At 34.0% G+C, this 72,089-nt stretch overlaps 6 protein-coding genes across 7 annotated transcripts; 1 reads left to right on the top strand and 5 right to left on the bottom strand.

Annotated features, from left to right (window-relative positions):
• Positions 1-18,440: 18,440 nt before the first annotated feature.
• On the bottom strand, positions 18,441-22,839 carry LOC127795846 (probable auxin efflux carrier component 1c). Of its 2 annotated transcripts, none has more exons than XM_052327774.1 (8): positions 21,847-22,839; positions 21,220-21,760; positions 20,792-21,078; positions 20,435-20,693; positions 20,040-20,125; positions 19,471-19,628; positions 18,952-19,028; positions 18,441-18,774 (listed from the first exon to the last, which is right to left on the bottom strand). In XM_052327774.1, the coding sequence occupies exons 1-8, from the start codon at positions 22,211-22,213 to the stop codon at positions 18,708-18,710; spliced, it is 1,842 nt and encodes a 613-aa protein (XP_052183734.1). In that variant the 5' UTR covers positions 22,214-22,839; the 3' UTR covers positions 18,441-18,707. The 2 variants fall into 2 exon arrangements, with proteins under 2 accessions (XP_052183734.1, XP_052183735.1); XM_052327775.1 differs by having other exon boundaries at positions 20,435-20,690.
• A 6,286-nt stretch (positions 22,840-29,125) lies between these two features.
• On the bottom strand, positions 29,126-34,428 carry LOC127794017 (protein C2-DOMAIN ABA-RELATED 4-like). Its single transcript, XM_052324876.1, has 4 exons — positions 34,305-34,428; positions 33,826-34,144; positions 32,268-32,363; positions 29,126-29,724 (listed from the first exon to the last, which is right to left on the bottom strand). Exons 2-4 carry the CDS (start codon positions 34,015-34,017, stop codon positions 29,434-29,436), a joined length of 579 nt encoding a protein of 192 aa, XP_052180836.1. The 5' UTR covers positions 34,018-34,144; positions 34,305-34,428; the 3' UTR covers positions 29,126-29,433.
• A 14,511-nt stretch (positions 34,429-48,939) lies between these two features.
• Positions 48,940-49,982, top strand: LOC127795782 (23 kDa jasmonate-induced protein-like). Its single transcript, XM_052327672.1, has 2 exons — positions 48,940-49,424; positions 49,537-49,982. Exons 1-2 carry the CDS (start codon positions 48,966-48,968, stop codon positions 49,738-49,740), a joined length of 663 nt encoding a protein of 220 aa, XP_052183632.1. The 5' UTR covers positions 48,940-48,965; the 3' UTR covers positions 49,741-49,982.
• Positions 49,983-57,912: 7,930 nt separating this feature from the next.
• LOC127795646 (23 kDa jasmonate-induced protein-like) lies at positions 57,913-58,661 on the bottom strand. Its single transcript, XM_052327450.1, has 2 exons — positions 58,362-58,661; positions 57,913-58,136 (listed from the first exon to the last, which is right to left on the bottom strand). Exons 1-2 carry the CDS (start codon positions 58,638-58,640, stop codon positions 57,954-57,956), a joined length of 462 nt encoding a protein of 153 aa, XP_052183410.1. The 5' UTR covers positions 58,641-58,661; the 3' UTR covers positions 57,913-57,953.
• Positions 58,662-62,105: 3,444 nt separating this feature from the next.
• Positions 62,106-62,822, bottom strand: LOC127794177 (23 kDa jasmonate-induced protein-like). Its single transcript, XM_052325107.1, has 2 exons — positions 62,400-62,822; positions 62,106-62,288 (listed from the first exon to the last, which is right to left on the bottom strand). Exons 1-2 carry the CDS (start codon positions 62,820-62,822, stop codon positions 62,106-62,108), a joined length of 606 nt encoding a protein of 201 aa, XP_052181067.1.
• A 139-nt stretch (positions 62,823-62,961) lies between these two features.
• On the bottom strand, positions 62,962-64,882 carry LOC127794173 (uncharacterized). The gene is made up of 5 exons (XM_052325102.1): positions 64,309-64,882; positions 64,129-64,200; positions 63,873-64,028; positions 63,675-63,738; positions 62,962-63,453 (listed from the first exon to the last, which is right to left on the bottom strand). Exons 1-5 carry the CDS (start codon positions 64,848-64,850, stop codon positions 62,962-62,964), a joined length of 1,326 nt encoding a protein of 441 aa, XP_052181062.1. The 5' UTR covers positions 64,851-64,882.
• Between the last annotated feature and the right edge of the window lie 7,207 nt (positions 64,883-72,089).

Genomic DNA, 72,089 nt, shown 5'->3' with positions numbered 1-72,089 from the left:
GTGTTTAGATCAAATCTGTATTTTTATTTTTATACTTTTATATTTTTTTCGTATGACCACTCGATAGTTTCGTTGTTTTGATTACACCCATGAACATGAATTTTGAGTCAATTTAACCTCTTGTACTTTAACTTTTTTTTAGTGTGACAATATGAATTTTTTGTTGTTTCAATTACATTGTTGAATATAAGTTTTCAAATCAACTTAACCCTTGTAACTTTTAATTATTTCAATTATATCTTGAATCTGTATTTTCAAGTTTATTTAATCCCTGCATTTTTATATGTAAAAAAAAAAGATAAAGCGAGTTAACAAAATATTTGTCATATTTTATTCATGTCAAAGTATGAGAGTTAATTTGACTTGAAAATATAAATTTAGGGGTGTAATCGAAACAATAAAAAGTTTGAGTTGCCACATGAAAAAAAGTCAAAGTACATGAATTAAATTGATTCGAAAATGAAGGTTTGGGAGTGTAATTAAAACAATGAAGGTTCAAGTGACCACACTGAAAAAAATATGAAAGTACATGGGAAAAAATATAGGATTTGGCCGAGTTTTTTAAATAATACTCTTTAGTGAGCATTTATCGTAGACACCATATTTGTTGTTATTTATGAACAAAGATGAGAAAAAAATGTTAAATATCAACTCTCAACTTATTATGAATAAAAATTTATATACTTTTAAAATTTTGTCCCCCCTTTAAAATATTAGAAAAAAAAAAAATTTGAAAACTAGAGGAAGAAAATGAATTGATCTAATATCACATTTTGTCTTTAGAAAATGTGCATTTATGACATCTTATTTTTAGTCTTAAAATATTTTTATTAGTTAATGATAAGTGCATCTTGTTTTTGTAACATTTTATCGATTTGGGACTGAAAATAAAATACATAATATATACTTATCACATCTTATTTTAACATCTAAATTAAAAATAAGGTACATTTATTGATACTTTTAACACATGGTAAAAGTATTACACTTGACTGTCCAAACGAAAATCCTATACTCGGAAACAAATTTGATAAATAATTCTTATAAATTGAATTATTAATAATTTTAAGTAAAATTATTATAAATTTTACATGCGTCAAGTTAAAATTACTTATAATTATAGCATTTTTATTTGGCTAACCCTACATTTTTGTCCTTGTTCTTTATATTTTTTATGTGATCATTTAAATTTTTTATTATTTCGATTATATATCTAAACCTATAATTTTTTATTCAATTTAACCTCATATTTTGAATTTTTTTGCATGTGCCAACTCAAATTTTGCATTGTTTCAATTATGCTTCTGTATTTTTTATTTAATTTAACCTCTGTATTTTGACATGATGTGATATATAATTTATTATATCATTTTATTTTTTTTACACATAAAAATATATGATTAAATTGATTTAAAAATATAAGTTCATGAATTTAATTGAAATAACAAAAAATTAGAGTTATCACACGAATAAAACGTCAAAATACATAAATTAAATTGATTTAAAAATTAATTTCGTGACAATAATCAAAATAGTAAAAAATTTAAATAACTACAAAAAAAATAAAAATAAAAATACATGAATAAAAATATAAATTCCCAAATAGCATTTTCGATATTTGTGTGGGTATATATATATACGCGTGTGTGGGCGGGCGCAAGGATGGTGGAGAGAAGCAACCAGCAGGCGAATCCCGACGGGACAAACCCACAAAGCTTTGTCCCGGCAATGGCCGACCCAACACAGCCTAGTGGGAGACATCCAAACTTAAATCAGCCATGGAATCCTCTCTCTCTCCTCTCTCTGAGTGATACACACATATATATAATAAAAGTATATACATACATACATATATATATATAATGATCTGATCTGAGAAATAATAAGGACAAGATTGACTTTACCTGCGTAGCCATTGGCGCTTTGCTGCAGAGCTTTGTATGGATGCATTGTGTCTCTTCTTAAGAAGAAGATTTTACTTTCAACTTTCACTTAATTCGCATCTCCTCTCCCCCTTCTTCTTCTCCTTGATTGTTTCATACATACAAGTGCGTGCAAACACACACACACACACAGACACATACATAAAACCCTAAGAGTCTAAAACTCCAAACCTAAGAGATACAAGAGAGAGGGGACAAACCCACCTTGTTTCCTCTCCATCATTCATTACCCACAAATCCCTCTCACGTTCAATCACTAGATTAATTGAGTGGTATTTGCCACCCACCCACACACCAAATAAATAAATAATTTTAAATAATTTTTTTTATAAATAAAAATTCGTTAAAAAAAATTAAAAACGTTTAAGTTTTATATTAGGGTATACCCCATAACACAATTAAAAAGACTAAAATAACGAATAAAAACCATTCCTCTAAACAAAACAAAAAACTACATACAATGTTAGAGGAAGGCTTCTAAAGGCTAACTTTCGGAAAGTGAACTCTCAATTTTCGTTTATCAATCCTCCCTAACTAAGTGTTTGAAGGCTTCTTACGAATATTGATATTTATGATACTAATATTTAGTTACTCACTTAATTAAAGTACTTGGAGAGGACACGAACATGTTTACAACCATTAAATCATTGACATTGTTCAACGTTATAAGATATGTTTAATGTGAACGTTGGCATTAAGCTTAGAGTGTATAAAGTATACTCCTGAATTAATTCAACATTTTACGTAAAAATGGATGTTTGTCCCTAGTTGCTAAGTGATTCAATAAAATTAGTTCGAGTTATATAAAAAAAAACTATTTTAGAAGCCAGTTACTCTTTAGAAATATTCATGAGCTCAAATTAATTTTTGTTTTTCAATTAAGATACATAAAATGTATTTTAGAAAATACTTTATTGACAAAGTTTTATCTCTTGTACAATTTGTTATTTGTATTATAGATTTTGTTTCTTGACGTAGATAATTTGTTGAATCACTTTAATCAAATTTATTTGTCTCTCAATTTGATCTTATTTAGAAATGACAAAAAATAATTTTATTTATCTTAAAAGTTTAAAATTTAAGAGATGATTGTCATAATTTATGCTTGACTCTATATCAATATCCTAAAATAAAAAGAAATTAGACTTTGTATCCATCGAAAAATATCCCAAGTCTTTGGTTAATGCATACCTCATAATAATTTTTTTTTTTTTTGTTTGTAACATAGATTTTTCAAACCTTTAGCTTGATGGTCATGAGCAAGTCACCCTATCCACATGAGTTAGGTACAACTCCACCACATAATAAACGGAGTGCACAAATCCCATCAAATAACGTAAGGGACGAACCATAACATAAATCACTTGTGATTTGAACAAGACTATGCGAACACTAAAAGTTTAACTAAAAAACTATTTTTCACATACTATCACCGAGACTCAAACATGCATCGACATCATAACAATTTCATCTGAAATATCTTGGTAATCCATATATAATTTAAAGTGATATATGTCTTAGGTTTTGGTTTCTTTGAAAGCACAATAAGCACTACAAGAAAAATCAGTTTTAGTGACGGGTTTTGTGACGGGGATGCTCCCGTCACTAATTTGTGACGGGTTTAGTGATGGAAAGCCGTCACTAAAGTGGTTTAGTGACGGGCAAAAATTACCGTCACTATTTTGTGACGGGATATGTATCCCGTCACAAAATAGTGACGGAAAATAATCTCCCGTCGCAAATCAGCGACGGGAGCGAGATGTCCCGTCGCAAAACTGCGACGGAACATCAATCCCGTCGCAGTTCTGCGACGGGACCAGTCAGTCCCGTCGCAGTTCTGCGACGGGACTGACCGTCCCGTCGCAGATTGCGACGGGACGAGACAGTCCCGTCGCAGAACTGCGACGGGACCGGTCAGTCCCGTCGCAGATTGCGACGGGACTGACCCGTCCCGTCGCAGATTGCGACGGGACGAGTCAGTCCCGTCGCAGAACTGCGACGGGACTGACTCGTCCCGTCGCAATCTTGCCTTTAAAAATCCCCCCCCTTCTTTCCCCCTCCACACTTAACGCCCCCCCTCCCTCCCTCCCATTCTCTCAGTGTCTCGCCCCCCCCCTCCCTCCCTCCCATTCTCTCCCTCCCGTTCTCTCACTGTGCCATTTTCATCATCTTCACATTCCTTGGCTCTTCTTCTTCTCCAGTTAATTTCGTTACTCTCAAGTAAGTATTTTATGTTTTTTTATTTTATTTTAGTTTTTATTATATTCTGTTAGTTTAATTATAATTTATTTGTGTTAGTTTAGTTGTAGTTATTTTATTTTTGTGTTAGTTTAGTTGTAGTTATTTTATTTTTATATTAATTAGTTTAGTTTAGTTTAGTTTAGTTTAGTTTAGTTTAGTTTTAGTTTAATTGTTTATATTATTTGTAATGCTTAAAAATTAAAATGTAAATAACTATAATTAAATAATTAAACTACAACTAATTAATTATTTAGTTATTTAGATATGTGACTAGCAAACCCGTCATGTGTAAATAATGTTTATTTTTTTTTTTTAAGTTTAGATATATTTTTAATGAAAAATATTGTAATTTTAAATAAAATACATAAAAAATTATATACTAAAAATAAATTTACTATTTAAGAAAGTATATATTTTATTGTCATAAGAAAATATTTAAGTGTATACATTAAAAAATTAAAAAAATTCTATTAAAAATATAAAAGAATTCTATTTAAAATATAAAAAATAAAAAATAATAAATAAAATTTTAATTAAAAATTTTAAAACTAACATATGAAATAAATTAGATAATTATTTTTAAAATTAAAAAGGTATAGATTAAGATTATTATTTAAAATAAAACACTAAAATTGAAAAATAATATGAGAAATTAATTAGATAAATATTTAAATTAAAATATATAAGAAATGCAATATTAAAAATAAAATACAATAAAAAAATAAACACTAAAAATACCCTACCGAATATATTTTCTTAAAAATTAAGGACTAAAAATACAAAATAAAATTTTACCATGAAAAGTTATTAATTTTTATAACAATAAATTTAACCTTAATATTTTTAATAACTCAACGAAAATAAAATAAAAAATGTAACAAATCAAAATTTGAATAATTGTTTAAGTAGTAAAGGAAATAAAAGTTTAAATTGCGTTAGTTTTATTTAATAGGTAATTTATTTTTGTTTTTAGTATGTATGTTGAGTTTAATGATTAGTTTAGGTTTTATTTTAATTGTTTATATTATTTGTAATGTTTAGAAATTAAAATGTGAATTTTATTAATTGTTTATAAATTATTTCTATAGTTATTTTGTTATGTAATTATATTAATAATATTTATTTTTTTGTTTTTAATTTAAAACAGATTTTTAATTTAAAATATTGTAATTTTAAATAAAATACGTTAAAAATAAAATACTAAAAGTAAATACAATATTTATGAAAACATATATTTTGTTGCGATAAGATTAAGTATAGACATTAAAATTAATTTTTTTTTTGTTTAAAACATTAAAAATAATAAATAAAAGTAAAATTAGAATATTTAAAATAATGTACGAAATAAATTAGATAATTATTTTAAAAATTAAAATGACTTTAAAAAGGTATACAATTTAATTTTTTATTTAAATTAAACACTAAAAATTAAAAATTACATGAGAAATAAATTAGATAAATATTTAAATTGAAATATTTATTTATTACAATATTAAAAATAAAATATTATTAATGAGTAATATAATTTGTTGTTATAAAATAAAATAAGTATACTAATGGATTTTAAATTTTAAAGTGAGACATTTATAGCTAACTTAGAAAATATATTAGATACATTATTTTAACCATATTGTTCTTAATTACTCAAATCAAAATAAAATAAAAAATGTAACAATTAAAAATTATAATAATTGTTTAAGTATTAAAGGAAATACAAATTTAAATAAATATTTAAAAAAAATTCAATTCAAACATGTAGAGTTAAGTAAAAATATTAAAATTTATCTTAATTATTTATTATCTTAATTTATAAAAAAGATGCAAAATTTATCTCAATAAATTATTTATTATTATATTTATTTTTTGTTCATATTTATCAATTACTTATGACAGTCTGAAATGATGAAATATAATTTGGTTAGTTTTCAGGATAAAATATCTATTAGGAATCGTGCTTGTTATACAATTTTTTGAATTGAAAATGGAAGCTCCGTTGCATCGTCGATGGATTGATAATCGGTGTATGCCAAGAAGGGGTGGGATCACTCCTGAATTTTATGCTGGTGTTGATGAGTTTATTCAACTTGCATCTTCTCAAGAAAGTTTCATAAGGCTAGGAGTGTTGAAATGTCCTTGTATGAAATGTGAGTGTTTGAAGTTTAAACCAGTTAATGAGGTGAAAAGGGATCTTTGTAAGCATGGGTTTATGAAAGGATATTATTATTGGACGAACCATGGGGAAGAAATACCAATAATGCCTCAAAATGTTATTGTAAATGAATATTATAGAGAAGATAATTTTAGAGATCAGTTTAATCCGTATGAGCAAATGGTAATGGATGCAGCAGGACCGTCACATGCGCCTGCTACAATGCAAGGAGCGTTTAGCGAAAGTGGTCATCAGTCGTACAATATTGAGGAACCACCTAATGAAAATGCAAAAGCATTTTATGAGATGTTATCTGCTGCACAATCCCCATTATACTCGGGTTGTGATGCAGAGAGTGAACTTTCTGCTGCAGTTAGGATGTTGAGCATTAAATCTGATTACAACATGCCTGAAGGTTGTTATAATGAAATCATGCAGTTTATGCAACATACAATGCCAACTGGTAATCGTGTGCCCGATGACTTTTATCATACTAAAAAGTTGGTTTCTAAGCTTGGACTTGGTTGTCAGAAGATTGATTGTTGTCCAAATAGTTGTATGTTATATTATAAGGATGATCAATTTGAGAGGAGTTGTAAGTTTTGTAGTCATCCTCGTTTTAAGTCTGCAAGAAGTGGCACAGGAAAATTTAAAGAAATTCCTTTTAAGAGAATGTGGTATTTGCCCCTCATACCAAGATTGCAAAGAATCTATGCTTCAACCATTACTGCTTCGAACATGAGGTGGCACTATGAAAATCGGAGAGAGTTTGGGGTATTGTCTCACCCGTCTGACGGTGAAGCATGGAAATATTTTGATCGGACACATCCTGACTTCTCTACTGATCCTAGAAATGTAAGGCTTGGTTTGTGTGCAGATGGGTTCACTCCATATGGTCAATCGGGTCGCCCGTACTCTTGTTGGCCAGTAATTGTGACTCCATATAATTTGCCTCCTGGATTATGTTTGAAAAGAGAGTTTATGTTTTTAACGGTTATTATTCCGGGTCCTTCAAATCCCAAAAGTAAGATAGACGTATTTTTACAGCCTTTAATTGATGAATTGAAATTGCTTTGGCACGAAGGAGTGTTGACTTATGACATATCTACAAAGCAAAACTTTATGATGAAAGCAGCTCTGTTGTGGACTATCAATGATTTTCCTGCATATGGAATGTTATCTGGTTGGATGACATCAGGTAGATTAGCATGCCCGTATTGTATGGAAAACACAAAAGCTTTTAATCTCAAGTACGGTGGGAAAACATCATATTTTGATTGTCACCGACAATTTTTGCCAATGGATCACCCTTTTCGAAGGAATACAACTGCATTTCGAAAAAATAAAGTTGATAATTCTTGTCCACCTCCTCGTTTAAGTGGAGAAAACGTATTTGGTAGAGTATGTAATGTCCCGTCTATCTTAGAACAACAAAATTGTGTTATGATCGGATATGGTGTGCAACACAATTGGACAAAAAGAAGTATTTTTTGGGATTTGCCATATTGGAAAGATAATCTTATCCGACACAATTTAGATGTCATGCACATCAAGAAGAATATTTTTGATAATCTTTTCAATACAATCATGGATGTGAAAGGTAAAACTAAAGATAATAGCAAAGCTAGAATGGACCTGAAAGAATATTGCAGGCGGAAGGAGTTGGAATTAGTAGAACGTGGTGGGGGTAAATATTGGAAACCTAAAGCTCAATATACTTTCACAAGAGAACAAAAGTTAAGTATTTTGAAATGGATAAAAGAACTTAAACTCCCTGACGGGTATGCATCTAGATTGGGCAGATGTGTTGATATGAAGAATGGAAAATTGTTTGGCTTGAAGAGTCATGATTGTCATGTTCTTATGGAGCGGTTACTTCCAACGGCATTTTCAGGATTACCAGATCGAATTTGGAGTCCAATAACTGAATTATGCCAGTTTTTCAAAGAAATATGCTCAACAATGTTAAGAACTGAACATTTGGAAGTTATGGAACAGAACATCCCAATCATTCTATGCAAAATAGAGCGTGTATTTCCGCCTGGATGGTTTAACTCAATGGAACATCTCCCGGTACATTTGGTTTACGAAGCAAAGGTCGGAGGGCCAATCCAATACAGATGGATGTATCCATTTGAACGGTAATAAATTTTATATTCATATAATTTATTATGTTCTTTTTCATAAATTAAGATAACTTTAAAATGATTTAGGTTTCTCAATACTTTAAAGAAGAAAGTTCGGAATAAGGCTCGCATAGAAGGATCTATTTGTGAGGCATATTTAATTGAGGAGACAGCCACATTTGGTTCATATTATTTTGAATCAAATATTCAATCAAGGAGGACGAGAGCCCCTCGAAATGATGATGGGGGAGAATCTACGCATCCACAAATTTCTATCTTCAATTATCCGGGTCGTGCAGCTGGTCCAATGAAAAAAAGATGGTTGGATGTGAATGAGTTCCAAACAGCAAAGTTATATGTCTTGCTAAATACGCCAGAGGTCGAACCTTATATTGAGTAAGAACCCAAACTTAACTATATTAATATATTTATGACTTCATATTAATAATTTTGTTCATATTATGTTGATATATATATTTTAATGTTTCAGCATGTACACAAACATATTACGTGAATTATCGCCAGTAATCAGTGACGAAGAATTAAACAAACAAATCGAGGAGCATTTTTGTGTTTGGTTCCATAATCATGTAAGTTTGTAAAGTTTAAGATATTTCTTAATTTAATATTAATTATGTATACATAAATTGATGAAAATATTTGGTTAGGTGAATTTGAGTGGCGAAGTTATTGCAGACCCACTAATTCAGAGCATAGGGTGGGGGCCAACTCCCAACGTGAAACATTGGCCAATGTATTTCGTCAATGGATACAAATTTCATACTGTTGAATGGAGTCAGAGTAGGTCGACAGAAAATTATGGTGTTTGCGTGTCTGCGTCAGGAGGTGGAGCTTCACATATGAATTATTATGGAAAACTTATAGACATACTTGAGTTAGAATATGCAGGCTTACCAATAAAAAGAGTAATTTTGTTCAAATGTGAATGGTATGATCCAAGTCCACGAGGAACTAAAATTCATGATAAATATGGAATTGTAGACATTCGATCATCAAGAAGATATAGGAAATATGATCCATTCATATTTGCCCAACAAGCTGAACAAGTGTATTACGCGTCTTATCCTGATTACTGTCGTGAAAAAAATGGTTGGATGGTTGTAATTAAAACAAAGGCACGAGGTACAATAAATGCTCCTGAAGCTAACATGGAAGAGCCTTTTCAAGAGGATGAAATATTGCAACGGCCTGTAATTGATGTAAATATTGACCTTGGAGGCACTTTACAAGATGATAATGGGCTAGTAGAGGAAGTTGATGTCTCCAATATTGTTGAGGAAGAAGAAAATGATATGTATGAAGAATCTGTTTCAGAAGAAGACGAGGAAGATATATTATCTGATGACAGAGATAGTGACCAGGAAGATATTGATGAATATATAGAAGAAGATGACTGATAGTTTTATGATTTTTTTTTTTTTTTGTGCATGCTAATTAATAACCTTTGTATTTTTAAAATATGAATATTTATAATTTGTGTACCTGTACTTTTAGTATGATGACTTTGATGTTAATGTAATTTTTTTTCCTACATATATAATTATCGAAATAGATGTCAGAACATTCAACACCTTCGGGTAGGGGAAGAGGTAGAAGTAGAACATCTTATAGGACCACACCTTCTCCAGATGCCAATTCTGGTTCGCAATATTCTTCTCCTGACTCCACACCTGTTGTTCAATCCACACAATTCAATCTCCAGTCACCACCCCCACCACCACCCTCACAACCTTTTGCTCCCATGCCTCATCAATTTCCATATCCTGGAACCACGATGCCGCCATGGGGTTATTATGGTGTTCCACCAACTTTCTACCCACCAGATGTTGTACCACCGAGTGGCCAATATGTTGGGGGAACTTCTCATATGCCAGACAGACATTCCCCATACACATTCATGCCGACACCGCAAGGACTCAATTCATCATCTGCTTCTGCACAACACTCTGAGCCCATTCCAACTGACCCGGTTGGCATCAGCCAAGGAGACGGTCGAAAATACTTATCTTGCGATGAACAGTGTAATCAGTGAGTATCGTATTTATTATTTTAAACTTATTACTTGCAAATGAATATATATATATATATATTTTGTGTTTGACAATTTTATCCCTGAGAGTGGCCCACCAAGCAAATTAGGAAAGATTTGGAGGGCACGATACACCGAACCGTGGATTCATTGGGATGAAGTGCCAGAAATAATACGAAGGATGTGGCTTGAAGAATTTAACGTAAGTTAATTTATAATTCTTTATTAATATAAGTTTGTATTTAAATTCTTATATATATATATATGTTTCTTAACTTAATGTAGAAGACGTATTTCTGGCAAGCCGATGAGAATGATCGCATATGGCTCACATGGAATAAGTCTGGTAGACGAAGTTTTAGGAGCCATTTGCATCGAATTAGAAATGGGGAAGATGAAGCAATGTGGATGGATCCCGACGTGCGTAAGGCACTTGATGCAAAGTGGGCAGAAGAAAGCAACAAAAAAATTGCCACACAAAATAAAAAAAATCGTGCTTCCGAGACCGGTGGGTCGCTCCACACTGGCGGGTCCATTCCATTCTCCTTGACTCGAAGAAGGCTGGTAATTACTTATGCTAAGTTATATATATTTTTTAATTTATTTAAATTATAAGTTTACTATATTATTTACTATATTATTTATTAATTTCTTATACAGGCAACTGAATTGAATCGTGAGCCCAATGAGTTTGAATTCTTCAGGAGAACCCACACCAGGAAAGATAATCAAGGAGAAGAAGTGTGGGTCGATGACAGATCTAGGGCCATCGCTGTAAGTGTGTTTTATAAATTAAATTAAAATTTTTATTCTAAAATAATTTTTTAATTCATTTACATGAATGTTTTAATTTTATAGGAAAAATATGAAAGATTGAGTGCGGAGGCATCTTCATCATCCACAAGTACTGGAGAGTCCTCATCGCCTACAGTTAATGAACACGACATCTTCTATCAAGCTGTTAGTGGTCGGAATAGAAAGGGTCGAATATACGGGCTGGGCTCCCAAGCTAATTTGTTATATCCATCTACCACCAATCGATCTAGCCAATCATCTTCACATATGTCACCAGAGTTTCAACAAATGAAACTTAAAGTCACCCAATTAACTGATGAGTTGCTTGAATCCCGGGCTGAGAATCGGCAATTACGACAGTGGCAAGAACAAGTGACAGCGTGGCAGTCAGAAATGAATATAGTAATAAGTAGATTGACAAAACAATCTACTGCAGATGCTGGACCGTCGACTGTTCCAGGTGGATCTGACCCGGTAGCTGATCAAGATGAGAGTGACAATCATGAAGATGAAAATGCTAATAATAATGACGATTGATTGTAGTGGAATGTTGTAAACATTGAAGTAAACTTGGGTAATCTTAATATTAATATTAAATTTTAATTTTCTTTTTAATGTTAAATTTGTTATATTTTTAATGTGAATGTGGGTAATATTAATTTTATTTAATGTTATTTTTAATATTTTATTTAAATTTTTAAAAAAATTGTTGTTATTTTCAATTTTTTTATTCTTATAAAAGAAAATATTAATTTTAATTTTAATAAATATAAATTTTAATTTTATAAATTTAAAAATTAAAATATATTTTTTGAAATTAAAAATATATTAATTTCATAAAAATATATTATGATTTAAAATAATATTAATTTTCTTTTTAATGTTAAATTTCTTTTATTTTTAATGTGAATGTGAGTAATATTATTTTATTTAATGTTATTTTTAATATTTTATTTAAATTTTTAAAAAAATTGTTGTTATTTTAAATTTTTTTATTCTTATAAAAGAAAATATTAATTTTAATTTTAATAAATATAAATTTTAATTTTATGAATTTAAAAATTAAAAATATATTTTTTGAAATTAAAAATATATTATTGATTTAAAATATTAATATTAATTTAATTTTTTTCCAAAATTATTTTTTTATTTATATTAATTTTATAAAATATTAATTATTTATTTAATATTATTTTTTTTATATTTAAAAATATCTGTGACGGGTGCTCCGTCGCAGATCTGTGACGGGTAGTATCCCGTCACAGATTGCTCGTTTTTATTTTTTATTTTAAGAATTTTTGTGACGGGTAGAGCCCGTCACAGATCTGTGACGGGTCGTACTTTCCCGTCACAGATCTGTGACGGGAAGTATTTCCCCGTCACAGATTTGTGACGGGATGAACTTCCCCCGTCACAGATCTGTGACGGGCAGAACTTTCCCGTCACAGATCTGTGACGGGGAAATTCATCCCGTCACAGATTTGTGACGGGGAAGTACTTCCCCGTCACAGATTTGTGACGGGATTAACTTCCCCCGTCACAAATCTGTGACGGGCAGAACTTCCCCGTCACAGATTTGTGACGGGTAGTACTGCCCCGTCACAGATCTGTGACGGGACATCCGTCACAAATCTGTGACGGAACTGCTATCCCGTCACAGATCTGCGACGGGTAGCACTCACCCCGTCACTAAAATTCTGTCACGCCCTCTTTAGTGACGGATTTTACCCCGTCACTAAACCCGTCACAGAAAAATTTAGTGACGGATTTTATGTTTTTAGTGACGGATTTTTCCGTCACTAAAACTGATTTTTCTTGTAGTGAAGGATCCTAATGAGCCCAATTTAGTTCAATTAATTCTCCATTTGGTGGAGCAATCTAGTTTCTATGCATTGACATGCTTAGGAGACAAGGGAAGTGATAATTATGCTAAGTAATTGTGAGTGAGAAACTCCATTATATTTATCTCATAGAAACTCAAAACCAAAATAAAAAATCATAGTATAGTGACAGTTTCACACTTAGTGTGACATGAAAGGACAATGATACATCATTTTAGAAGAAATTTTAAATCTTAAATTATAAATTCTAAACTCTAAACTCTGAATAGGAAAAAGAGATTTATGATTCAATTGAATTGAGTGAAATATTAAGCATTGGATGACACTTAAACAATCCACTGTGGGGTTGGTTATATGAATTTTAGACTTTTATGTATTTTTGTCTTTTGTTATATATTCATTTAGGCCCATACACTTCAAATCAAATTTTAATGTATTTCCCAAAGTCTTCTTAGATCTGTCTCTATCTTTTTTTTTTTTTACTAATTATTCTATTTCATTAACTCTTCTCACAGGAGCATCTCTTGGTCTTCTTCTCACATGACCAAACTATCTTAGTCTAATCTTTTTCATCTTTTCCTCGATTGGCACTACTCATACCATATTACAAATAAGTTTATTTTTAATTTTATCTTTTCTTGTATGACCGCACATCCATCTTAACATCCTTATCTCCGCTATATACGTTCGTCTTTTGCTCATGGTATTTGATTACTCAATATTCTGAGCCATACAACAAAACTTGTCTTATAGCCTGTCTTATAAATTTTTCTTTCAATTTTAATGGGATTTTACTATCACATAACACCTCCAATGCATTTCTCCATTTTAACCAATTTGCCTTAATTCTATGCATGACATTCTCGTGAAAAAAATGTATTAATTGACATTATTTTGTAATATAGAAAAAAATTAAAACTAAATTTATAAAGAAAATAAGATTAATTTTTAAATAAAAAATATTTAAATTACAAATAAAAATTATGCAACTAATTATTTATATATTAACAAAATAATAGATGATATCAACTCTTTTTTTTAAATATCTTAAATTGTTATTATTTCTTAATAATTAAAAATAAGATACAAAAATACGTACCATGATTGATTTGACCAGTTGAATTAACCCGAGGATTCACATTAAAATAAATAATTAATTTTTTTATCTTAAATTTTAAATCCTAAACTAATTTTTGATTCATCAAATCAATGTAATATAAATCAATTATAAAAAGATATATTCTTTTAGCTAGTTCTTAACATGTTTTTTAAATATTAACCAATAACTCTTGAATGTGATTTGTCGTTAACCTCATAACAATTCTAGTCACAGTTCTAGTCAAGACAGTAACACTTTAAAAGACCTAAAAGACATTAATCCGTCACCATTAAAATCAAAACAAATGAAGAACAATATAGCTAAACTCCAACAAGTCTTGTCATTGGAAGTGGCAACTGATAATAATTAACTCAAATGAAGATATATAAACTGCCATCACTTTTCAGTTGATGGAAATGCAGCTTCTTGGCTCTTTCCTTTTCAACCATGCAGGATCGAATGTATAGATACTTTAATATATTATATATATTTATATTTATATATATAGAAGGAAATAACATTCTCTCATGCATGCATACATATATATATAGAGAGAGAGAGAGAGAGAGAGAGAGGGAAAACAGTCAGAAAGCATAGATGTTGCCGCTGTTCAGTCGCATGCAGCAGAACAATGAGAAAAGGACGGATGGATCGTTCGTTTGATTTTCTTTCGGCTGTTTGGTTACGTGGAAAATCACATCTTTCCTCCACAACAATGATTGCCCGGGAGAAAAAATGTCCCCGCCCCCGCCCCCCCATGGATATATATTCTGAGTTTTGACTGCCCAACTATAAGGATTTAGAGTTGTAAATAAGTACTGTAATTGTGGCTCAACACACAGCTGCAAATATATATATATATATATGTGTGTGTGTGTATTTAAGGGTCAATTGAAGAGGTTTGATTTACCTTTACGGCTTTACCTTCGTTACCAGATTAGGTTTTATAACACTAATTTGATATTTGGGTCGTTTAATTAGTTGTATAGAATATTATCAATTCTATTTAGGGGTGTTCATTTAATTTGGATTGAACTGATATTATATATATATATATATATAAATATAAATCAGACTAGAATCAAAATTTGCAAAGATTTTAGATAAAAAAAGGAACTGGTTGATACTCTTATTTTTCAATATAAATTTTTTAAAAATATCATTTGTATTATGTATATATATAGTATTTTATATATTATTTTTTATTTTACTTATTATCAATATTTAATAAACATAATTGATTCTAATTAGTCTTCAATTGAGATTGGATTGGTTCAGGCAAAAAATTAATTATGATTAATTTTAAAATCAAGAGCCAAACTGAGATCTCTTAGTTATGAACCACACTAGAATTTGATCACCCGTAGCTCTTTTTAACCTTAAATCTCGATCATTTAAGCAAGGTGGGCAACCATTCAAGTTATATACGTGCACGTGGACCAAATTATATTATCCCTAAGTGTGCTATACTTGCATGTTTTTTTATTTTATTTATGCACTTAAATTTATTATTATTTCAATTATATTTTTTAATTATACAATTTTAAATCAATTACATACCTAATCACAGTTGATCTAACGCTTAATTATAATGCATGTGAGTTAAAATACCTAAATGATCCTAACGTGGGTGTAAATCGACAACCATCTCCGCAACAACTTCTTGCTTTAGTGGTTGACGATGAGGCATGTGCAGGTTATCGAGAGGCAGCAGGCGTAGGCCGTTGTCGGTCTAGGAAAGTGGAAGGCAAAGTCCTTGGCGCCTTCTGTCTTTCCCGACGGACGACGGTCGACATATGAAGCATATGTGCATGTGGGACACCATACTTGAACTACTGGAGACCTTTTAACTTCTCTCTCTCTCTCGTCAAACAGTCTGAGGTCAGCAAGAGGGTCGAGGAGAAAGATAGGGAAGTTGAGAAAGCTAGCTACCTAGGGCTAGGCAGTGGGAATATGCAAAGTGTAGGCGTGCTTGGTAGCCTAGTTTTTTCAGGGAGGCCATGGATGAGGGGGCGAAAGTTGCAGCCGCAATGGCCTCAATTATTTAGCTGACAATGGCGTATGGTGTATGCTGACAAGTACACAGTTGTCTTGGCATGCAATAATATATACATGTAATCTTAGTAGGCCTATGATCCCAAGCCACAGCCAGCTTAGTCAACAGTTGCATAATACTCTCTCCTCCTATCACTTGGACTTATGGGGGCACCAGAGGCTACCTGTTCTTTGATATATGAGGATCCCACGTTAAAAGAGGATAATTTACCAGTTAAACTAAACTAATTTTAGATTTTAGATAATTAGACTCACATTACATGTCAAAACTCGTGACTTATCGAGTTGTGAAATACAGAAAATATATAATCACAATAATTTATAACATTCAAGAAAAACTAGAATTCTAACCTTGTATTAGGACCTACGGGACACTCTCAGATAGACAATAAACCTCCAAAACGTAACAAAGACATGTATAGATTTCTTCGGGTTAGATGGCTAGATTAATTGGCCCTCAAGTGCAATGACATAAGGGAGCTCAACTGTCAAGCAGGAACATAAGTCGACCTTAGTGATCTAACAATGCCAAGTGGAAGGGCCATCGCTTAACGGATAAAAGTTACTCTAGAGATAATAGCTAGGCTGATCTTCCCTAAGAGCTCACATCGACGTGAAGGTTTAGCACCTTGATGTCGGCTCTTTGCCACCTGATAGTGTAGTTCAGGGTTTATGTATCTATCATAATTTCTAATTAAAATAATTATCACAGCAATACGAATACTGAAGAAAGCATGCTTGTCGTGTAGTGGCATTGAGATTGAGGGTTACCAACTTGAGGAGAAGTTTGGAGTTGGAATAGCATCCTTGTCTGCCTAGTTTAGAGACCAAGAATATCCAAACTTAACAAGGTAGCTACTAATTCCATTAATCAACATCCATTACTCATTAAACCCATCATTAATTCACTTATGCTCCCATGACTGATTATTTGGTAGGCTAATATTGTACCCATGGATGTCAAATAGGCATAGAAAAATACTCTTTTGGATGCAAATGACCGAATTAATTAGCATTAATTAACGAAAACAATCAGCATGAGCCAATGGTTAATTAGTCCTAATTAATGATGGCAATGAAGCACGCTCCCAACGGGAAAGGGAAATGTGCCAGTAAAAGGTAAGGGTGTGGCTAAAAGAATAAGGCCGGCCATATAAGGACGAGGAAAAGGTAAAAGAAACTCTAAGATGTGACAATTGTCCCCCAATATTCCAAAGAGGTCCATTTCAATTCCCTATCATGGAGGGACCCTTCTCTCTTCCCACTCCAAACATTACATATATATTTTAATTGAACATGTTATTTAGACACTCGTTTTATGATATTTGTTACGATGTTAATAATATTACAGTTTAACATCTAAATAATAAATTTCACTATCACTAACCCCCTCAGATTTGACAACTCTATCTTATCTCATGTGTATATATTCTTAGTCCTCCATTTTGCCGCCTCAAAGGGTATGTTTTTCATGCAAATATCATTAGTTTTAAGACTCTACTGTCTAAAATAATGGTGTCATTAATTTCATAATTTTTATGTAACAAGTACTGTTCAAATGGTTAACTGTGGCAGCCCCACCTAGGCTGAAGTCGGCAGTGGGGTCCGAGGTTTTGACCAATTGATGAACACAAAAGTCAAATTTAGCTACGTATGTTCCTTTTCTCGTAATATAAATAGACAAGATCAGTCTAATCTTCGTTCTAAATATTTTAAAATTCTTAATTTGATTCGAATCGTATCAAGACCCTTAAATATAATCATATGGGACACTTAATAATGTTTGCACGATCCCTCCAACAAGGGAGTCAATCCTAGTTGCTGCCATTCTTTTGGATTGATTTGAGTTTATAGAGAAGGGTTTTTAGGAACTTTAATTAGAAATTTGAATTTATAAATGAAAACATAGAGAAGGGTTTATTAATTAAGGCTTGTTTGGATATTCCCAGCTCTCTGCCATTCTTTTGGATTGATTTGAGTTTATAGAGAAGGGTTTTTAGGAACTTTAATTAGAAATTTGAATTTATAAATGTAAACATAGAGAAGGGTTTATTAATTAAGGCTTGTTTGGATATTCCCAGCTCTCCGTTCTCCATTCTCAATCTGTGTTACCATGAACCTGATGATATATGGCAAGGAGATTGATTAAACTACAATAATTAACTGCTCCTACCAAACTGACTACAACCATATGATTGATTTTACAATTTTTCAGCTATGGAAAGGCAATAAATAAGAACAGATATTCATGCATTTAAAAAACCCTTTTTTCTCTTTCTCTTGTCTCCTCTTCTTCTTCTTCTTCTTCTTCTTCTTCTTCTTCTTCTTCTTCTGTGATCTCCCAATGAGCCAGGATATTAGTTTCTGCTAGCTCCAAGACACCTTTACTTAACCCTACACCACCCTTTTCATAGCCCCAACAAAATGTAGTACACAAGTGTTATTGGCAATGCGATCAGCATCCCAAATATAACCCTGAAATTCAGGTAAGAAGAAAGCAATTATATAAATATATAACTCCAAACTTGTCATCTTTCAACCATGCACGAACTAACAATCTTAATTAATTAATGGGAATGGCTATATATATATATATGTATGCATGCAAAGCAAAGGAAAAATTAAGAAGTAAATGTTGGGAAGGGGACTCACGCTGTGCTGAGAATGTCAGGATGGACACTGTATTCCTTGGCGAAGACAAAGGGGACAATTCCTTGTGGAAGAGCAGCCTGATTTAATTAATTATGTTTAATTGTATTAGCCAACCAAAGCAAGCGCATGATTAAAGCGAAGGCTTTTAGTTAATATTTATGTTTCGGAACATAAAACAGAAGTAAAAACAAAGAAACGTAGTAGCTAGACAAAGACCGTATCTTTGGATTTAGCTCTCACTGCCATTGGTGCACTTCCACAGCACCCATTACGACCATATAGATATATATATAGAGAGAGAGGGGGAATATATCGAAGGAGCAAATGGTTCAGTGGGCTGACATAATTTAATCCTAAATCCTCATTAACAGCTAATTGAAAAACTTATCTTTTAAACATAAAAAAGTGGCTGCAGCTTTGTCACTCTGCTTTGCTTAGGTTGTGCGTCAGTAGGAGGCAAGAAAAGAAGATTATTATACGTATAGATGTAGAGAGAGAAATCCAGAGAGAGAGGGAGACCTGAACGATGGCCACGTGTAAGAGGACGCCACGTAGGCCAACAACAATCGAAGCAGCAGCCATGACAGCTGGACCAGTGAGGAACCTGACAGCCATAGCAAAGGCTGCTACGGAATTCCCACATGCTATGATCCTCGGCTGCAATGCCATGAAGAGACCTGCAAAGACACCAGAGATTTAAAATTACAAACTCTGCATTATTTTAGAAAAAAAACAACTTATTTTTACGACCATATCCACAGTAATACAAAGTCTCTTAAAACAAACCCATCACCATCATCATTATCATCACTATCAGTAGCGCCATTATATCACATCCAACTGCTGTTGTCACAGAGAAAAGGGCTTTGCATACTGCAGATGTACAGTGATTGATGATGATTAAAGAGGCAGGGGGGCACATTATGATGGCCACACTGTTGGCTGCTTTGGCTTAAGCAGTTGCTTTTATTATTATTATTTATTTATTATATATGTATTTATAATAATAATAATAATGAAAGGGGGCATGGCGTAATGATTAAAGAGAAAGAGAATATTTTGATTTTGCGGGAGGGGGGAGAACTGACCTAGACTGAACATGGCCATGCCAAGCCCTGCATCAGACAGTATGGAAATGGACTTCTCTATTATGGCAGGCATCTTAACATGCCACCTGCACCGAACAAACCACACATAACGCCAATAACCAGTGTTAGTTCAAGCACCCTAATTTCCCCAACTCACTGAATTGGGTACCAGATTAAACCGTTATAAACTAGAGTAACTCTTAAAAGGTCGTCCATATTAGCATAATTTTTTTTGTTCGTAGGAGAGTGATACTGTGAGCAACAAAAAGAGGGACTCTTTTGGAACTAAGAAAGCATTTGGGGGGTGTAATTTTTAATCTATTTATATGTATTTGGGGTAACAAAGCATCGGCAAGGTAGTAACTGTGAAGAAAAGGGAAGAGGGAGAGGGAGACCTGAATGAGACTAGAGACCAAATGAGGCCAATGAGGCTGGAGTAAGTGTTTGGGTTTCTAATGAGTTTCCTCCAAACCATGATCAAGATGAGCCTGGTCATCACACTGGTTGGGGGCATGGCTTTGGCTTTCTTATCTCCATCTTTTCCACCGTGATGATGATGATCATGGCTGTTCATTTCTCGATCCAAACCTCTGTTCCCAAAGCTGAATTCATCTCTCCCCAAGTACTCCTCTTGATTCTCTCTGTGACCCTCTACTGATCATACATAGCAATGAACTAATTAATTAGTTAATCAATCAACCTGAAAATTAATTAAACTTGACAATAATTAATTACGGATTAACCCGCTGTACCTTTTGCTGGGGAAACAGCAATCCTAACGTCTTTAGAAGGCTGCTCCAGAGCTCCATATTCATGGCCGCCAAACACGTCTGAAACAGGCGAAGTACTTGAGCTCCAAACAAACATGTGGAGGTCCCTAACGCCGTCTTCCTGCTTCGGCTGATGCGCTTGCCCATTAGCCTTCTTCGCCGCGCTACTCCCCGCCGCCGCCGCCCCCTTCGAACCTGTGGGCGGCGAAAACATCCCGGGGTTCGGGGCCGGATAATGCGAGTTCCCCGGCACCCCATGGTGGTGGAACCTGTTATATACATCACTTGTTAGGATGGAATCTCGCACATAACTGACATTTTTATGTGATTGGTTGGTTGGGCCTCAATGCCGTTGACAATCCACAAGAATTAAAGAAACAAAATTTGAGGAGTTATCTAACGAGCGGAACCTGGGCTTGCCGCCTTCCTCCTCGTAGTTGGACGGCCTCGGCGTGGGCCCTCGGGACGCCGAAAGGCCGTAAGCGTCCGAGGCACCGAAGTTGGAGTTCCGGGCCCCGGCGCCGGCCACCATGGAATAGAAATCAGTGTGGTTGAAACTGGAGCCTCTCGGAGTAGGGTTTCTCGACGACTGCAAAGAGTAAATCTCTGCGTTTGTCAAATTAGAAGGCCGGGGAGTCGTGGAAGATAACCCTTGAGACCTCCTTGAGAAGATGTCCGATCTCGAAGCGTTTGATTTTCTAACAGTGACGTGAAGCTTTCCATCTTCTTTCATCTCCGTTTCAGTCTCCAGTGGCTGCCTTCCATCCAGCGACATGACATCCGAATCGACATGAATCGAGACAATCGACCCAGCAGTGTCTGGAAACTGCTCCGAAATCAGCATCTTGGCGCCTCTATACTCGAACAAGAAGAGCATCAAAGTGTACCAGATGATGCACTGAAGAACCACAATCTGAACCATCAAGCTGCCGGAAAACTCGCCGTACATTCCTGCAATAACGATTGTATTCACGTATCAAAGGAAATTGTGACATGTACTTTGATGGCTTCAACCAACCCAATATATATGATGATACCTTTGAGTAATGGAATGCCCATGACGAGAGTGTTCGGGAGAGTGGAAAGAGAGAAAAGGGTAATGGTCCATTCCAAGCAGCCTCTTTTGCTGATCATAGTCCATATTGCTAAAACTCCGAGGACGATGAGCTTCTGGAGCGTGTCCGCGGCGATGAAGCGGAGGTTCATGGTGTAAGGATCGTTGGTGGAGATGAAGTGGAAGGAGAGAAGCGGCACGGCGAAGAGCGCCACGAAGCGGTTGATGCCGGAGCACTGGTCCGGCGAGAAGATCTTCCACCATTTCACGGACCCATAAGCCAAGATCATGGCAACGTAGAGCGGAACCACCGCCGTCATTACATGGTAGAAATCGGATAAAGTTATCATCTTTGCCTCGGTTTTGGGCTACCCAAATCAACAAAAAGCCCGACGAATGAAGAAGAAGAAGAAGGGTTTGCTGATGAAGAACAAGGTTTTAGGGGAATGGTGGAGGAGCATGTGTAGTTGAGTAAACCCAAGAAATTAAAGCTTTTGCAATTGCTATCTCCAAAGCACACCCTCAAGGGCGAGAGGTTAATTTCTAGATATATTCTCTTTCTTTCCCTTTTCTTTTTCCTTTGGGGTCTGTTGTTTTGCACTTCGTTTTGAGTTGTGCTTAGATTTGATGGATGGATGGACGGACAGAGAAACCCAATAAAAAAGAGAGAAAAAAAAAAAGGGAAAGTTGGGGGGATAGAGGAGATGGGTGTAATTGATGGAAATTGGGTAATATTGTAGTGATTAGTGGCTCTATCTTCAATGAACGAATGGTGTGGTGGTATAAAGCTAGTGTGGAAAAAGCAATTTGGTTGGAGCTGGATGGTGTGTGTGTTTGTGTGTATCTGTCTCTGCAAGTACCTGTTTCATGAGCTTTTCAACCTCTGCAAAGATCCTCTTCCCCTCTCCTCTCCTTTTTCCCCCACCCCTTTCTTTCTTTCTTTCTTCTTGGATTCGCATTTTGCCTCATGGCCTGCTCATGCCCGACCCCTGCATTATTATTCCTTTTTCCTTCTTTTTCCCCTTGTCGCCTTATCGGGTTTTTTCCGATTTACTCAATGCACACTTAAAAAGTAATGAATGTATATTTATACTAGACGATACATTCACGTTAGAGGCCATTCTCTCTTGTTATTTAGACTAATTTTAAATTTATATAGAAATGATCTTTGGGTTTCGAGTGGAGTAATGGTTTCACAATCTCAAAATTGAGGGCTCAAAAAGGTTTGTATGAGAAGGATTAAGGGGGAAAATGATAAGTGCGATTTTGTTCACCCCTTTAATGGGGTGAACATAACCCCCATCAAATTAAAGGGGATGAACATCAAATGGCAGTTTTTCAATGCGATTTTGAAATATTTATTTTAATTTGTTTTGCACGAACTACTTATCCAAGACCTTCTTCCTCATTCTGACTCTTTTTTTTTTTTTTCTCTCTCTCTCTCTCTCAAGGTCTTTCTGTCTCCAGCCAGCGTATTGTCCATCTCCACCTTCGACGTCATCTCCTCCTACCGTCGTCAGTCTTCACCAGTAGCAGTGCCATAGGTCTTCCGGCATCCCCTCCAACAGCGTGTTCGTTGTGTCTCCTCCACCCACTCTCTCTCCCCATCGTGTCTCCTCCACCTCCAGTCGTTCAATGCTCGTTTTTGTCGTCATCGAACCTCCTTCAACAGTAACGTCAGGTGTCGGCGTGCGTCTCCTCCACCTCCGACATGCATCTCTTCCACCTCCGCCCGTTCGTCAATCCTCCGGCATCTCCTCCACCAGTAACGACTGTGCTTAACCGCGTCTCTTCCACCTCCTACTTGTGCCTTTCAAGAGCATTCTTGATTTTTTTTTTTTCTTCCAGCATGAACTTCTAATATTTTTGGGAATAGAAGTACTTAAACCGGCTAAATTAAAACCAATTACAATCGGTCAGATGAGATCGTTAATCAAGCAATAACTCTGCTGATTAATTTAACAATGTTTAGGTTATTGGTAAAAAAAAAAAAGTGCTCTTTCGGATGTCAAAACAGGCTAAGCTAAAGGTGTTCACTGAATTTGTTTTTAAATAATGTGAGGTCGGGTATAATGAGAGTGAACTCCACTAGTTTATCATGAATTTGTGGAACTTGCTAGGCATCAACTATTAAACATCCATCACTGTTAACAAAGCTCAAGGTTAGAAGTTTTTTTAAAACTCGGGGAGATTGTTGAATAGTAAGGACTTATTTACCATTTATTTACCTTAGAAGGGGGATATTCCTCCTAGTTCTTTGTTGAAGCTATACTTTTTGCAGAAAAGAACGATGGTATCCGTGGCTTGAACTGTCATTTGCTTCCCTGTTGTGTCTAACTCCAAAGAAATCATCATCTTCATTATTTGGGTGCGGGCCGTGTGGCTGCCTGTTGAATTTGATTTCTTATTATTTTACTAAAAAAATTAAAATAATGTCACCAATGCTAAGTTGTCCACTGCCTTCCCCATAAATTTAAAGAAAAATAAGAAATTTCAGGCATTTCCAATCCTTGTGCAAATCTAGCAATCAATACAAACACGGAAACTAAAAGAGAAACTCTCTCTTCCTCACCCAAATCACCATGAAAGAAAAGTATAGAATACTTCCGTATTATATTTTCAAACACAAATGAAATCTTTACATCCCCAAAAAATCTCTGGAAAATCAAATCAAACCAAAAGGAAGAACAAAATAACCCATTAATGAGAAAGAAAAAAATTTCCATTCTTTACTCCCTCCCGCTTTCGCGTACAACTTCGCGTTCTTCAAGGTTGCTGGAGGCGTCAGAGATTTTTCCATCATCCGCGGCAGCGTGTTCATCGGCTTCCTATTCTCCTTGCGCAGAGCCGCGGAAGAGTCGGGGACCGACTGGACCAGAACGGAGGACCCTTTCCGCCGGCTGGGTGGCGCCGGAAAGCTGCCCTGAAACTTGGGCGGGGATAGCTTGGGCTTCGGTTCTTACTGTCTCATGTTTTTCATCCGCAGTTTTGTTTCTCGTAGTTCGGCGTAAGCTTTGGTGAGGATCGATGACGACAGGAGGAGACGCACGTCGGAGAGGTGGAGGGGACGACATGCTGGAGGTGAAGAACCACAGCTGGAAGGAGAGAGAGAAAATGAGGGAGAAGGTCTTGGGTGGGTAAACAAATCCTTGGACCGCGTAAAACAAATTAAAATAAATATTTCAAAATCCTACTGGAAAACTAATGATTTGATGTTCGCCCCCTTTAATTTGAGGGGGGGTTACGTTCACCCCCGTTAAAAGGGGGTGAACAAAATCGCACTCGAAAAGGATGGCCTTGTCTTAATTAAAGTAAGGCATAACCTTTTGTCCATTCCTAACTAGCCGTAATCTAATGAATGTAAGTTAAGTTATACTAGAGATATATTTGTGTTAAGAGGCCATTCTTTCTTGTTACTTAAGACTAACTTTAAGATTAATAGAAAGGATATTTGGGTTTTGAGTGGAGTCGTGGTTTCACAAACTCAAAATTGGGGGCAATAAAAGGGGTTTGTATGAGGGAGGATTAAGGGAAAAAGGGTGGCGTTGTCTTAAATTAAAGTAGGGGATAACCTTTTTTCCATTCCTAGCTAACCATAATCTAATGAATATAAGTTAAAAGTTATACTAGAGATATGCACTTATGTTAGAGGCCATTCTTTCTTGTTATTTAGATTAATAATAGAAACAATCTTTGGATTGAGACGAGTAATGGTTTCACAAACTAAAAAAATGAGGGCTCCAAAGGGTTTGTATGAGGAGGATTATGGGGAAAAGGGTGGCCTTATCTTTAATTAAAACAGGGCACAACCTTTTGTCCATTCCTAGATAGCCATAATCTATTGGATTAAATGGAAGTAAATGTCTTGATTACCATTGTAATTAAAAAAGGATAATTAATTAAGGCTGTTGGGAACTTAGATGCATGAACCCAACACATTTTTTTATCACAATATTTTGTAAAAAAGAAAGACAAAACAAAAATGACAAGTATTTGTTTAAGTTGACAAAATAATAAATATTTAGTTCTATTATATATAATTTATTATATTAATTAAGTATCACAATTACGGGTGTTCATTCAATTCAAATCGAACCAAGATCAAGAATCTTAAAAGTGCTAGATTAAAGGCTAGATCAGTCAAGTTTTAGTTGGTTCTGAGTTTTTTTTTTTTAATATAAAATTTTTAAAAAATACGTATATATATATTTCATCCTGACAAAAAATTTATAAAAAATCTAAATAAGAATTGTTTACACATTAATAATATTATATATTTATTATTAGTAAATAACCTTATTTATTTTCAACCAATTTTTAGTTTCGGACCAATCCTAAATAGAACAAAATACTAATGAAGAACAAAATTGGGTTTTAACTAATCTTTTCCAGAGTCAAATTTAAACACTACTAATCCAGATATATATATATATATGCATACTCATATATTGATATGACACTAACTAAAATTACAAGAATACTTCTATGCGCTAGTAGCCTCGCTCGCCACGTGAATTGTCCGAGAGATTGACACGTGCCAAGTCAGCAATCCAGTGTAGAGTTCAAAAAATCTGGCTGAACGGCGAGACCCATTCCATCTTGACTGGGGTCCTTAGGAGTCGTGTCCACTCATCTCGGATTTTATCTCGGGTACCTCAAAATGAGCCCACCTATAAAAAACAAAGGTCATCATTAAATATAAAAAGCTCTTTAACTTTTACATTTATAACGACTTGCATTTATTCTATTGATTTGGGCGTTAGAGTTCATCTCGGGGACCCTAGTCCTGTCACTCCGTTGTCTTGCAGGTTCTATCACCGAGGTCCAACATTACCAAATCTGAGGTTCTATTCTCGAGATCCATTTACAGAAATGACATGTGGTGGTTGATCCCAAAAATCATCATCATAAATATTTATATATATATATATATATGAGGTTGCTCTAGCTCACTCTTTTTAACTTTTACTATGATTTAATTTAATATTATTATATCTTGTTTAATCTCACGAACCTAACAATTACTTTTAACTAAAACTCATAATTTTACAAAAAATTAGATATAAAATATTTTTTTTAACTTTTACAAAATAAAAAGCCTAACATATTTATACATTATTATCCCTATTATTATAACATGCATAAACGCAAAAACATGGTTGAATTAGTAAAGTTGAAATGAATGAAGCAAAGGCCACAACTCTCTTGGAATATGCACATTATATATATATATATATATATATTTATAAAATGCAGAGACGTTCAAAATAGCACGAATTACTAGGGATTTATATATTACCCTAAGATATTGAAGGGTTATGGTTTCAAAGAGTATAAATGGCCACGCGTTTCCACATCATTAGACTAACTCTAATATATTTATATTTAAAACGTTATCCGAACAATTAAATTTGATATTTATAATGATATTTTATATTAATGTCTCGTATTATGTGTTATATTAATATAAATATATAATATATTAATAAAAAATAATTTATTATGAATGAACGAACACTCTTTTTAAAGTTTCAAAAAGATTTTCCACTCACAAAATTGCATGCACTTGAACTTTTTTTTTTTTTTTTTAAATTGGGTGCGTGGGGGCACTATCACCACCATCCCTTCTTTATTTATTTTGTTGTTTTTTTCCTTTATATATATATATATATATATCGCATGAGAAGTTTGAGGCCTTGGAGAGACCAAATTTTGTCTTTTATCTCTTATTATTTTTTTTATTTTGTTTATTTCTTCCAAATTCTAATGATATAATTATGTGATTAATCTCATCTTCAAATTTGTCCTCATATATAAACAAATACCAAAATAATAGTTTTGTGACCCATCAACAAATTGGGCTATTTCCTAAACCTAGGAACAAAAGCCCACTCCTCATGGGCTTTCAAATTGACTAGTTTCCCTCTAGATCAATACATCCAGCCATATTGTCTTCTTAGTGTTTAGGGCCGGCTGAAGGTTGAATGCGGCCTTCATTACACTCGTCCATTTGATGATATATTAATTGTAGAAGTGATTACATGCTTTCAAAATACCTTATTCTTCATGCTTTACCTTTTTCTTTTTTTTTTTGGAGAATAAAAATGTACTTATACTTTCACGCTTTTTTTATTTAAATATTTAAAATTTTTATTATTTTAATTACACTCTTAACTTAAACTACACAATTTCAAGTTATTTGTACGTTTAAAATTTTTTATTATTTCAATTATAGCCCCTGAAATATACTTAATTTATTGTTATTAATAAATTTATCGAGCTGTGTAAAAAAGTTAAAATTACATAATTCAAAGATATAATTAAGTATAACAAAAAAATTAAGTGTATAAAATAATATATATATAAGTACAAAGACTAAAATATATATTTAATCTAAAATACATGTTGATAATATGAACTTCAGTCCAAAACATATTACAATAACAAGAACCAAATCTCTTCAATATTCTACTATGCATGGTAAGCCACAAATTTGCCGAACTATGCAATTGATTCAAAATTACATAGTTTAAAGTTATAATTCAAACAATAAAAAGATCAAGTGTATAAATAAATAAATAAAAAATGTATAAGTACAAAGATTAAAATATATATTTGGCCAAAAATACTTGTTGACAATATAAACGTTAGTCTAGATTAGATTATAATGACAAGAACCAGATGTCTTCAATATTCTGCTATGCATGGTAAGCTACAAATTTGTCGAGCTATGCAATTAACTCAAAATTACATAGTTCAAAGGTATAATTTAAACAACAAAAAGATCAAGTGTATAAATAAAAAAAAAAACATATAAATACAGAGACTAAAATATGTATTTGGCCTAAACTACTTATTGACAATATGAACTTCAGTCCAAAATAGATTATAATGACAAGAACCAGATGTCTTCAATATTTTGCTATACATGGTAAGCTACAAATTTGTCGAGTTATGCAATTAACTCAAAATTACATAGTTCAAAGGTATAATTCAAACAACAAAAAGATCAAGTGTATAAAAAAAAAAGAGTATAAGTACATAGATTAAAATATGTATTTGGTCTAAACTACTTGTTGACAATATAAACTCTAGTCCAAAAAGATTATAATGACAAGAACAGATGTCTTCAATATTTTGTTATGCATGGTAAGCTACAAATTTGTCCATCTATGCAATTAACTCAAAATTATATAGTTTAAAGGTATAATTCAAACAACAAAAAGATCAAGTGTATATAAAAAAAAAAAGAACATCTAAGTACGGAGACTAAAATATGTATTTGGCCTAAAGTACTTGTTGACAATATGAACTTCAATCCAAAACAGATTACAATAACAAGAACCAGATGTCTTCAATATTCTGCATGGTAAGCTACAAAACCTTGAAGAACACAGAGTTCAATCATACAAAGACAGGGCCAATCTTCTGCAACAGACGTATTCAAGCAAACCCAGTTGATATAATTGTAATATAGAAGCTTTTGTAGCCAACCCACATATACATGTATATATATATATATATATATATGGACAAGACAGCAAGTATTTTGAAGATCAGTTATGAGCTTCTAGGAAACCCTGGTACCGGGAAGGTCAATCCAATGGAGTGAAAGCTCCACTTCACCACATTCCACATTTCTCAATCTGAGGCATAGATCTTGAGAAATCCTCCCATCTGTCCAGATGATGCGGCTTTCTTCTGCTAGGCAGTTTCCCCGGGTCGGAAACACTCTGTCAACTACGGTGCCGGCTGGAAGGCCTTGCAACTCCATTTTCATGGCTTCCATGAAGGATTTAATGTCGAACTCTGCATCTCCCATTTTGTCATCTTTGCTGAATGTGTCGTGGTCATACACCGTCTGCATCCAGAAAAAAGATGAAGACTATGAGCATACAAGGGAACCGATTAGAAAGCTATAAGAAACCATGTTGTACGATCATAAACATTTAAGCAATTCTCTCAACTATGCCAAATTTTATTGATTTTGTTGAGAATCCCACATCGCCTCCACAAGGGAGACCTACACTATATATAAGAAGGAGAATTCCTCCACCTATTAAGCTAGCTTTTTAAGTTAGAATTCTACCTCTAACTTCTCACATGATATAAGAGCTAACCCTTAGCTGTCGTGGTCATGGGCATGTATTAGTTATTGGAGAAGTTTCGGCATGGGGGGAGTGTTGAGAATCCCACATTGCCTTCACATGGGAGACCTGAGCTATATATAAGGAGGAGGATCCCTCCACCTGTTAAGCTAGCTTTTCATCTTGGAGTTCTACCTCTAACTTATCACAGATTTAATTCAAGTTAAACATTTAATCCAAGAAAATGTATTTTGTAAAAAAAAAAATTAAGTCCCAGATTCAAGCTTCTAGTATCTGTTCAGGTTCTGCTGTTCATTCTAATGAAGAACCCCAGAGAGAGACACAGAGAGAGAGCATTACACGAGATATCCTAGCAGTTTGGCAGACGAGCCAAGGGTGATGACTGCAATCATTTGCTTAGGGGAATCGAGATCGTATACAATTTGTAAAAGAAAAGGTATATTGTTGCTTCAATGAGAAATCACTATACAAATTAGATTTAACATTCCAGATTGATTCACCACACCTCCCTTTAAAAAGGTTGAGATCGTCATGCCAAATTCTGATCGATTTCCTCAAATGTTGCTTTCTTTAAGCAGCTTAGAAGAATGATAGGGTGTGTATTAAATGAGGGTTTAATGCCCTCCTACAGGGAAGGTCAGACACAAAGCACGCAGAGGAGGCCGAAGGAGATTTGTGAACGCCACATTGGCCCTCGTGAGATCATATTTAAAATGTTGAGGGTTGACCTGAGCCCTAACTTTTTCCATTTTGCCATGCTCCTAGAGGCTACTATTGAACTAAACCAATGATAACACTAGAAACTGCACGTTGCAATATTCCAAATTTGTTAACATGCCGTCATCACTTTGAGATTAGAAAAGATCAAATTTTTCACCCCCACCAATTTGCTTGATGTAGCATTTTCTTTCTAAATTCCACCAAACACATAATTGAATTTAATGTTGGAGCATCAACTGGATATGTAATGGTGTCAATATCCACGATCCAGTTTCCTGACAAGGTAAATTCTATTTAAGCATCTGTATCTTTCTTGGCTCTGTGGAGACTATTTCAGAGCTTTTGCAGTTGCTAATATGGATAATAAATTAATGACAACAGAAATATAGCGAAGATTAAGATCCTCTAATTCATCTTTGGCATCAATATCTCAACAAGCAGATGCAAATAGCAGAAACAAAGAAAGTTGATGCCCAGCACACCAAAGTGGGGAATATTGCTGGAGACCAGAAAGAAGAAAGCTTAAAACAACAATAATCCCAGGGAAGTCAGAACAAAGAATGAGAACAAACTTGAACTTTAATAAACTCACTCAAGCTACAAATCGGAGGATAAAAATTCAAAGATGGTAGTACCTTATGTGTAGACATAAGGTCGTACTTTTCCTTAAAGTTCGGGGGAAAAGACAAATAATTGAAGAAATATCAGTTCCAATCTAGATATTTGCCTAAAATCAGATATAATACTAGGTTAATTTAGTAGAATTGAGAATCTCAAAACCTGAAATGCATGGGATACAACTTGACCCTTGTCAGGAAGAGTCCCAAAAGAGTTTCAAGCTTGTTCCTCAACTTGTTTTTCTCTTTCATAAAACAGCCCACTTATCATTCACGCACTCTGTTTGATCAATGATACCAACGATCAACCCCTAGCAAACCCCAAACCTTCGCTCTGCTGTCTAGATTTTGGTTTAACCATGGACCTCCAAGAATTAGCAATCCTAAACTTTCCAGAGTCTCTGATGTAAAATACCCAGCTACCTACCATTTGATTACTGACCAATGCAAAACATTTTAATACCAAATATTGAAGCCTCTTTCTGGATCATAGTTAAACCATCACCGATGCTATTCCGAGCTTTCTAGTATAGTCGTGCATCAAGATTTAGAGAATGAAAAGGATACTAGAACCTTGAAGTTATCCAAAGAGCCTCATCGTTTCATACTGCAAGCACAGCATCAAAGCCATCTAAAACTATTTTGAGTTATTAATTTAGTTTATCTTCTGGAATATAAAAACCCAACCAGAATAAGACAGTTATCTCTTTATATATACATATATATATATCGTATATGTTTTTGATAAGTAAATTATCTCAATCTATCTCAATATACCTTTGGATGTTCTTATTGATGTCTTTCCTCCAATTGTTAGTACTTTATACCAGAATGTGGAGTTTTTTCACAAGCACGGAAACAACAAATCTATCTTCTAAAACTATTAAAAGAAACTTCCGTAAATCTGTAGTGAGCAGGGTTCATCTCATATTCCTGAAAGGAGTAACTAATCCACATACCAGATTGATGGGAACATTAGGATCTGAGATGGAAAGAGTTAAATCTTCATTCCATTCGGGATTGACATCCTTCTTTATTACGCGAGTCCTCAGTTTCTGCAACAAATTAAATTTCAAGCTTCATGAAACATATTAAATCAACAAGTGAAAAGGGGAAGCTAAACACAATAAGAAAACGTTTAAAGTAACCACAGTTTTAGATTGTTGTATATCAGAAGCTGTGTAATGACAGCTTACACAGTGCGTGCAAATTGAATCATTAAAAAACAATAGCAAGTAATAGTTCTTGATTAGGGAAAACCTTTGTCAGCTCCAAGGAATGTGCTACACTCCTAAATTTGCATATAGTTCCAAAAGAAAGCTAAAATACTCAAAACATACTGTACTAACTAAATTTTCAATTTCAAAGTCTACGCACTGTTTTGTTGGTCCTGAGGAAGTTTCTGTAATCAAGTGTGCACGTCAACTTAGTAGTCACTTCGGAAAAGTTCTTTTTCTTGAGCATTAGTAGCTTTTTTCACTGGCACAAACCGCTCATCTCTTGCACTTATTAATTTTAATCCTGTCAGTGCGATGAATGAACTCAAAAGCTTCAAGCTCCAGGCCTCTCCAGATTAAAGTCCAATTTTCCTAATTTCACCAATTATTTTCCCATAGAAATACACAAAACTTCCTGCCTTTGATGGGTTGATTACAAAATACAAGATTTGATTGCATTCATGCTGACAGCCCTTGATTTACAACAAACAAAGTGATAGGATTCAGTTGAATCAAATAACCACCTTTTCCACATAACATGATTGTTAAGTAGATTTTTCATGATTTTGCTCATAAAACCATATGCCATAGCAAGCATTAAAAGTTCCCCGTGAAGAAAGAACATATATAATTGAAGTCTGAAATGGAAGACATGAAAAATGCTGCAAACCCGATGCATTAAGAATAAGAACAGAAACATGTCAAGCTTCTATCCCACCATGTGAGGTTGGATACATGAATTTTAGCTTTCTAGTCATTTTTATCTATGGTCCTATCTTCTATAAGGTCTTTACCACTAATATCATACCTAAGTGTCTCCCACCAAGTTTTCTTAGTCTTTTGATGCACCAAGAAGCAGTCAAAATCATTGCAACCCAATTGCCATAAACCAAATTGACAGACAAAAAGAAACCCATAAAAAGATTCAGCAAAAGCAATCACAGGAAATCAAGAAACAATTTCATACATGCTTATAAACATGAACACTCCATGACTTTATCCTACTATGTGAGATTGGTTACATGAATTATAGCTCTCTAATAATTTCTATCTGTGATCCTATCTTCTGCAGGGCCATTATAGCTGACATCATCACCTAAATGTCTCCCACAAAGTTTCCTCGGTCTTCCTTTGATGCATCAACAAGCAGCCAAAATCATGGCAAACCCAATTATTGTCAACCAAATCAACAAACAAAAGGAAACCCATAAAAAGATTCAACGAAAGTAATCACAAGAAATCAAGAAACCATTTGATTGATCGTTCATGTGGATATGAAGTTCATATATGTTTTAGATACCTGTTTGCCCATCTTGACGACGATGTAAGGATCACTGGTTCGGACGTCGCGGACGGCGAGGTTGATCCCGCGCTTGACGCGAATCCGGAGGAGGCCCAAGAGGTTATCCATGGATGATGACCCTGATGATCCTCCTCTTCTGTGTAGCGGTATAGGGGAGCACCCAAAGCCTCCCTTCCTCGGCGATTCCATCTAATTCTGAACTCTTTCTTCCCTTTTATACATTATTTAATTAATAATTGTAGCAATCAAACGGGCAGTCAGTTCAATTGCCCCCGACTCCGAAACTCCAGCCCGGCAAAGCAATCCAGTCCACAACCTGGGTCAAACAAATAAACAAACAGGTAGTGCGCATCAATTAATAAACTTGGTAAATGACCCGAAACGACAAGCGGGTCCCAGATATGACAAGAAATCTAATTTCCTTTTCTTTTTCTTATCCTCATTGTACGGAGGAATGGTTTGATTCATATACTTGCCAGCTGCGCTCACGTTGTGGATGCTCGACGATTCTGTCGCGGGTGTGTGTTGCTGTTTGCGGAATTGGGGGCGAGAGAGAGAGAGAGAGAAAGAATGAATCAATGAAGATTACAAGGTTGAAATGCCGAGGAGGAATGGAAGCTGGAGCTTCGGGGGTGACTGTTTGTGCTGAATTGAACGGCTGGCCGGCTCAGGCTGACCGGTTCAAGGAAGATAGAAAACTGACTCAAAACACACCATTGGTTAAACCCTTTTCTCCCCCATCTAATTAGGTTCCTAAATGTTTTATTATATGTCTTTAAATTATTTAATATATATTTATAATAATAAAATAGATATATTATTTGAGGTACGTGTTGAATGATTTAGAGACAATATCACATCTTATGTCACTATCAAGTCTCATTCTAACTTTAATTATTTACCCATAAAAGATAAATTTGTTATAATACTTTGATTATAAATTAATAAATATAGGCAGATAACCATTTTTATCTATCTATATTTATATTATTATATAAATAATAGTATATTTGGATGTTATGAGATCGTATCATTAAAGTATTTTTCTAAAATAATTTTGTATATCTCACTTAAAAATAAAAAATAATTACATTAGCAAGATTTAAACTAATGATATTTAAATAACAATTAATTTTTTAGTGATATATTTACATAAAAAGATTTTTTTTAGTTATACGGTACTATTTATTATTTATTATAATCTTTTAAGTAAATTTTCATGACGTGATAATAATATTATATATAAATAACTATAATTATGAAAAACGATTTCATTAAGCATTTTACCATAGGCATGCAGGATTGATGAGCTAACTAAGAGGCTGTTTGGCTTAGCGGTTTTTTCTATAACTTTTAAGTTATTTAGTTTTCAAGTTAAAAGTTAGATAGTGTTTAAGTTGATAATGTGTTTAGATAAATATACTTTTAAGTTATCAATTAATATTTATGTGTTTGGTTTGAAAGAGCTAATAAATTATTAAAACTTGATAAAAAGATCAAAATAGACATGATATTGAATGATGTAAAATTTTATTATTAAATTTACATAACTATTAAAAATATATTAATACAATAATACTATATATTATATATGTTATATATAATAATAATATATATTATTGTTGTTTCATATATAAATATATACACTATATATATATATCTACGGACCTGCACCAGCGAGAAGAACAAGGTGATGGCGCGACCCACCGACGACGGCTTGAAGCGGCTATGCTGGACGACGCCAACGATGGAACTGGAGAATGGACGATGGCGACGACTAATCTGGAAGAGGGGCGACTGCGAGGGTGGATCTATGAAGGAGGGGCAATGACGGATCTACGAGGGAAGATGGAGAAGAAAGGAAAGCTGTAAATATTCAAAGTGTTTGAGGGTAAAATAGTAATACCCTTAGTCAACGCAATAGCTTCTTTCGCAGAAGCTGGGGGGTACCAGCTTTCCTCAAACGCTATTATGGTGGTGTTTCAACTATCCAGCTTTTAAGCTAATTTAGGTTGCCAAACACTTCATCCAAAATCGTTGCTTAGCTGAAAAGCTGGTTATGCAGCTTATAAGCGGTCAAACCGCTAAGCCAAACAACCTCTAAATATGTCAACTCTTTCTTAAGATATCTTTCGGGCGTTCAAATTTTGATTTGATTGAAAAATTAGTCTGGACTCGTGCGATTTCAAATTGATTGAAATGTGATCTGGCTAGTTCTCGATTCAAATTTTTACTTTAATCGATTTTCTATCCATTCTAGTTCACAAACCAATCTAAGATTGAATATCGATTTGAAAAGATAATATTATTTATTAATAATAAATAATAATATAATATACATATAACATATTATTAATGTGTAAACTAGTTGATTCTTATTTAGGTTCTGGGACGAAAAATTTTGAATGAATAATATATATGTGTGTGTCGGCATTGTGCATATTTTATAAAATTTTATATTTTAAAAAAGAAAAAATTTAAGATTGTCTTTATTTCGTCCCAACCTTAATCGGTTTGATCTTTGATTCGAGATTCTTAAGAATCCTGATCTTGATCCAATATGGGTTAATCAAGACCAAGGATGATTGATGATCCCATTACTATAAATTTTAAAATTTTTAGGATTTTAAGCATGTTTTGAAATTGTATAAAATTACTAATTTAAACATTTACTTAGCAAGTGATATAAACACGTGCTAACATGGCAATTTTCTAGTATCTCATTAGCTCCCACTCTCTTTTGGCATTACCTCTCTTTTTGGCATCTTTTTAGATCATTCTTCCTCTTCAATGATGTCTCTTTAGTTCCATCTATTTCTCTCTCCAACATTATCTAACTCATTCTCTTTCTCTTTGATTGTATCACTTTTCTTTTTGACTTCTTATACATCTCATCCAACCATGCCCCATCTCTTTCTAGCATTTCTTGAGCTCCATCTCTCTTTCTTCGATTGTGTCACCTTAGCTCTACGTGGTGTCTTCGGTCTCCCACTTTGTCAAATTGGTATCTAATTTTCTTATTGTTATAATTATAATTTATTATTTTAATATACTTAAAATTCACTTCTCACATGTAAAGTAGAAATCTCCCACTTCTGAAACCTTTATATTTGGTCTATTTTTAAACTATTTTCATTATTTTTATCATATATTTAATTGTTGTAAAATGCTAATTTTTAAAAGGATAAATTTCATTAACACTTTTGAGATTTAATTAAACTCCATTAAACTTCTCTTTTGCTGTTATTTTACTACTTAATTTTATAATAAAGTCAGTATAAAAAACTAACTAATAAAATGTCCGACAATCAAAAAAAGCACAAAATGTGATCGAACAAAAGCCCAAATCAGGAGGAATATAAGAATAATTTATCCTTACAGGATAGGCCGATGTCTATTTTCCTAAACATATGGGTTTTAAATGCAAAATTGATAATTTTAGAGGTACAAGTGAAATTAATCCTTACTCAAAGGAACATATGCATTTATTTCTTTAATTAAGATATTAAAAGAAATCAAATAAGCTCCCAATCTTGGTGGTGAAAGGCACTATATATATGTGTGTGTTGGAACAGAAAGCAAACACATTAAAGAACCTTCGAGGTACTTTCTCCTTTTTTTTTTTTAAGTCTTTTTATTTCTCATAAATTATATTTTCCATTTATATCACCTTTTTGATAATTGTATTTTTCTTTTTTTTTTCTTTTAATTTGAATTTTAATATGTGCTTAACTTTATTAAATTCTCTATTTTTTAGTAATTTTTTTGCACGAGATATAAATTAATTGATACATGCCACGTTATTGTAGAAATTTATAAGTATCGAGAAACATGTATTCCGACGGCGATCTTCAAGTGATCAATGATGAGGGGCTATGAGTAACTGATAAGATTGGAGGCAATTGACTGAGGATGAGGTAACAAGTAAGAACATTGTCGGTTGACTTAATAGAAAAAAAAAATTAGAAATAGCGAATGGTCGATTGTCAAATCAATAAGGTGATGGATGATGACGGCAATGGCAAGAGCATAATGGCGATGGCAAGGGGAAATGACCGGCGAAGGCAAATTGATGGCGAGGCAAGGTTACAGTCATGGTTCAACTAACAAACAGAGGCTTTCCACGATGAAAAAATCCCAAACGAAAGAGAAAGGTAGCACGGATGCTGGTTGTGCGTCGGTCGTGAAAAAACCTCATGAGATATCTCTAGTAGACTTGTAAGTGGTAGTTGGGAACGATCAACCGAATGTGATGCTGATGACTGATCACATAGCCTGATGGATAATGGTTGTGTCATTAAGTTGCGATGGTATGTTGATCCTTAGACTTGAACTGACACTGTTGTTTTATATATTGTTGTGCGAGATTTGATATTGAGTTGAACTGAACCATCAAATTGAGAAGTGAGAACATTTATTTATGTGGTTCTGTATTATTGATATATAGAGACAGGTGTTGGGAATAAGATCCGTTGCCTTCATCGGTATTGGATGGGATGACCGTCTTATATGATCTATTATTAATGTGATAGGACAGTCCTTACTCAGGGTAAATTGAAAGTCAAGAAAGGTGTTTCCTAAGATGTCATCTAGTCACATTAATGAAGTCTGATACATAGTTACTGAGTTTGTGAGTTTATCATTCCATGACTCTTGGTTAGTCGGGACATTAGATGATGAAGGAATTATAGCACACGATAATTGTCAATTATAATAAGTTCACTTGAAGTGAGACTTTATTGTCACCTATACTGTCCTGAATCGTTGCTAGTAGCTATTTAGGAAATTTCATAATGTTGTCGAGATTTAGAGAAATTTTAGTGATGAGTCAAGGGGTTGACTGATATCGAAAATGGTTTAGGTATTATCTAACTGTTAGCAAGTAGTAAACTTAGAAAATAACACATTATATAGTGTTGCGTTTGATATCGACATCAGTGCCCGAAAAATCTCTAGAAAATGGTTAGTCAAAAGTTGACTCTTGACCTCTTTGCTAATAGTGCATAGTCAAAATGTATAGTGCATAGTGTGAAATTAATTATTAATTACATAGTAAAAGGCGGTGGATTGCAAATAGTGCACAATACATGGTGAAATCAATTATTGAATGTATAGTAAAATCAATTATTGATTTCATAGTAAAATTAATTAGTGATTATATAGTAAAATCAATTATTGATTACATAGTAACCAGGGGCGAGAAACATGAAAATGAATGGAATTGGGAGAAGAATAAAAGGGAAGGGGGAAGAAAAAAATTAATAAATAAAGAGGTAGGGCCTCTGCCCCTACGTCTCTTCTCTCTCCATCTCTTTCACCTTTCTGCTTTCTCTTCTTCTTTGTTCTTCCTCTGAAAATATCATAAAAATTATACGCATAATTGTTATGCGTATAATTTTGAAATACGAGCATCAATGATACGCAAATATTTTGTGTCTAACTCAAGAAGAGGTGATCAAAACAATATCTTGCTGCATACTAGATGTGGATAAACTAAAACCACTATAGCATAAGGTAGAAATGGTTTCAATACAGAAATTGTTTCTATACCCCAACCTTACATCGGACAATAAATATGCATTTATTTATGTATTCAATTGTTGAATATATATGTTACTTAAATACTCAATCTATGTATGACATATATATTATATTATACTGTGTGTATTTGATACATGGTAAAAATTTTATTTTTCCCTATACCGTTGTACTAGTGATTCCTTTTAAGAATGACAATCGACGACAAAAGTAACCTGTGGTTGGCTAAAAGTTGGCAGAGGCAGTTGGTCGACAATGACTGGGTCTGGGCAACTTGAAACCTAGCTAATGATGATGATGATATAGATTCAACAGCTGAAATCTACCAAATGTTAATGGTTTGATTCAATGATTTTAATATCAGTTTGTTACGAAATTGGATTAAATACAAATCATCAATTATACACACGAATAAAAAATTTAAAGCATAAAATTTAAATAAAAAAATCATAGGCAAAAAAAATAAAATATCAATAAGAAAGTATTGCTACAATAAAAGTGATATTGCCACACTGGTTCCCAGTAAGATGAACACCTATTTATAGATCTAAAATCATCTATAGATGTACATAGAAAATCTTATTTTGATCAAAAGATGATTTATGAAGATATTCATCCAAATGAGATAAATTCTATTTAAAATTAAATTTGATAACATCTTAATTACAGTCATATTCGAAATCCTAATATTAGTCAAATTAAGAAATCCAATTATATTAGGATTTTGAATCACAATTATCATATTAACTTAATCATTGTGCTAAGTTAAATGATCGATTGTTGTATAATTAAAGAGTTTAATGTTAAAAGATTCAAAGATACTACTTTGAATAATGCTTAAGAAAGATTTTTTAAAATATTTTCTTATAGTCGACAAATTTTTTTTAGAATATTTTATCTTATTAAATATATAAAGGATCATTGTAAAATGACATACGAAGAAGGAAACACATGACAATTAATGGTATCAACAAGATGATACTATTAATCATTTATTTATTACAATCTCAAAATAGACTTGATAAACAAACAATACAGTACTACAGGGACTGCACCGAAGCTGTTCGACAAAATGTCCGCAAGTAAGATCTTGCCCATAAGGTGTTCAAAGAAATGCCAGTGGAGGAAGTTGGGCATTTTTTAGTGTCAGTATCGCCTCGAATACAGGGAATCCGTCGGTAATTTCAATTGATACGTAGGATAAACATCTATTCCACTCATCTTGTTTAGTTAAATTAGAGTTATGTATTTTATCAACAATCTCATTCCATAAATATCTTTTTTCAAAGTAGTAAGCTTCCTTGATCTCAGTATAAGCCTGCAAAACACACACATAAAGTAAAGAATGTTATTCAAAGTTATGGCCGATTGAGTAGTTTCATAAAGATTGAGTTAACATTAATGCATAATAACTGATTCTAAACTCACCTTACATGGGTTGGACCAAGAGCTTCTTTTTTGCCGAGATAAACAACTGCATCTTCGGATCCAGGTCCAATGGGCCGCGCCCAATATTTCTCACCATATAAAAATGCCGCCCATGTAAAAATGCGGGCCGCTGCGCCCAAGATTTCTCACCATATAAAAACGCCGCCCACTGGCCATTTGGAAGGTCCCCAGTATGGAGCGGAGTAATAGTATCGCCAGTTGCATTGTAAATCAGACAGATAGTAGCTACATTCTACTGGGCCCCTGCCAAACTAAAAGCATATTCTTTAGTATTAACATACTTGTTTCCTGCATTCTCTTGTTAAGAGATATGCGTGATCCGTCTGTACGTGTTATAGGATTCCCCATATACTCAGAACTTCCCCGCCAATGTTTGGCTGGTAATTAATGGGGCCATCAGTTGCGTTCTCGAAAGGTACAAATAACAAGAGAGGGACTGCGCTATTTGTATAGAAGGAGTTCAGAGAGCCTTGTTATAGGCGAGATAAATTGTGATATTTTGATATTAAAATATCGTGATATATCGTTATTTGTTCATCCCTTCTCTCTCTCTCTCCTCTCTCCCCGCTCGTCTCGCTTGCAACCTCGTCTCCTCTCGCAACTGCAACCTTACCGTCTCTTGTCTCCTCGCCTCCTCATCGCTGCAACTTCCAGCAATCAATGACCACTCAAACCAATCGAGGTGCAATGGGCAGCAAACTGCAAGGGCGAGGCACAGAAATGAGGCGAGATAGAGGAGAAAGAGAGAGATAAAGGAGAGGAGAGGCGAGGCGAGAGAGAAAGACAGAGGAGGGGTAATTTAGTCATTTTATTATTCTATAAAGCTTTCTGTATATCCCTTTTTGTACAAATAATTTTATCCACAATAGAGACCCAGTTATGAAATAAGAGACAAATTAAGATATATATGTGATGGATTATAATTACATTGGAGATAGCAGTTCGACGAGCCAGAGCCTTGACATCAGGCTTCGGGACAACGAAGACCTTGTGGCCCTCAGTGGTGAGAGGGTAACTGGTTGCGGGCTTTTCGATGGCATCGAATGTCCAGCCGACGGCCAAGCCGGCCAGAATGCCTAAGTCAATGCCTGTCCCAATTGCGACCGCCGACCTCGGATATGCCGAGGGCGACGGCGAAACCAGCGACGTCAACCCAGGCGGCGTCAAGCACCGGACTCAACATAGCAGGTACGACCTTCGAGGGCCGGGGCTAAGTACAATCCTAAAGCCACCAAGCTTTCGCGAGCGAGCTTCTTCCCGCGTTGGTCCGGCAGGCCTGCCAACACGTCCCACGATATTACTATTAGCACCGCCGTCACAAGCAGCAACCCCGAGTTCGCTACTTTACCCACGCCATCCAAGACCTTTATTACTTTATTTTCCTTCAGAATTTTGTTGAACAGCTGTCATACGTGCAAAAAGATAAAATAAAAAATAATTAGCACAAGAAATGAAGATGGCAATATGGTTATGACTTATGTGGGTCAAAACTCTTGGTAATTTTATTTGATTTAAGTTTATTTATTTTATTTAGATAATATTAATGGATATTAGTAGGTTAGTTTGTTATTAGTGCTTTTCTATTTTTTAACTTTGTGGATTTGTTTTAGTATATTTAATAGACTCCTGAATTATATTAGTTATTATGAAGAATGAAGAAAATTATATTTCTCTATTGAATTTTTTTCCTATGGCTTTTTTGCTTTTCTTTTCACTGTAATTTGTAGTGGGTTTTCTTTTTCCTAAATTCCATCCTTATCAATGGTATTAGAGCTGGTTTCGACCATAGATGTAGTCCTAACTCAAATTGAGTCTAGGTTATTCCAAGTTCAGTCAACTCTCGAAAAGATGCATACTAAACTTCGATCCATCCCCAAGCTCTTGAATCTATCTTCTTCCTCTGCCAAGATCAACAGCGATAACACAGCTAGTGCTCGCTGTAAGATGGCAGCAACTCCTACGAAGGCGACCATGATAGCACCAATTCGAGTGCCGACAATCCAACAAGGGCCTTTTCGACAGCCTAGTAGTGGCAACCACAGTAGCTTCTGCAACAACAACGTCTATTGGTGTGCTTTTTAGGTGCTTTCTTCCACTCCTTCATTGGAAATATTAACTCACTGTATGGTTCTGGTGTATGGACCAAAAAGAAAAGTATTTTTCGGCCAAAAGATATCACTAGCAATTTTCTTCTGTCCTTGCGGACAAGGACAATTTTTAAAGGGAGAGAAATGATACATGTAAAAATGTAAAATAAAAATAATTAACATAGGAAATGGAGATGGCAATACGAATATGGCTATGTGGGTCAAGACTTGGTCATTTTATTTTATTTAAATTTATTTATTTTGTTTAGATAATATTAGTGGATATTAGTGGGTTAGTTTGTTGTTAATGCTTTCTTATTTTTTAACTTGGTGGATTTGTTTAAGTCTATTTAATTTAATAGGCCCTTGAATTGTATTAGCTATTATGAGGAATGAAAAAAATTCTCTCTCTCTTGAATCTTTCTCTTATAGCTTCTCTACTCTTCTTTTCACTGCAATTTGCAACGAGTTTCCTTCCCCCTAAATTCCATCCTTATCAACCTGCATCATCGTCGTCGTCATGTATTCATTCCTTCATATATAATAATAACTTCTGTTAGGTTTGAAATGCTATGACATACACTAAGAGGGGGTGAATTGGTATATAAATTTTTTTTTTCTTAAAAATTCTTTTGATAAAAAAGAGATGTCGTCTATGAAGACCACAGTTTTGTTGAACCTCAAAACCTTGAAATGGCACGATGAGATATCAACTATAGAAAGACAATCTCATCTTGACAATGGAGAACACAATATTGAAAAATATGAAATTTTTTTCAATGAAATGTTAAATTTATGAATCAAGTGAAAATATAGAGATGCTTGAAAAGATAAATAAACAAAGAACACAAGTACAAGATAACACAAATAATTTATAGTGATTTGGCTTAAGGCAAAACTAATCCACTATCTTAGCTCCTCACTAAGAATTTTGTAAACAATCCACTAAAACTCCTTCTATCACTCCGAATAGGCCCTCTAACAACAAACTAGAAAATATACAAACCTCCTATTTAGACAAGTAGGCCCTCTAGCCACTAAAGCTAGGAAAATAAGAATGATGCAAGTGAAAGAGAAATGCTAAGAGTTAATACTCTTAGTTACAATTTTTCTCAAAATGAAAACAAGGCTTAAAAATAAATTTACAACGATAGAATGAAGCCTTGGAGAGAAAAATACAACAATGAAAGCACAATCTCTTTACTACAACAAATTTTGGATTAAGAGACATTTAAAAATGCCTTAATAGATAATTTATTGGGGCATTTTAACTATTAGGGCACTAATAATAATGTCCAGTGTAATTGTGTCTCAAAAACGTATTGAGGCACTTACAAATGCCTCAAAAACAACTATAAATTTAAGTTTGTTGCGATACTTAAAAATGCCTCAAAAATCATTATAAATTTATTTTTCATATCCCCCACAAGGCCTTCTCTTAACTCTAACTTACTTCTCCTTCAGCTCGAACCCTGAACCTTTCATTCTTCTTACACACGCGTGATCACTTAATATATGTGCCTGTGTTTATTTTATAGTATATCTAAGTTTCATTAGAATTATTCTATTGGGGCACTTAAGATTTGTCTATTAGGGCACTTCATCATGTCTTGTTAGAATTATTTTAACGGGACATTTCAAAAATTATGCCCTATTAGATTTATCTATTAAGGCACTTATATTTGTCTATTAGGGCATTTTATTATCGTGCCTCATTAGAATTGTTTTATTGGGGCACTTCTTTAAATTGTGCCTTAAAATGGTATTTTATAAGGCACTTAATTGTTGTGCCTCATTAAATTTATTGTATTGGGGCATTTTTTTAGATTGTGCCTTAAAATGATATTTTAGAGGACACTTTCTAAAAAATGCCCTAAAAAAGATGTCTCAACAAATCATTTTTGTTGTAGTGCTTGTAAACTCGAATAAAATGATTTATAATATTTAGATCAACTCGTTCCCATCCATTAGCCTCTTCTTGATCATTCTTGAGTTGTATTTATAGGCATCTCAAAAGATCTAAGAGAAAACTAGTCGTTTGTGACAATTGGGATTTGAAAAACTAGCCGTTATGATTTCTGCAAAGAGACTTAGTCAACAGATAAAAATAATTAGTCGACGGAATCAGAAAAAATAACAAGCTTGGTAGACAGACAAAATAAGTTGGTGGACTAAGTTATAAAAACAACAAAACACTTAGTCGACCAAGAGATAAATAACCATGGCACTTAGTTGACCAAGGCTATTATTTTGTCAATAGACTTAAGGAGTTAGTTGACCAACTCAGCACATAAGCATGATTAGTCGACAAACCTTATAACTTAGTTAACCAAGTTAGAAACAAGCATACTGTTGGTCGACAGAGCCTATAGCTTAATCGACCAAGTCAATATATCTGTTCTGTTAGTCGACAAAGTAAGAGAGTTAGTCGACAGAGTGAAGGCATGTAGTCGACAGTGCTCATTTTCTTTAATTTATATTTTGTCTTTCATTTACTTTAATACATAAATGTAAATAAGAAAGTACTTCCCATTTGGATTCAATAAAAATATCAAAAAAATTAAAATTTATAACAATAAGAAAATAGAATTTTGATTTTACTACAAACTTAGGATTTAACAAATTTACCATTATCAAAATACATACATTCTATTTATTGAAAAATTTATTAAAAATCATTTTAACAACAATGAATACTAGTTATTAAAATACTAAAAGATAGTTTTTCAAAATAAAAATATTTTCTTATATGTCTCCTTATAATGTGCTAATCTTCTAGACTTAGAGAAATAACATTTATTGGTTCAACAACATAGTCTTTTGTTTTTGACACATTTTATTTCATGTATCCAATGATTCAAAAGCAATTTAAAAATCATGTAGAAGATTTTTTTAAATCTTAATACTTGTTTGTGCAAATATCCATCTATAGAAAATTATAGATCATTTGGTTTTCATTTTTACAAAAGTACTCGAAATTGATTTTTGTTTTCAAATCATATTATCAATTTTATTTTTTATCATCAAAATTAAACACAAGATAAATACAAGAGTAAAACATCAACTTCTACATCTATACCCTATATATTAAAGATGGCGATAATGAATTTGAGAAGAACAATTAAGATAATTTGAGAGCCACCAATCGGTGCTCTCTTTTTGGCCGACCGACTCGTCGCCTCTCTTGCCAACGACCTTTATTTTCTTCATCTCTTTTGCTGGCAATCCACTGATATACACGTGCACTCATTTAAGAAATGAGGTGTGTGATTATAGCAAAATTGAAAGTTGAAGGATATAATAGGTTTACTTTCAAGTTTGGGGCCCAAATGGCTATAAGAGAAGAGTTGGAGGGTATATTTATGCCCTATGTCTATCTATTTTCATATGTCTGTACATCTCATACTGCCTCTAAAAATAAAATATTAAAATATTTTAATAGCATCCCTAAAATAAACACCCAAAAATATAAACCCACAAATTAAAAATAACAAAAATTTAGTTACGAGTGAGAAAAATTTCGATTTGATCGAAATAATCGAATTGAACAGATTGAAATTGTTAGTTTGGTTAGGTTCAAGTTCAAAGTTGGTTTGGCTTGGTTTTTAAATTTAGAAATTTTGATTATTTCAATTCAATTTTCATGTTGAAAAAAATTCAAAATAACCAAAATGACTGAAATGTCATTTTTATAGGGACCCAAGAAGGGCAACGGATACGATACAAAGTGGAAATGAGGAAATGTTATTTTTTTAAAAAAAAATGAAAACGTTAGGAAATGTGTAAGTAAAAAAAAATATAGTAGACTTTTTGTAAATATATTTTTTAATATAAAAATTATAAAAATAGTTATTCAATCTAAAAATAAACATAAATTCAATAATGCATTCAAACAAATTTTGAAAACAAATTCTATTTGTGGATGAAAATTAGTTTTCAATCAAAAATACATTTTTTATATTTTCCTAATAATTTCAAATCATATGATTAAATGTTAATTGTAAAATGTATGAGGCTACTCATACACCCAATGTGTATAAGTATTTTCTCATCACTTGATAGATTCATGGATTCATAACTAGACTGACTTAAGACATAGGCTAGCCTAGGGCCACCAAAAAAAAAGGAGACGTTCCAAAAAAATGAGACCTCCTATTCTTTAAAATTTTATTTTATGATGATTTTTTATTTAAGTTCATACTCTATTTATTTTTGTTGTTTTGTTTAAATGAGAAGTCCCTTAACTTCCTAAATTCACGAATTATTTTTTAACATTAGACAATAAATAATAAGGTATAAATCAATAACGTAATGAAAAAAAAGAGTAAGAAGTGATATTATTTTATGAGAATAATTTGATAAAATAATTTTTTTGGATGACATAAATTTTGCTCGAAAAATTTAATTTGCAAGATCTGTTTGCGAACTCTTCACAATTTTTTATTTATTCAACTCTTACATTTTTGCTTAGAAAATACTATCAACCATTATTGTTACTGTCTCAACAAAAAAAAAAAAATTAAAATTAAAATTAATAAAATCTTATTTGCGTTCAATTATGACACAAGAAAAATTAAGAAATTTTATATTTATATTGTTACTTGAAAAATATTTATTTTCTAAACTTAAATATAAAAATTTAATTAATGATTTTACATCTCAAAACACTACAAAACAAACACATTTTAGTGATGAATTTAGCGATGAAATTTTTTAGTTGCTAATTAGAGACGACTCAATAACGATGGATATTTCGCCGCTAAATTTTAGTGACGGAATATTCTGTCGCTATTTTTTTTTAAATTTGTAATGGAATTAGTGACAGAATATTTTGTCACTAAATAATTTTAATATTTTTTATTAAATTTTTACATTTAGCGACAGAATATTTCGTCGCTAAATAATTAATTTTTTAAAATAAATTAAAATTATTTAGCAATGGAATAATTTCATTGCTAAATAATTAAATTTTTTTAAATTATTTAAGAAGTTTAAATTATTTAAATAAATATAAATATAACTTCTATGATACACAAAAATATCTGGAGAGTGTCATTTGGATCATCACCCCACGCTTAAGGCTAGACTTGGAGATCAAAACAAATTACCAACAAAGTAGCCGATGGTTTTCGACAATCAGAGGCAATCAGTGAACACTCTTATTCTCATTGACCAATATACCCAAAATCCATAATTTTTTGAAATTTCAGGATGGAAATTTAGAAAAAAAAATTAAATTATTATATATAATTTTTTTTTAAATCCAGGGCCCACCCTCGGCTGTATGTGGCTCCGCCACTATATATATATATATATAATTATAATCCCTTTAATTTGTTGGTGGTTGACTTTGTTTATTTTTTTAGTCGTTGACTAACAAGTAAATGCCAGTAATAAATAAATTTAAAAACGATATTTGTAAGAAAATTGCCATAATTGGTCCCTGAAGTTTGAAAAATATACTTTACTATCGTTAAATTTAATCAAAGTAATTTATAATATAGTTGGTGTAAAAAACTAACGAATAAAATGTCCTACAATAAAAAAGAAAGTGCAAGATGTGTTCGAACAAAAGCCCAAATCACAAGGAATATAAGCATAATTTATCCTTGCGGGATACGCCAATGTCTATTTTTCTAAACATATGGGTTTAAGAGTCAAATGGATAACTTTAGAGGTACAAGCGAAATTAACCATTACTAGAAGGAACATATGCATTTATTTCGTTAATTAAGATATTAAAGGGAATCAAATAAGCTCCCAGTCTTGGTGGTGAAAGGCATTATATATATGTGTGTGTGTTGGAACAGAAAGTAAAACACATTGAAGAAGCCATCAAGGGTTGCTGTATAGGTATTGTCTCCTTTCTTTTCAAGTCATTTTATTTCTTATGAATTATATTTTTTATTTATATCACATTTTGATAATTGCATTTTTGTTTTAATTTGAATTTTAATGTGCTTAACTTTATTAGTTTTCCATTTTCACGTGACTTTTGTGCATGAGATGTGAATTAATTGATACATATCACAGGATTGTAAAAATTTATAACCATCGAGAAACATGCATTCCGAAGTATTTGGCATCCCCATTACCAACAAAACTTTGGAACAAATGCCCGAGTATTCTAAAAAGAAAAACATAACACGTACAGATAGAGCACATGTAGCCCTCAAAATGAAGAACGCTCAAGAGAAGGATTTCAACGCCCGTCAACACGTCGAGCTCTTAAAAAAGGAATGGGGCATTGGAGTGTCTACTCTTTGCCTGATTTACAATGCAACTGGCGACACTATTACATATATTACCAGCCATAACTATTATGGGCATCTCTATGGCCCCGAATACACTAAAGAGATTGCGAATGGCCAGTGGGGTGCATTTTTACATGTCAAGAGTATTGGGGAGGCCGTTGGATCCACCGCTGTCGTCGTTTATCGCGGCAAAAACGAAGCTGAACAAGAATGTGATTGGTTGTTGGGTTGGTCCAACCCTTGGAACAGATCGAGTTGGGATAACATGGCAAGTTTATAATTGATTGTTGTTGCATTATCAACTCATTTAATTGTTAGTTACAGCACTACCCAACTGCTTATAACTTTGAAAACAAAATCTGTCTCTCTTATATATGTAGGTTTATACCGAGATCAAGGAAGCTAAGCACTATGACAATGGTGATCTTTGGGGTGGGATTGCTACTGAGATGTACAAGTGTGGTCAGTCCAAAAGTGTCAAGTGGAATGGATGTTTATCCTATGTGTCAACTGGCAGCTACACATCTCCCATATTTGAGGCCATAATGACACTAAAAGATGCAGACGAAGACCCTATTCTCTAGTCTTTTGTGGTCTAATAAGCGTGACATTGATGGTTGGTGTGAGATTACGAGTTTGAATTTTTTTTATCGTTTTTATTTAATTAATCGAGCAACTCAACTCAATTCAGGATAAGAATGTGGGACATGGAGGCCTCTTTCTATTAATTTATTTGGAAGTCTTTTTAAAGTTTGTATTGAATTATTAATAAAAGTGATGTCATTGTGTCGATGTTATTAATTAATTAATGTCATGTGCTATTGTGTTTGTGGGTCATAATATATGTGGTGCCCGTAAATAGAAAGGCACCACATATATATATATATTATGAAAATGTTATTTATATATTTAGTTGTGATACTTTAAATAAATTTGTGAATTAAGATGTTATATAGTTGTATTGATGTAACACAAAATACAAGATAATAATATATGAGTGTCACAAGGGTGTATATAAGTGTATAAATAACATTTTCATATATATTAACTAAGAAGAGTATGATAAATAAAGGTATGTTAAATGATATATATATATATATTATTGGTAATTGCTTGACATATACATACACGTATATATAGTTCATAATTGAGAATTATATAAAACAAATTCGAAGAAGGGATAAGCTCTCATACTCCAAACACACATATTTTGATAATTGCATTTTCATTTTTTATTTTAATTTTAATTTTGATTGATATAATTGTAAACGAATGACATCAAAAGCCAAAAGGGGGTGAATTGGATTGTTTAAAAATCCAATTGATCTTGAAAACTTTTTGGAATGTTTTAAAAAATAAACAAGAAAACAACGGAATACAACAAAAATAGAATGCAAGAGGCAAACAATTTATAATGGTTCAGCCAACTGGCCTATTCTATTACCTTAGTTTCTTACTAAGGATTTTAACTTCACTATACCCTTCTATTTGATCTCAAGTAGATTCTCTAGTCCTCGAAATTAGGAATTACAAATTCTCTTATACAATAAATATAGGCCCTCTAGCACACTTACTAGGAAATTACAAGAAGATGATAAATAAGAAGATTTGAGAGATTAACCCCTTAATTACAAGCTCTCTCAAAACTATATAAGGCTTAAAAGCAGATGGATACAATAAAAACAACAAAGCCCTTACAAGAGAGAATAGAAATAAAACTCGATCTAGAGCACTTGGACGTTTTTATCACTTGAGCACTTTGCAATCAATTCTCTAGCCACATAAATACTGCACCAACTGAGTATTTATAGTTGAGGGCGAGTACATCCAAAAATTTGACTATTTGAGGTAGTTGGGGTGCATTAAATGCGCTCTAGAACTAATTGTTGAAAGTTTCTACAACAAAAACAGTTAACATATTCAAGGAATCAGTTGATAGATTAATTAAAATTCAAAACTCAATCAACAGTCTTATATATGAAGAACGGTCAACACTTATGCATCATTCTGTCGATCGAGAGCTTATAAAAATCATTCAAAAAATATAAGGCAAATACAACCTATCAAGAACATACATTCTGCCGGTCGATAGTCATAAGGAGAACGGTCAACAGCTAGAAGCATGACAACCAAAATGATTGACAGTTTCAATGAGTCTATCGACAGTTTGGACTAAAAATATTAAAACCACTACAAGAAAAATGACATTTAACGACGGAAATATTCATCGCTAAAATATCAAAATCCATTGTTAAAAAATTTAGCAACAGATTTAGCGACGGGCATCTTTTCGTCACTAAAATTGGCATCACTAAATTTTAGCAACGGATTTTGTGATGGCACAAATTAGCGACAGAATTAGCAACGGAAATTTTTGTTGCTGATTAAAAAATAAAAAGCAAAAAAAATTAAAAATTAAAAATTATTTTAGCGACAAAAATAGTTTCGTCGCTGCCTTTTATTTAAAAAAAAATAATTAATCTCACGGGCGGACACGTGCGCACACCTCTACGTGCCAAGCAGCGCCTCCTTAAGCTACCACGTGTACGCTGGAATTAATCCCCAAGCGCAATTCCTTTCCTTTCCCCTCCTTAGGTTCGATCCCTGATCCCTCAAGTAAGCGCGCGTGTAAGGCTTCGTTTTCTTGGGACAATTCTGGGACAATAAATTTTTTCCTTTCAAACTAATCCTAAATCACATCATTCCTAGTATTCGTTCCAGAATTTTCAATTATTTTTCTCGAAAGAGAATCATTATGCACATCAAATGCGGAAGCAAGGATTGAACCTGACATCTTAACATTAATCGAAATTCAGTTTTTACACCATCGTTTCTCAAACTTAATTTCCCATTACAAGGCTATTCATCAATGACTTAAAATATAACATAAGTTCTCGACTAACATTAACCCTAAATAGGGTATTACATTATCATTAACCAAATGGTTAAATATACGTGTCATATACTTGAAACATGTGCTCGAATAATTTACTTGACTTGGCATGCTTCTCTAGTTTCAAATAAATTCCTAGGACGATTCATAAATTTTTCCCATTTTTTCTATTTTTCTTCAATTTCTTTTCTTTTCTTCCTTTTTCTATTCTTTTCTTTTTTCTTTTTTTTTTCTCTTCCCTTCTTCCTTTCCCCTACTCCTCCCGCGCATGCTGCTTTAGCGCGTCCACCATGGCCGCACCTGGGAGCTTGCTGTGCGGCCAACCCAGCGGCTTTTGGCCTAGCCAGCAACTCTACCGGCCTCCGTCGTCGCACCGCACCATCGCCGGGCGTCCCTTACCTTGCGTCCAGCCATTGGAGCTCCTGGCCATGGCTACCAGTGAACGCACTAGCATTTGGCCGTCGTTCACCTTGGTCTCCAGCTACCTCCCGGGTCCCCACCGAGCTGTCTCAGACCCGCCGCACCTTGCTAGGCCATCGCCTTAGCCGTCCCGTGCTCGATGACTAGCCATTGAGCTCACGGCTGCTCTCTCTCTGCAACTCTCTGTTGCTTGTTTTTCTTCCTCTACTCAAATCTCTCAAGCTCTCCTCCATTTATAGGCAACCTCCACCGCCCCAACTGCATTGCCCATCCCTCTTGGTGTGCAAATCCTTCCAAGTCTTGTAGAGGTATGGCTTTCGGGTTACAGAGGCATGGCATTGCGTGCCTGTGCATGCATATATATATATATCTATATAATACACTTACGTATATGGGAATTTACACTTTTAAATCTCATAATTCATCTTAATATCACTTAAAAATTTTCTTAAATTGCAAATATGCCATCAAGCATCAAATTAATTTGCATTACAATACCAAAAATACAAAATTAATAACTTTAAAGTTACTCGATAATGATGATTTCACCCTAGTGTCCTTACCGGGCTATTGTTTCATCCCGAACCCACTGAATGGTTGCTTATTACAAAAAATCGGAGCCCCTTTAGGCTTTCGTTGACTTCCTGGAAGTCCCTTATGATAATTCAATTTTGCAACCTAAATGATAGTTGCATTTTAGCTGTACCGAAAACCATTCCCGATCTGATTTCTTTCGATATCATAAATCTTATCTTGGAATGTTCATCGAGAGCATATCATTTTCCGTAGACAATTTCACTCCGAGACATTCCCTATAGTCGATTCGGTACTTATAACTATTATCAAGGCCATTTTTTGGTATTCCATACTTGCTTAAATTACGTGGCAACCTCAAGAAAATATGGGTTCTTATAGTGCGCGCGACCGTCTGAGCTACAAGCCTTTTTATTACATATGTTGCACATATTAATTATATACTATATTTAGCTGCCAGTCGTTTTAATTTTATTTTAAATTTATAAATTAATACTTAAAAAAATAAGTATTATAAATTTTTAACTCAACTAATGTACCACTTAAATGTTGTAATTAATTAATCTTTTAAATATTTAAGTTTTATTTGATTAAAAATTAGTTTAATACATTTTGTTATTATAAATTTTACAAAATCATATCAATTTACATATTTTGGTTTGTAAATAAAATACATAAAATATGCATACTAAAGAATTTTAATTTTTATTTAATATTTGTTTAATACATAATTAATAAATTTTATTTTTTAATGACACGATTATCTCGTTGTTAAAGTTTCTAATTATTAATTTATTTTTTTAATTATTTAGCGACGGAATATTCCGTAACTAAATAATTTTAATTTAATTAGAAAAAAATAAAAATTTAGTGACGGCATCACACCTATTGCTAAAAAATAAAAATAAAATTAAATAAAAAAAAAATTTAGCGACGGGGTCTTTCCCTTCGCTAAAAAATAAAAAAAAATTAAAAATTCAACGACGGGGTCACACCATCGCTAAAAAATAAAAAAATAAAAATTTAAAATTCAACGACAGGGTCACACCCGATGTTGAAAAATTTTAAAAAAAATTAAATAAAAATTAAAAATTCAGCGACGGGGTCACACCTGTAGCTAAAAAATAAAAAAAATTAAAAATTTAGCGACAAGGTCACGTTCGTTGCTAAAAAATAAAAAAAAATTAAATAAAAATTAAAAATTCAGCAACGGGGTCACACCCGTTGCTAAAAAATAAAAATAAAAATTAAAAATTCAGCTACAGGGTCATGTCGATCGCTAAAAAATAAAAAATAATAATTTTTTTAATTATTTATCGATGGAATATTCGGTCGCTAAATTTAAAATTTTAATAAAATAATATTAAAAATATTTAGTGATGGATTATTCTGTTGCTAATTCCGTCACTAAATTTAAAAAAAGAATAAAAAATTTGGAGACGAAATATCCGTCACTGAAACATCTTTAATTAGTAATGGAAAAATTTCGTTACTAAATCTGTTACTAAATTATAAATTTTTTGTAGTGAACGGTCAACATGTTTCTAGAACCAGTTGATAGATGGTCATTTGCCTTTGAAAAATTTTAGCTTTATTTTAACCAATAGTTCAAAACTAATTTTTGAAATTCATTTAGGAGATTCATCAAAATACAAGTTTATTTGCAAATCTCCGTATAAGATATATATGTATAAGGACATAGTTCATTTAGTTTTCATTTTAACAAAGTAATTAAAATTGATTTTTGTTAAAAACTATAAACTTGACTTAGGAATAAAACTATTTGATATTTTTCATCATCAAAACCGTATACAAGAGTAAAAAATCATATACGTGTTTAACTTTATTAGTTCTTCATTTTTTCGTGGTTTTTGCATATGATTTATGAATTAATTGATATATATCACGTGATATTGTAGAAATTTATATATAATCATAAAAAAAAACATGCATTCCAAAGTATTTGGCATCCCCATTACCAACAAAACCTTGGAACAAATGCTCGAGTGCTCTAAACAGAAAAACATAACGCATATGGATAGAGCATATATAGCCATCAAAATGAAGAATGCTTAAAAAAAGGATTTCATCGCCTGCCAACACGTCAAGCTCTTGAAAAAGGGAAGGGGTATCAGTCTCTACTCTCTACCTGATTTACAAAGCAACTGGCAACAGTATTACATACACAACCAGCCATAGCTTTTATGGCCATCTCTATGGCCCCGAATACCCTAAAGGGATTGCAAACGGTTAGTAGGGTGCATTTTTACATGTCTAGTGTACAGGGGAGGCTGCTAGATCCACCGCCTATCGTGGCAAAAATGAAGCTGCACAAGAATATGTGATTGTTTGGTTGGTCTAACCCTTGGGACAGAGCCAGTTGGGATAACATCTTTGTTAACGTGGCCTAATTAAACATCAAACTAAACATTAGCTTAGAAAGAAAGAGATGAAGAGACAACACGAAAGTGCTTGCAAAAATAAACTTGTAATGTTTTTTGTTTTTTTTTTTTCCTAAGGATCGTTCATATCATAAAGTTATTTTGAGAGTATGACAACCTGTGTTGCATGGAAACGGGAACGGAAAATGTTTTTGATACGAAACGGAAATGTAAAAATGAACATTTTTCTAAAAAAATAGGCATAAATAAGATCCGAAACGGAAATGAAAAATATTTCGAAAACAAGGAAACGGTGCAACATAGACGACAACAACATCAAGTTCTTTTTTTTTTAAAAAAAAAAGAAAAGAAAAGCATCAACTTCTCTAAATGATGTAACGTTTGTGTGAAAGATTAGTAATTGTTTTTCTTTATTTATCATGCAACATTTATAATGAATTGTAACGTTTGTGTGAAAGATTAGTACTTGTTTTTCTTTATTTATCCTGCAACATTTATAATGAATTGCTCCACCCATAATTATTTACAGCGAAATCAAATACACAAACTATTATAACTGAGAATAATATGGAATCTTATAACTGCAACTGTCCAAATAACATTTGTCATGAATTATCTCTCGTAGTATTGGCATCGGACACTTACCAGAGCCTGACCAAAGAGCCAGAGTCGTCCATCTTGGCAAAGAACAACCAGATGCTGGTTCTACCGATGGTGGAGGGGGGAACCAGATGCTGCCATGCTGGTGGTTATCCACATGAATAAGCTTAAGGTAAATATGTGATTTCTCATGCACTGTTCATCTTGATCACGAATTTAGGGTTTATACTTGTGCTCAGGTGTATAACAAAGTCCTGCAGGATTCAGGTAGGGTAAGAGTAGTGAACAAAATATGCAAAGTTACCGATTTAAGCGCGCTGCTTCTCACAGCAGACTTGCTGGTGTGGACATGATTGTGGCCGAGAATAAACTTTACAGATTTCTTCATGATTCTGGGGTGACCGTCACCTCGGCCGGCGATGAGATGCTCTGAAACATCATCTGAGTTGTTTTCGTGGCGAAATTGGCTTATTTCCAGGTGACGACGGTATTGGTGACGGTGGCAGGAATCGTAATTGGCATTTCAGGGGCTTTCATCTTGGGAGAAATTGTCGGCTGGTTGATCGATTTGATCATCGGCTCTGGCGGCAGGCACCGTTGAGCACCGACGACCATAGGAGCTACGTTGAGCACCGACGACCACCGGTGGCAGGAATCGTAATTGGTACTGACACTTCAAATTGCGCACATAGACAATCTACTTCCCTAATAAACCCTAAGAACTAAAAGCATAATTATATTTTAAGGTTATTAATTAATTGTTTCCTCTTGTTATTTGACTCCAGATTTAAGGTTTAATTATATTTTATGCACTTTTTATTTGAGTTGATTTCATATTTATTTATAAATTAGGGTAACATTACCCTTAAAGAATAATGATAATTGTTAACGTGTATTTATTATCTTTTATTTTTAATATTTAAAACATTTAATTAGTTGATTAAACATTTCAAAGTACTAAAAACATTTATTGTCAAATCAATCAAATTGTTTGAATCATAAAAGTAAATATCAATAAATACCACTTCTAATTCGCTTTTGCAAACCATCTCCCACAATTTTTACAAAAATGCTACGTAAGTTTGACATTTATAGTGACATTCTATATATTGATGTCTTATGTATTTGCATAGTCAAATTTATATTTTTGTCATTATATTTTTATCTTTTTTTGTGTGATTATTCAAATTTTTTATTATTTAAATTACATACCTAAATCTAATTTTTGAGTCAATATAACCCCTTGTATTTTGACATTTTTTTATTTGACAATTCAAACTTTTTATTATTTTGATTATATCATTGGATATGTGTTTGGGAGTCAATTTAACTCATGTACTTTTATATGTAAAAAAAATAAAGTGAGATGATAAAATACATGTCATGTTCTGTTCATATAAAAGTATAGGGGTTAAATTAACTTAAAAATGTAGGTCTTGAGATATAATCAAAATAAAAAAAAGTTCGATTGTCATTCAAAAAAAAAAAATAATAAAGTACAAGAGTTAAATTGATTCAAAAATATAAATCCAAGATATAATTGAACAATAAAAAGTTTAAGTAGTGACAAAAAATATATATATATATAAAATTAAGAAGATAAAAATATAAATTTGACCATATTTGCATCTGACATGGCACATAGCACAAGGTAAAATGTCAAATTTAAATCATCACATAACATTTTCATAGTTTTTAACGCTATTCGCTCATATATAACATCTCACACATTACATTATTAATGATGACACCATTAAACATGGCATTTAGCTAATAGCATCCACACACACTGAGATGGATGGTATTATTTATTTGTCACAAACCTTAACCATGAACACCATGCATCACACACACACAAACAGACATACATATATATAGAGAGATCGATCCTTGGCACATATATAGACCGAATGCAAATCCATGGACTAATTAAGTTGAAACTTTCTACTTAATTTGGTTGAATTATTCCCTGGAATGTGGCGAATACATTGCAGGCATTATTTGGCACCACATCGACACTGGCTTTCCACTTCTCCAATTCTGCCTCGCTGTGGTTAGTATGACTCCGAGCACGAATGTGCGGCCAAACAGCATTGTCAAAACCGCCTTTTGCCCTGATCTCAGTATTAACCTGCATACAAACACATACATCACAAATCCATATATAAAATATTACGTACGTACGTAAATGAGATCAGATCATGATCAGATGTATATATATATTATGTGGGTTTATTATATATATATATATATATTTAGCCATGCACGTCACCCACATATATCAATTCATTAAATCCCAACAACTGGTCGATCGACAAGCTATATATTGATCAGAGTGAGGGGATTTGGAACTTGCCTTGTTTGTGGTTTCCCCATATTTGTTGGACCAAAGCATCATCCAATCACACTCTTCCCCGTCCGGATTCGTGCAACGGTAGACGACAGCGCCGACAGATTCAGAGGGGAATCCAGGGTCGCCGGAGTGCTCAAACATTGCCCACTGGCCACTTGGAATCTCCATAGGGTACTTGATTAGATTGTTCTTGCCATTGTAGTCATGGAACCGCACCCATGTTAGAGTGCAACCAGTTTTATCGTGAATCTGACATATACTAGAGACGATTTGGCCAACCATCGCTGCCGGCAACACTCCCTTCGACGAACTTGCTTCTTGCCCAGTTCTTCCTCTCCGAGGGCATATATATAGACATAATGCTGCAAACCCACAGTTACTTCAATGTCTCACAAAGGCACGTGGGCTACATGAGCCAGCCAAGTGGGCCAACCCCTTTTTAAGATACCTCTCAAGGGTGCTTAAATTTTGATTTAATTAAAAAAATTAATTTGGATTCCTCTGATCCCAAACAGATCAAAATTTGGTATAGTACTCAATTCACATTTTTATTTTAATTATTTTTCGGTTCAGTCTAGTCCACGAACCAATCTAAGACTGAAAATCGATTATAAAAAATAATATTATTTATTAATAAAAATAATAATATAATATAGATTTAATAAATTATTAAAGTGTAAACCGATAAATTCGGTCGGTTCTGTTCGATTAAATTTTTTGAAAAGTTCGATTTTTGATGTTCGATTCGATTTTTTGCTTAAAATAATCAAACTGAATCAAACTTACAAAAATGACACAATTTTGGGTTTATAATAAAAGCAAAGCGAAAATATCCCAAGTGACAAATAGAGACGTATAGGAAAGAAGACCCAAATTAAAAGGTGGAAGGATTGAAACGCGCAGGCCTTCTGTTCACTCTGGCTCCGTCCTCACCCTTACATCATCTTCGATGCTTTGGCACGGCAGCACTATCGCCCCCTCTGATGCCGACATTGACGTCGTGACACCCGAGGCAGAAACTCTCACTCACTTGGAATTGGAATGTTAGACCGAGACGGACATGAGACGTCGAGAAAGACCAAAACTGATAGAGAGAGAGGCCCTTCGAGTCCGTCGCCATCGATGTCGCCTCCACCTTTGATGCATTTCCCTTTGCCGTCAGTAGTCGGCCGCCTCTCGCCTTTCCCTTCACCGATTGTCGTCCCCTTCGTCGAACCCAGGCCGACGCCTTTCCCTTCGCCGATCGCCATCCCCTTCATCTCATTGTTTCTTCCTTTCCTTGTGCTTGGACGATCGACCCATACCAACGATGATCGGCCGTCAATAAGCCCAATAAATTACTTCAACCACCAAACATAATTAAATATATCACAGTTTTCAGCCGTAGTCGATAGGTACAAGTTCCCTACCCTACCGAGTTTACTCAAAGTGGGAACCTTAACTTGGTTCCAGCTTACTTTAGGTTAAACCATAACCAACACCCATAGTTAACACATAGTAGTTATATTAGAATATTAACATTTGGGGTTAACCCACACCCCTACAATTAACAGTCGTTGCCAACTGGCGGCTCTTCTATCAACACCGCCTTTCCTTTCTGGGATCCCGAGCCACCTGCTAGGTTAGTGGGAAAATACATGGGTGAGTCCCGGGGACTCAGCAAGGGTAATATGAGTTGCGGTAAATTAAAATGCATGACAATTATAGAATAATGTGAAGTGTATCATGCATGCAGGCCTGTCCACCTCACCCTAAACCGGATTTTGGTGGCCCCACTGATTTCATTTAGGACCCCATCTCGAGACTCACACGGTCCAAATCTACAGCTCTATGTCTAGACACTTCTTCCATAGTCTATTAGAAGTCATGCCAAAATAAATTTACATGCAAACCATATTAAATCTTACCACGTGTTAATCTCAAACTGCTTGTCGATTTCACGTCCCAATTTCTAAATAATTATAAAATAAAAATAATTTAATTAAATGCGTAGTCTATTTTTAATTATCACCGACACATCGCTAATTAATGTTTAGCTAGCTAAATATGTGACTAATTCATAAATGACATTATTAAATAAATTTAAAATATTTTTATACCTCGTGTACACATAGGCAGAATTTCGATGCGTTAAAAATTACAAAGCATTTACAGCTATGAAACAGCACTATTTATAGGCGCCAGAATGGAGCAATTCGGCCAGGGGGGGAATTTGGGCTGCCATGGGTCTCCCTCTTGCTGCCACGTGGCAGCAAGGGAGAAGGGGTGGGTGGCACATGGCCACCCACATGGTGCAGCCTGGGGCGCACAGCTGGCGCCCCTGGTTGCGTGGCCGCGCGCGGGCGCGGGCATGGGCGCCGCTGGCGCCCAGCTGTCACATTATTCAAGACCGACTACCACATCTAGACTTAGCTCGCAGGCCATGGGGGAGGGCCAACTGCTGACCGGGTCAAGTTGAACATGTAACAGAACACAAATTAACATAAAAAAAAAAAAAAAAAAGGTTACTTCATTTATGATTATTTCACAATACATGGAAACATATGTTAAGTTAGGTTATATATGAGTATGTATTGGCTTTTATATCACATATTAAATAGTTTTTTTATTAAATTTATAAAATTCACATATCATATCAAATATCAAGAGATTAAGGAAGAAGAATACTTCTTACATCAACAATTAGTGACAAAAATCTGATTGAACAGCAAACACAATTGCACAAGGCATAAGCCAAATCTTCTTCTTCTCTCATGCCAAAGCCGCTTATTAACAGGTAGAAAATAGTGTGATAAATTGAAGGAGAGAAGATGAGACTTATCTTTCAATTTATAATGACAATAAAATTTTACCTATAATTCAATTGGGTCTACACTTATTCCACAAATCAAGACAAATGGGCCTAAACTTATAAATGTGCACCAAACACAATTAATATTGCACGCATTATAAAAAAATTCTAACACCACTATCATATATAATATATATAGCTAGATGCTTATGATAAAATTTATAGTTTGTCATCATGAATTATGAAAACATGCAAGGGAATTTAAATTATTCATTTTTATTTCGTAATTTTAATTATTATATCTTTTATTAAAAATTAAAAAAACAATCCAATTCCTTCGCTGTATAATACGAATGGGACAAACTTGACTCCAAGCTCGAATTTTACAAAATTTTAAATAAACAAACTTGACTTCAAATTTGAGTTCAAGCCCAACAAAATTCTAAAAATATAAAGTATAATTTTTATAAAGTTAACTTGACTCATTTACGGTCTCAAGTTATTTTTATAATTTATTTGCAATCCATGTCTAATTTTATTCTCAGAAGATATTAACTTAATCATTGTGCATTGTGGTAAGTTGGATGATCGTTCGTCGTATAATTAACGAGTTTAATGTTAAAATATTCGATGACACTACTTTGAATAACACTTAAGAATGATTTTTCTAAATATCTTTTATAATTAGACAAATTTTTTTTAGAATCTTTTATTTTATTATATATAGAAAGGATCATTGTAATACGACATACAAAGAAAGAAACACATGACAATTAATAACATCGACAATATGATACTATTAATTATTTATTTATTGTAATCGCAAATTAGACTCGATAAACAAACAATGCAGTATTGAAGGGAGTGCGCCACAGCTGTTCGACAAAATGTCCGTAAGGTGTTCTTGAAGTGAGATCTTGCCCAAAAGGTGTTCGACGAAATGTCAGTGGAGGAAGTTAGGCATTTTTCAGCGTCAGTATCGCCTCGAATACAGGGAATTCATCAGTACTTTCAATTGACGCATAGGATAAACATCCATTCCACTCATCTTGTTTAGTTAAATCAGAATTATCTAGTTTATCACCAATCTCATTCCATCTGTTTTTAAAGTAGTAAACTTCCTTGATCTCAGTATAAGCCTGCACAACACACGCATGTAAGTAGAGGATGTTATTCAAAGTTATGGCCGGTTGAGTAGTTTCGTAAAGATTGAGTTAGCATTAATACATTATAACTGATTCTAAACTCACCTTACACGGGCTGGACCAAGCAAACAACCAATCACATTCTTGCCCGGCTTCATTTTTGCCGCGATAAAGAACTGCAGTTTCGGATTCAGGTCCAATGGGCCGCGCCCAATAACTCTCACCGTGTAAAAATGCCGGCCGATCCGGCCAAGATGCCTCACCATATAAAAACGCAGCCCACTGGCCATTTGGAATGTTTCTAGGGTACGAGCTCGATTCAAACTTGCCCCATTTATGAAAATGCCTTCGGAGAGTAATAGTGTCGCCAGTTGCATTGTAAATCAGACAGATAGTTGCTACATTGTACTGGGCCCTTCCCCTTGCCAAACTGAAAACATTTTCTTTAGTATTAACATACTTGTTTCCGGCATTCTTCATGTTAAGAGCTACTCGTGCTCTGTCTATACGTGTTACAGGATTCCCCATATACTCGAGCTTCCTCTCCAATGTTTGGTTGGTAATGGGGCCATCAGTTGCGTTAATCTCCAAAGCTACAAATAACAATAGAGACCCAGTTATGAAATAGGAGACAACTTAAGATATATATATATATATTTATATGTGATCATTGTGATGGATTATAATTACATTGGATGGCAGTTCGACGAGCCAGAGCCTTGACATCAGGCTTGGGGACGACGAAGACCTTGTGGCCCTCAGTGGTGAGAGGGTAACTGGATTCGTAGTTGTAGATGGCATCGAATATCCAGCCGACGGCTAAGCCGGCCAGAATGCCTATACCAATGCCTGTCCCAATTGCGACCGCCGACAAGACGACCTCGGATACGCCGAGAGCGACGGCGAAACCAGCGACCTCGACCCCCGCGGCGTCAAGCACGGCACTCGACACGGCAGATACCGCCTCCGGGGCTAAGTACGCTCCTAAAGCCACCAAGCTCTCACGAGCGAGCTTCGTCCCGCGTTGCTCCGGCGGGGCGGCCGACAGATCCCAAGCTATTAGCACCACCGTCAGAAGCAGCAGCCCCGCGTTCGCTACTTTACCCACGCCGTCCAAGACCTTTATTACTTTATTTTCCTCCAGAATTTTGTTGAACACCTGCATCATCATCATCATCATCATCATCATGTATTCATTCCTTCATATATAGTAGTGACTCCTACACCTATACCCTATCTATTAAAGATGACGATGATTAATCTGAGAAGCACAATTAAGATAATAATTTGATTAAGATCAACCGAGGAGCGGGAGAGACCAATTAATTAGGTTAATTATATGGGCCTTTTATATATATGTATATAATATATATATAATACCTTTAGCTTCTGTCCGTTCTTGAGCTCCAAGAATGGCTTCTCATATCCAAGACTGACCCGGGCTCTGCATCCATCACCCATGCACCAACACAGCACCAAATTAATTAATTAATTAACATCATAAATTAGCATTACCCATTAATTAAAAGATGATTATATCTATCTATCTATCTATATATCTATATATAAAGTACGGACCTTTCGAGTTGTTTGTGAAATTCGGAGATGTCGATGGTGGAGCCAGGTGCTCGATTAATAGCAGCATTAGCGTACTCTTGAGAAGCCGTCCTGAGGTTGGCTAGTTCCTCGGCCACGTTTGTTTCTGGAAGAACCTCCATCGTCTCCCCGTGTTCCCTGCCACAGTAATAACATCGCGCTTATATATATATATATATATTAAACTATAGTATATGCATATAATGTAATGCATGCATATATATATATATATACGTACCCATCGAGTAGTTTATCAAGTTCGATTGGGCCCTCAGTCTCCTCCGCCGGCGCCGTCTTAGTATCCGGACCACTGTGAAATCTCAGATTAAAATTAACTGTTCATCGATCTATCATTTGTACGTGCAGCAAGGATACGGTGGAAAGTAAAGTATATACGCATCACGCAAGTATTACTTACCCATCGGGAACTCTGTCGCTGGGGCTGGGAACCTCGCCAGGAGAAGTCTGCTCGCCAGCTGGGCCGGGCACGTTATCTTCCCCGGCTGGCGGCTGGCTTGGAATGAGAGGCTGCATCTCTATCTGCCGACTCTCGAGGGACTTGCAATGTTTGCGTAGTTTCCTGACGTAGTAAAATCGCACATTGAAATCCTTCACGTGCTGGAATGCAACGTTGAGTGTGTTCACAATGTAACAGGCATAGTCCACGTTAGCGCGATGCCAGGCGGCGGCCGTGGGGGCGGCGTCGGCGGGGGTGGCGGCATCAGAGGCTGGAGCGGCGGCGCTCTGAAACTTGGTGGCTGCATCGGAGGCAGAGTCCAGGAGGCCAATTACGGATTGGTAATTGGATTTGGAATGGGAGAGGTAGTGGGCAAGTTCGTCTTCGGATTTGAAGTTGGTGTTGTGGATGGCCTCCGCTTCCTGGTAGTACATCACCTTGGCAAGCGAGCGCAGCTGCTCATGGTCGAGTAGGAAATCTCGGTCGCCCATTACTGAAGACATCTCTCTCTCTCGAGATCCAATGTCAAGCCCAGGGTTTGATGAAGTTTATTGCTTGCATCATACACGGTGCGACATATATATGGCGGAGAAATTTGACTTTTAGGGCTATGGCTGTAGCCTGTAGGGTTCAGTCCCTATCTTTCAATATTGCAATTTGCTTAGATTTAAAAATGGCTAAAGTTACATCCAGCCAATCACCTTTTCTCGTTTAACAAATTGGCCCCTAGAACTTGCAGGAACCTATTAGCCCCTTCATGGTCCAGTCAATTCCGTTTTAGCCAAGTGAGACATGATTGTGCAATGAAACCCAATAAGATGTTACCACGTGTTAGTGCAAATAAAATCCATTTCTCTCTCTGCATTGTCACCGCTGTTGCAGGTGCTGTTGTCAATTCCTCCATCACCGTTCGCCTTCTATGCAGTTGTCGTCACCACCAGCAAAACCTCCGTTATTGTTCGCTATCATTGCAGCCGCTCCATCAACGTCTCCATCATCATTTTCTTTTTTTGCGCCTTTTTTTTTTTTTCTTCTTATGCAGGCAGCAGATCTAGTCGCGGGCAACATGGGAGACGAGCAATCAGTTGGTTTCTCGCATTCTTTATGCTGGCGAATCGACCTCGATAGACGTCGTCGCCGACCACAAGTACAATGAAAACGAGCAACCAACTGACCGCTCATTTCCAACATCGTCGGTGATCAGATTTGCAGCCTACATAAGAAGAAGAAGAATAAAGACGCATGAAAAAAGAAAGACGATTAAGGCGATGATGGCGGCAACAGCAACGACAACGAACAATGATGGAGGCTTTGATGGCAGCAACGACGGCTATGTTAAGGGCGAACGATGATGGAGGAATCGATGGTGGCGACAGTTACAGTGAGAGAGAAATGGGTTTGGTTTGCACTAATACATGACAATATTTTATTGGTTTTCATTGCACAATCAACATCTCATGACTTGGCTGAGACGAACTTGACTGGACCACGAGGAGGCTGATGGGTCCTAAATTAAAAATTGAGATGGCCAGTAGGTCCCCCCTCAAGTTCAAGGGTAAGAGGTCTGAAAGTGTCTTTAGCCATTTAAAAATCCTGTTTTACAATGTTCTTGTGATAAATTGAGAACTTATCGTGATAAATTTGCGATATTCTCTTTTCTCCTCTCTTATCCTCTTTCTCTCTTTATTTCCCCCCTCCATGCACCAACCTTACATCTTTCTCCCATTTCCCTTTTAGCACTGCCTCTCACAACCTTCATCTTACCGTTGTCTATATCTTGCCCTCGCCGCCGGCCACCACTGCTGCCTTGCCTAGCCGACGACAGACCCCTTGCCTAGCCGACAGTCGCCTGTTACATCCTCCCCTGACCGCCTCGCCTCTCCCAGCGATAGTCGGCCAAACGAGAAATGAAGAAATGGTCGGCTAGACAAGAGGCGAGAAGTAAGGCATTAACGAGCGACGAGGGTGAGACAGGCTGCGGTAGGCGACGAGTGCGAGGTTACGACTAGCGCGCGAGCAGTGTTGAAGGAGGAGGAAAGGAAAGTGAAAGAGAAGAAAAGAGAAATGAGTAAAATACTAGTCATTGAGATTAGAAAGAAATGAACAAAACGACCTTTTCAAGTTACCTGTAAAATGTCTTCTATACAAATAGCATAATCTTTAGTAAAGAGAGATAGGAAGAAAATCTATGGGGGTACCCGCCACTATCCCACCACCGTGACTATCAAATAAGGTGTAGGTAAAGAAAAAGAATGGAAAGAAATAGAATGAAAATAGAAAAAAAGGATATTTTTGGTATTTTCAAAAATATAACAACAGCTTTCTACGAAAAAATGAGGAAACTGATTTTATTAATAGATAAAGTCAAAACAGAGATCATTGTGATATTTCAAATGAGTTAGGTGCATTTGTGTCTTTTTGCCAATATTTACCCATACCAATTGTAATTTAAACTAAATGTATATCAGCGGAGGGTGAGCCATCCTGACATTTTATTATTAGAATTTGTTAATATATTTTGAACCCCTTTGTCACATGCAAATGTAGGATTCCCACGTGCATGGTTGACTTTTTATTCTCTAAATAATAGTTGACTCTTGACCTTTCAGTATTTTAATTTGTCAACATATAATTAGAATTTCTTGTCACATATCGAGGAATATTAGCACTTCTGAAACCTTTGCGAGTAATATAAAATTTTGTAAACTTTTCCGATTCTTATAATATTATTGTTTTCTCAAAACTTGATTTTTGAAACTATTTATATGGATAGAGTTAGGGAAAAACACAAATTGATCTAGTGAAACCTACTTGTGATTCAATTATTGTCACAGCTAAAACTTTTTTATAATAATTGTAATTGTAACCTAAGTAATGATATCTATTTTTTTTCAACAGTAATCATGTTCGTATCCCGTTTTACTCGATTGTCAATTATATTTACTAACACAATATTATAAATTTTTTTATGAATATTAATCGATCTACATTTATCTCTAGACAGAGTCTTTTGATGTTTAATGTTAAGAATTAATCATAGTGCGTTGGTGTGGTGCATTAATTTAGCTTCATAATATTCCAGCAAAAATTATTTTTTAGTTTGTTTTGCTATTCATAAACGCAATCAATAATGACAGGGCTAGGAGAGGTGGTGAAAGTCAACTTTCCAAATATATGGGGTGTATATATCATACGAATGATATTATAGGGGTTCGGGGGAAATAAAATAAGTTGTGAGCCTCTCATTTTCGCTCTATGTGAGGTTTTGTAGAAAGGTGGGAGGAGAAAGGTAATTGCCACTGTTCCACCACTATGACCGCCAGATAAGGCGTTGGAAAAGAAAAAAGAGAAAAAAATAAAATAAAATAAAAAAGAAATATTTTTTGAAATTATCAAAAATTTAACAAAAGTCAATACAGATCATTGTGATCATTTCTAATAAGTTAGGTGTATTTGTGTCTTTTTATCAAAATTTAGTTATACCAAATGTAATTTATCCTAAATATATATTAGTGGTGGGCATTTTATTATTAGAATTTGTTAATATATATTGAACCCCTTTGTCACATGCAATGTAAGAATCCCACGTGCATGGTTGACTTCTTTTTCTTTTCAATGGTGGTTGACTTTTGACTTTTCATTATTTTAATTTGTTAATATATATTTGGAACCTATGTAGGAATCTTATTTTAATTTTTAACTCTTCAAGTTTCTATGTCCAGTTCTTATAAATATAAAAATAAGAAATACTGACTAGACACTTAATTTTGATACTTTTAGTAATATTTATAAATTGATATGTTATATATTTATATTGATATATATGACACAAAATACAATACATTAATATTTGAATGTTATAAAAAATGTTATAATTGAATGTTTAAATAGTATTTTTATAAAAAATCTTGCACTAAATATAATGTGTGGCTTTTGATATTCTTAATTAATGTTATTTGATTTTCTTATTATGCAAAAGAGTAGAACTAAATAGTATTGTCCTATTATATTCTATTAATATTTATGAATGAGCAAAATACTTTTATATTTAAAAAGTTCTTTTTCTTCTTTCTCTTCATTTCTTCGTCCTTGTTGTCGCCAAGAAGTTGTTGCCTTTATCTCTTTCAGCACTTTTTATCTCCCCACCCTTTCTCTAACCACCAAACAATTATTGTCATCATCTTCATCCACCAACCGATCTTATTGCTCTTGTTTGGCATTCTTATTTTTCCTCTCTCTTACTCTCAGTTTTTTGTAGAGGTGTCAAAAGGGCCGGGCGGCCCGCGGGCCGCCCGGCCCAGCCCGTGACGGGCCGAGCTTTGGCCCGGTCCGTTACTGTTCATACAGGCCGGGCCGAGCTCGGCCCCCATTGGGGGGCCGGGCTGGGCCAAAGAAATTGGGCCCACGGCCCGGCCCGGCCCGGCCAGTGGCTCGTTGGGCCCTTATGGGCCGGGCCCATGAGGCCCTTATGGGCCAGTAAGGCCTTTACTCATTTTTTTTTTAATTTTGTTATTCTTAGGTAATTATTGATATTGGATGCTAAAAAATTTAATTTCGCAATATATATAAATAATAACCATCAATTAATTTATTTAAAATTTTTAAGTTAAATTTTTTATATATTTAAATTATAAATAAACATTCTCCTTTTTATATGTACATTATTTTTCATATCAATTCACAACAAAAATTATAAGGCATATAGAATTTTGAAATATAAAATAATGAAATAATATTTAAAACTTAAGAATTAAGATAGAAAATATTTTAAAAAAACAAATTAATTTTTATATATGTATTATTTTGATATTTATATATGTATATATTATATGTATTATTTTTAAAAAAATTATTTAAAAAAAAAGGGCCGGGCCCACCGGGCCCGGCCCACTAGGCCCTGTGGGCTAAGGGCCCGGCCCGGCCCTCTAGCCCACGGGCTGGCCCGGCCCAGCCCGGCCCGGCCCTTTTGTAGGGGGGCCGTGGGCCGGGCCGGGCCCTATCAATTATAAAAGGGCCCGGCCCGTTTAAAAAGCCCGTGGGTCGACTCGGGCCGGACCGGGCCGGGCCGAGCCGGCCCTTTTGACACCTATAGTTTTTTGCGATCAAACACTGCTAAGGTTTGATTTGAACATAGATGCAGAGAGTTTGAATCAAAGCCAGATGAGAGGGGTTCAGACCCAATGGTCATTAGTTAGTTTATTAAATAAAAAATAAAGCATAAAATTGTTTAACCAAATCAAAACATTTCAAACCATATGATTAAATTTTAATTGTCAAATGTAAGAGCTACTCATACACTCAATGCGCATAAGTACTTATTTTCCCATCACGTGATAGATCCATGGATGCCGGCTTAAGGCATAGGCCTAGAGCCCTCCAAAACAAAAGAGGTCCCAAAAAAATGAGACCTCTTATCCTTTAAAAAAAAAAAATTTATGATTTTTTTTAATTTAAATTCACACTCTGTTTATTTTGTTATTCCATTTAAATGAGAAGGCCCCCAACTCCCAAAGTTCACGGATTATTTTGTAATATTAGACAATGAATAGTGAAGTGTAAATTACTAACACAATAAAAAAAAAGGGGGCAAGAAGCGGTGTTATTTTAGGATGACAATTTGATAAAAATGATTCTTTGGATGACATAAATTTCGTCTGAAGAATCTACATTGATTTGGGTATTAAAAAAAAGGCAAAAGTAAATCGGTGAATTTTAATTTGTATGATATGGCTGCACACTCTTCATATTTTTTTCTTATTCAACTAATACGTTTTTGCTTATAGAATACTACTAACAAATTTCGTTACTGTAGTTTTAACATAGAGTAGTTTTTTAAAATTAAAATTAATAAAATTTTATTTGTATTCATCTATGTCGCAAGAAAGATTAAGCAATTTAGGTAACTGTTATTTGAAAAAGATTTACTTTCTAAATTTAAATATAAAATTTTAATTAGTAATTTTGCATCTCAAAAAATAAAAAATATACTTTTAAATATTTATTTATATTATTAAAAAGTCAATAAAGTAACTCTTACAACAAAAGAGAAAGGAAATAAAAAAAGGTATATTTTTGGAATTTTAAAAAATCTAACAATTGTTTTATGCAAAAATGAGGAAAGCGATGTGACTAATAAAGTCAATAGAGATCATTGTAACATTTCTAATAAGTTAGATGTATTTGTATCTTTTTATCCAAATTTAATTGTACCAAATGTAATTTTTCCTAAATATATATTAGTGGTGGGCATTTTACTATTAGAATTTGTTAATATATTTTGAACCCTTTTGTCACATGCAATGTAGGACTCCCACGTGCATATGGTTGACTTTTTTTCCCTCAATAATAGTTGACTTTGACCTTTCATTTTTTTTAATTTAATAACATAAATTTAGAATCTCTTGTCACATATAGGAGAATTTTAGTATTTTTGAAACCTTTGAGAGTGGTTCTATATCTGTTATTATAATTGCATAATTATCAATTTTTATAACTGCATAGGTAAAGACAAGTTAATCGTATGTATTTTTTATCCATAATAATTTTAACAGATTATATAATTGAATAATTTTTTTTAATAAATAATAGATTGAGCAACCAATAAAAAAAACATGAAATTGGGCACCAAAATTAAAAATTTACGTTTAAATTAAAATTAAAATGATGATTACACAAATTAGAATTGACTCGTATACGTCTAACAACTAAACTGAAAATGTTAAAATGATTAGACATTTTATTGAGAAATGATTTTGCTATTTTTTTCTAATATATTGTTATAATATTTTCAGGATAATAATTTTATTTATTGAATATTATTGTAAATAAATTACAATTTAAATATTAGTTTATTAATTTATAAACTAATACTATTTTATACATAAAAACTATAATTTTATATATATATTTATCAATTACTGTTACAATTGCAATTTTTCATAATAATTAATCGTAACATAAGTAACGATTTCTATTTGTTTTAACAACAATCTGTTCTTATCTCGTTTTACTCGATTCTTAACTATATTCACCGAAACACAATTATAAGGGTGCGTTTGATAGATATGAAAAATGAGGGTGGAATTCATTTTCCATCTAAATTTCAGAAAATTCTATCAAACAGTTTTTCAATTCCATGGAATTCGAATTCCATTTTAGTTTAAAAAGTGAATATTTTTCTTGAAATCAAGGAATTGGAATTTCTAGGGGTTGGGGTGAGAATTGGAATTCCATGGAATTGGAATTTCACTCTCATTTTCCAACTCTATCAAACGCACCATAAATTCTTTTACGAATTAATCGATCCAAAGTCCATCTCTAAACCGAGTTTATTGATGTTTAATGTCAATAATTAATCATGCGTAGTGGGATGATATGGTGCATTAATTTAGCTTCACAATATTCCAGTGAAAATTATTTTTTAGTTTGTTATGTCCTTCATAAATGCAAGCAATAATGACAGGGGTAGGAGAGGTGAAAGTCAACTTTCTTAACATATGGAGCATAGATGTCATATACATGATATTATAGGGGCAAAGGGGAAATTAACTCTTTTTAAGAGGAGCATCATGGATTAAAGAAATAAAATAAATTGTGAGGCTGAAGGGCTCTATATAAGCGAGCCTGTGATTGAAATGAAAGAGAAGGCAAAACCCATCGAGGAAGAGTTTGTGGTGGGCATCAAAGGTAGCTTCTCTTTGTTATTTTGATAATTCATATACATTCACATATCATATACATTT

This window comes from Diospyros lotus, chromosome 2 (assembly GCF_014633365.1).
Source record: "Diospyros lotus cultivar Yz01 chromosome 2, ASM1463336v1, whole genome shotgun sequence".
Lineage (NCBI taxonomy): Eukaryota > Viridiplantae > Streptophyta > Magnoliopsida > Ericales > Ebenaceae > Diospyros > Diospyros lotus.
This window is presented reverse-complemented; position numbering and strand designations above follow the sequence as displayed.

What these genes read in the sequence shown, in the direction of transcription:
- LOC127794173 (XM_052325102.1), bottom strand. Translation starts at nt 64,850, where the DNA reads ATGTCTTCAGTAATGGGCGACCGAGATTTCCTACTCGACCATGAGCAG. An exon ending in CTTGATAAACTACTCGATGG is followed by an intron (nt 64,029 to 64,128) that starts GTACGTATATAT and finishes TTACTGTGGCAG; the next exon opens with GGAACACGGGGAGACGATGG. An exon ending in TTTCACAAACAACTCGAAAG is followed by an intron (nt 63,739 to 63,872) that starts GTCCGTACTTTA and finishes TGATGGATGCAG; the next exon opens with AGCCCGGGTCAGTCTTGGAT.
- LOC127795782 (XM_052327672.1), top strand. Translation starts at nt 48,966, where the DNA reads ATGCATTCCGAAGTATTTGGCATCCCCATTACCAACAAAACTTTGGAA. An exon ending in GATCGAGTTGGGATAACATG is followed by an intron (nt 49,425 to 49,536) that starts GCAAGTTTATAA and finishes TTATATATGTAG; the next exon opens with GTTTATACCGAGATCAAGGA.
- LOC127795646 (XM_052327450.1), bottom strand. Translation starts at nt 58,640, where the DNA reads ATGGTTGGCCAAATCGTCTCTAGTATATGTCAGATTCACGATAAAACT. An exon ending in ATGGGGAAACCACAAACAAG is followed by an intron (nt 58,137 to 58,361) that starts GCAAGTTCCAAA and finishes GTTTGTATGCAG; the next exon opens with GTTAATACTGAGATCAGGGC.
- LOC127794177 (XM_052325107.1), bottom strand. Translation starts at nt 62,822, where the DNA reads ATGGGGAATCCTGTAACACGTATAGACAGAGCACGAGTAGCTCTTAAC. An exon ending in CTTGGTCCAGCCCGTGTAAG is followed by an intron (nt 62,289 to 62,399) that starts GTGAGTTTAGAA and finishes TGTGTTGTGCAG; the next exon opens with GCTTATACTGAGATCAAGGA.
- LOC127795846 (XM_052327774.1), bottom strand. Translation starts at nt 22,213, where the DNA reads ATGATAACTTTATCCGATTTCTACCATGTAATGACGGCGGTGGTTCCG. An exon ending in GGGCATTCCATTACTCAAAG is followed by an intron (nt 21,761 to 21,846) that starts GTATCATCATAT and finishes TCGTTATTGCAG; the next exon opens with GAATGTACGGCGAGTTTTCC. An exon ending in TGCTGTTTCCCCAGCAAAAG is followed by an intron (nt 20,694 to 20,791) that starts GTACAGCGGGTT and finishes ATGTATGATCAG; the next exon opens with TAGAGGGTCACAGAGAGAAT.
- LOC127794017 (XM_052324876.1), bottom strand. Translation starts at nt 34,017, where the DNA reads ATGGAATCGCCGAGGAAGGGAGGCTTTGGGTGCTCCCCTATACCGCTA. An exon ending in TCGTCAAGATGGGCAAACAG is followed by an intron (nt 32,364 to 33,825) that starts GTATCTAAAACA and finishes AATTTGTTGCAG; the next exon opens with AAACTGAGGACTCGCGTAAT. An exon ending in CTAATGTTCCCATCAATCTG is followed by an intron (nt 29,725 to 32,267) that starts GTATGTGGATTA and finishes TTCTGGATGCAG; the next exon opens with ACGGTGTATGACCACGACAC.